Below are 71,651 nucleotides of genomic sequence, written 5' to 3'. Positions count from 1 at the left end.
TGGAACGCGAAGTTCCAACAAGCTTACAGGCTGATTCCACCGTGAAGGAGAAAAAGAAAAACCGGGAGCAGAGAAACGACTTCGGTTAATCTCCGCAAAAGCTGCACCGAAATAGTTCGGGGCTAGATTCTCAACAGAGCCACGGGGAAATGCACAGTTTGCTTTTCGGGAGCACTTACCCCCAGACAGCCAGAAGGGTCCGAAAAAGCTGCAGCGAGGGGCACACAAAGGGGCCCTTGGTGCCGGAATCCCGTGTTTCAGGTCTTCGGGTCTCCGGGGGAAGGGTAACTCCAAAAACCCTGCCGATTAACTACGCCAAAATGTTGGAGAGAAAAGACTTCCCAGCTCCCTTAAGGTAAAATCGAAAGAGATTTATTGCAGCGGAGACGTGGCAGTGGGAGATCGCAAAGTCTCAGGCTGACGTTCCGGAATCTCACGGGAAGAAGGCAAATCAGGAGTAATCAGAGTGCTGAAGGGGGAGAATAAAATTACAGTTTTTCTTGTTGGTTCACAGTGACGAAGGTCAATCAAAGACGCGACAAGTAAAGCACAATCGTTGTCATTATTGCTTACGTGAGCCGATTGACTGGCTACAAGACACAATTGAAAGACAGGAGGTCAAGGGGGTTTCACCTTGGTTACAAAGCAGCCACAGGACGGATATTCTCAAGACTGGTTGGTTAACAATCACGTTGCTCAGAATGTTAGCTCTCCAGATGAGAATGGAAACAAGGAGTTTCCATGATCTCTCACTTTGCTGGACATGTCAGAAACCTGAGGAGGCTGATACCAAAAGTTTGCCTTAAGTCTTCACATTCTTTAGCTTGATCCGCAAAGCAACTCATTTCCTTCATGGTGATGGGTTGATTCCTAGGGAAGGAGGGTAGAACCTGGGGGAAAGCTTACCTGGAGCTGCTAGACAGCCAACGCCAAACCTAAGGTGAAAGACTACATTGAGCGCTTAGAGTTACTTTAGTCTCTTTACAGACAGATCAGATGCCTGTTTTTATTTTCTATGCCTAAACAGTCTTTTTTTTTTTTTTTTTTTCTCATCAGTCCTTTGTGCTGATTTCCTTTCTCCAACAGTTTCCTCAAGGTGCATGCCTTGCAAGTAGATGTTTAAGTTCTTACTTACTTGTCTGGAAATGCCTTGATTGCCCTCACATTTTGTCTGGGTTAGAATTCTACTTTAAATCAGAACTTGAAAGCATTACATTATAATCTTCTCCTAGCTAATTTGCTGCTGCAAAGGCTCTGGTCATGTTTTCTGTTTGTTTGTGTTGTTGAAGAACAAAATCCCACACTCTATTAGGAGTGAAAGAAAATGAGTTTCATTGAGGAATAGCAAGGCCATCACCAAATAGCAGCTCCCGCCTGAAGGGATTACTCCATGTTTGGCTGCTAAACCACCCTCCCCAGGAAAACTGTTAGCCCCTCAGACCCCCATCTGCTGAGATTAACCCAGTTGTGTCTGAAGAGCCTTTGTCTCAGTCGTCCACTAGGGTGATGTCTGAGTCACTGCCTGGGGCATCATCCCTTAAGGCAGATGTCTTACAAGACATTGCTGAATGTTCTCCAGACACATTCCCAACACCCATTGTTGCTTCTAGGCCTATAACTAGACTGAAGTCCCTGCTATCCTCAAAGGTAAAGCACAAAATGTGATCCAGGGGGAGGTACACTACACTCCAAAAGAAAAAGAACTGCTTGACTTTTCTAATACATACAAACAAAAGCCTGGAGACTACGTGTGGGAATTGCTATTATGGGTGTGGGATAATGGTGCAAGGAACATAAAGTTGCCTCAGCCTGAGTTCATTGATATGGGTCCACTAAGCACAGATCCTTCATCCAGTGTTTCAGCTAGAGAGCTTAGGAAAGGATTTAATAGTTTATGTGACTGATTCAGTGAAGCACAGATTAAGCGGTGGCCCACACTAAACCCAGCTGAAGTGCCAGACCCGCCTTGATTTCACAGTAGAAGAAGGTATCCAAAGGCTTAGGGAAACTGGCATGTTAGAGTGGATTTCTCGGCTTAGACCCACAGACCCACACATGGAATGCTCAGAGGACACACCTTTTACCGCAATGGTGAGGAATAAATTTGTGAAGGGAGCCCCAGCATCCTTGAAGACTGCTGTGATTGTTATTTTATGGAAGTCAGATCTCACAATGGGAGATGCCCTAACTGAATTAAGACACCAAACTACAATGGGGCTGATTGGACCCCACGGTGTTAGGGGCCATGCGGGTGACTCAATGGACAAGAACAAGGTAGGTGTGGTTCACATAATGGACAGTGGAGTCAAAGCAGTAATGAGAGTAGCCTGACTCCTATGGACTCATGGCATTGGCTACTTAGTCATGGTGTCCCTAGGAGTGAAATAGATGGGAAGTCTATCGAGTAGTTACTTGATCTGTACAAGCGTAAGAATTACTGGATACTGCCTCTGAACTGACACTGAATCCAGGAGACCCTAGATGTCACTGTGGCCCACCGGTCAGAAAGCGGTTGTACGGAAGTCAGGTTCTTAATGGAGCCATAGCTCTGGTTCATTTCACAGTGGATTCAGTGGGTCCCTGAATCCATCACGTAGTGATTTCCCCAGTTCCTAAACACATAATTGGAATTGGAATACCCAACAACTTGCAGAACTACCTTTGTGGATTCCAGACAAGTGGAGTAAGGGCTATTATGGTAGGAAAAGCCAAGGGGAAACCATTAGAACTGCCTATCTAGGAAAATAGTAAACCAAAAGCAGTACCGCATTCCTGGAGGAATTATAGAGATAACTGCCACCATCAAAGACTTGAAGGATGCAGGGTGGTGATTCCCCCAGTTCAACTCATCTACTTGTGTTTTTGTTGTTATGTGCTATCCAGTGGATTCTGACTCACGGCGCCCCTTTGTACAGATGGAAACACTGCCGATCCTGCGCCATCCTCACAAAGGCTGCTATCTTTGAGACTAGTATTGCACTCAGTGTGTCAACCCATCTTCTTAAAGGTCTCTCTCTTTTCACCAACCCTTTACTTTACCACGCAAGATGTCCTTCTCGAGGGACCAGTGCCTCCTGATAACATGTCCAAAGTGCGTAAGAAAATCTCACCATCCTTCCTTCTAAGGAGCATTCTGGCTGTACTTCTTCCAAAACAGATTTGTTCGTTCTTGTGGCAGTCCATGGTATATTCAATATTCTTGGCCAAGACCTTAATTCGAAGGCATCAATTCCTCTCCAGTCTTCCTCATTCATTTTCCAGGTTTTGCATGCATATGAGACGATTGAAAATACCATGGCCTGGGTCAGGCGCACCTTAGTCCTTAAAGTGACATTTTTGGTTTTTAACACTTTAAAGATGGCTTTCGCAGTACATTTGCCCAATGCAATATGTCATTGATTTCTTCGCTGCTACTTCCATGGGCGTGGATTGTGGGTCCAAGTATAAAGACATCCTTGACAACTTCAATCTTCTCTCCATCGACCATGATGTTGCTTATTAATCCATATGTGAGGATTTTTTGTTTTCTTTGTGTTGTGGTGTAATTCATAGTGAAGGCTGTGGTCATTGATTTTCTTCAGTGACTGCTTCACGTCCTCTTCACTTTCAGCAAGAGAAGTTGTGTCCTCTGCCTATTGCAGGTTGTTAATGAGTCTTCTTCCAATCCTGATACCCGCTTTCTTCTTCTTATAGTTTATCTTCTTGAATTATTTCCTCCATACAGATTGAATAAATATGGTGAAAGGATGCAACCTTAACATACACCTTTCTCAACTTAAAACCTCATAGTATCCCCTTGTTCTGTGCTAATGACTGCGTCTTGGTCTGAGCACAGGTTCCTCATGAGCACAATTAAGTGTTCTGGAATTCCCATTCTTCACAAGATTGTGCATAATTTGTTATGAACCACACAGTCAAATGCCTTTGCATAGTCAATAAAACACAGGTAAAAGACTTTTTGGCATTCTCTGCTTTCAGCCAAGATCCATCTGATATCAGCAACGATATCCCTCGTTCCACGCACTCTTCAGAACTGGGCTTGAATTTCTGGCAATTCCCTGTCACTATACTGCTGCAACTGCTTTTGAATGATCTTCAGCAAAATTTTACCTGTGTGTGATATTCATGATATTTTGGACAATTTCTACATTCTATTGGATCGCCTTTCTTTGGAATGGGCACAAGTGTGGATCTCTTCCAGTTGGTTGGCCAGGTAGCTGTCTTCCAAATTCCTTGGCATAGACAAGCGAGCTCTTCCCGTGCTGCATCCGTTCATTGACACATCTCAGCTGGTACTCTGTCAGTTCCTGGAGCCTTGTTTTTCACCGGTGCCTTCAGTGCAGCTTGGACTTCTCCCTTCGGTACCATAGGTTCTTGAGCCTAGCTACCTCCTGAAACGTTTGGATATTGGCTGTTTCTTTTTGAAACAGTGACTCTGTATGCCATCCATCCATCTTCTTTCGATGCTTCCTGCATTGTTTAATATTTTTCCCATAGAATCCTTCAATATTGGAACTTGAGACTTGAGTTTTTCTTCAGTTCTTTCACCCTGAGAAATGCCGAACGTGTTCTTCTATTGCGCTTTTCTAACTCTTCGTCTTTGCAAGTTTCCTTATAATACTTTGTCGTCTCAAACCGCCCTTTGAAATCTTCTGTTCAGTTCTTTTATTTCATCATTTCTTCCTTTTGTTGTAGCTACTGTATGTTCAAGAGCAGGTTTCAGAGTCTCTCCTGCCAGAAATAATTCAGTTTTCTACCATTGAGTAGATGTTAAGTGTGTCTCTAAGTCTAAGGTGTGTCTCTTGTAGGCAGCATAGAGACGGATCTTGTTTTTCAATCCATCCTGCCACTGTCTGTCTCTGTATTGGTGCATTTAGTCCATTTACATGCAGGGTAATTATGGGTAGGTTTTTTTTTTTTTTATGAATTTAGTACTATCATTTTGATGTCTTTTTTTGTGTGCTGTTCATAGTTTCTTTTCCCACTTGATTTTATATGCTGAGTAGATTATCTTTCTATATTGTCCTTTCCTCATATTTGTTGTTGTTGATATTGTTTCTGCTGAGTCTGTATTTTTCCCTTGTATTTTATTTTGATGAGTAGGACAGTTTGTCTCCTTTGTGGCTACCGTATTATTTACCCCTATTTTTCTAAATTTAAGACTAACTTTTACTTCTTTGCATTGTTGTACCTTCCTCTTCATATGGAAGGTGTATGATTACATTTCTTAATCCCTCTTTATTATTTTAATGCTGTCTTCTTTTATATAATAACATTGCTGTTGCCCTGTTTTAGGCTTTTTTAAAATAATCTTGCTTTGTTTTTGGGGGGGGGATTTCCCTGTCTGGGTTGACTTCTGGGTGCTCTGCCCAGTGTTCTAGTCTTGGGTTGATACCTGATATTATTGATTTTCTAACCAAAGAACTCCCTTTAGTGTTTCGTGTAGTTTTGGTTTGGTTTTTAGGAATTCCCTAAACTTGTGTTTATTTGGAAATGTCTTTATTTTACCTTCATATTTAAGAGACAGTTTTGCTGGATATATGATTGTTTGCAGGCAATTTTTTTCCTTCCATTTTTTAAATTTATCATCCCATTGCCTTCTTGCCTGCATGGTTTCTGCCGAGTAGTCCGAGGTTATTCTTATTGGCTGTCTTTGTAGGTGACTTTTTGTTTATCCCTCACTGCTCTTATAGTTCTCTCTTCATCTTTGGTTTTGGCAAGTTTGATTATAATATGGCTTGGTGACTTTCTTTTAACATCCACCTTACGTGGAGTTCGATGAGCATCTTGGATAGATATCCTGTCATCTTTCACAACATCTGGAAAGTTTTCTGCCAACAAATCTTCAGCAATTTTCTCTATATTTTCTGTTATCCCTCCCTGTTTGGTACTCCAATCACTCGTAGCTTATTTCTCTTGATAGAGTCCCACATACATGATTCTTAAGGTTTCTTCATTTTTCTCAATTCTTTTATCTGATTTTTCTTCAAATATATTAGTGCCAAGTGATTTAACTTCGAGTTCAGAAATTTTAGCTTCTACTTGCTCAATTCTGCTCCTCTGACTTTCCACGGAGTTGTCTAAATCTGTAATTTTATTGTTAATCTTCTGAATTCCTTATTGTTGTGTGTCTATGGATTTTCCCAGCTTATAAAACTTTTCATAATGTTCCTGAATAATCTTTCTAATTTCTTCAGTTGCTTTATCTGTGTGTTCCTTGGCTCGTTCTGTGTATTACCTCATTTCCTTCCTGATGTCCTAAAGTGTTCTGTGTATTAAACTTTTGTATTCTGCATCTGGTAATTCCAGGAATGCACTTTCATCTAGAAGATCCCTGGATTCTTTGTTCTGAGAGCCTGTTGAGGTGATCATGGTCTGTTTCTTTACCTGACTTGATATTGACTGTTGTCTCCGAGCCATCTATAAGTTATTGTCTTAGTTTATGCTTGCTTCCTGTGTCGTAGCTGCTTGCTTTGTTTTGTTTTGGTATACCGCTATGGGTTGCTTGAGTGAGCTAACTTGATTGTTTTCAGCTTTGGAACTCTGGTGTCCTGTCTCCAGCTGGCTAGATGTGTTATCAGGTATATCAGTCTAGGAGTCCATTCAGTTTTCTTGTATGAATTCAGCTCAGGTTTCCAGGTAGCTGATCATCAAGTGTGTGGTACAGGCTCTGTCCTGCAGTCTTAGAGGGGCAGGGGTGATTGGCGTAGATACCGGTATCTGATTGCAGCAGAGGCTCAAGCTCTGAACAAGGCAGGGGACTAAGAACTGACCCCCAAGTGTCTCTGAGAAAAACGCATCTCTGTTCCCTAGAGCATGCTGGAGGGTGGGTCCTGCAGACGGACCATGGGCACCCAAAGTTTCAGGTTGTAAGGAGTGGGAGGTACCAGTTATCTTTGGACCCCTGTCGCGGGTGGCTGGGTGACCTGAGTGGAGCTACCAGTCCTCAGGTCCCTGATGTGGGTAGGTGAGGACCCTGTTTAATAGGCAAAGCAATGTCAAACATCAAACGCCCACCTCTCCACGGCACCGCTGAAATGCTTGGACTTTGCCAACAAGGGCCTATTCTCCCGAAATAGGCCCACACAGGTCCATGAAGAAGGGAAAGGTGCTCAAGGTCCACAGACGGTTTATGCCTGGACGGGAGTCGCTTCTGTCCTGAGATTCCCCAGTTAATGGAGCTAGCAAATTACCTCTTCCCCCCAGTTGCATTTTTTTTCCTTCCCCAAGGCCAGGAGGACGGCTCCAGGTGCTCACCAGGGTCTATCTCAGGCCTAGGGATTCAGCCGCTGTAGCTGGCGTGGGGGTGGGGGGGCTCAGTAAAATATCCGCAAGTACTTAGCTTTTGCGGAGAGTGCCCTTCTGTTCAGGTTCTGGAGGTGTGAGTGGGCTGTGTGGCTGCTGCTTCTCCCCGAGGAGACTGCGGCCAAACGCTAGGACCTGCCCGCCGCTGCCACCTCCGCTGCTCCGGGAATGGTGCCTGAGGGCTCCCCACGATTCAGGGCCGGCAACTCCTCTCCGCTTCTGAAAGGTCCCTTCCTTCCCCTACCCCTCAGTTTGTTGTCTAAGCTTGCCTTTGATGCTCAAGGCTCCCAGCTTGTTACAAATATACTCTTTCACTTGTTTTTTCGGGTCTTTGTTGTAAAGAGGGCGCCAAGGATGTGTCTGTCGAGTCCGCCATCTTGGCTCCTCCTCCCATTAGTTTTTTTTTTTTTCATTGTATTTTGAATCTCTCGTAATAGAGACATAGACTTTTAAACCAAGAAAAGAAAAAAAAAATCCGCTGCCATAGGGTTATTATATTTTCTAGGTGAATTAACCCTTTTATTGTTTTTATTCTCCGTCTGTTTATGCTAATATACTTTTACTCTGAAACCTATGTTATTTGGTATGAGCAAAGCAAGTCGAACATTCTTTTGTTTGGTGTTTGCATATTATACCTTTTCCATCCATTTATGTATGTTTTTAATTTTATTTTGGTAAGTCTTATTGCCTGGGCCTGAAAGTCGGAGCTAAAGCCCAGGGCCCAGGGGCCTCGACTCAGAATCCAGAGAATGCGACCAATACCTGGAGTCTGGAGGGCAGGGCCATTGTGTGAATCCTCTCAGAGAACAGAGGATTATTTTCCAGCCTTGAGGGCTAATGGAATATATTCTATAGACTTTCTTTACTCCTGTCATCACTACTTTCCCTGCAATTTCTCCCATTTGTAATGGAAATATCTAGTTTGTGCCTGGTTTGCCATTGTACTTTGGAAGCAAACAAACTTGTATTCTAGATTTCACAGGTAAAGAAGAATTTGTGGATTTTGGACTTGGAGTTGATTTAGGGCTTTTGCTGTGATGTGATGTGATAGGGTGAATGTGTCTTACATGTAGCAAGGACATGAATTTTTGGAGACCATTGGGCAGAATGTCATGGATTGAATGTGTCCACCCAAAAGATGCGTCAACGTGGTTAGGCCATGATTCCCAGTATTTTGTGGTTATCCTCTACTTTGTGATTGTAATTTTATGGTAAAGAGGATTAGGGTGGGATTATAACACCCTTACTAAGGTCATATCCGTGATCCAGTGTAAAGGAAGTTTCTCTGGAGTTGGCCTGCACCACCTTTTATCCTTTTTTCTCTTTTTTACAAGAGATAAAAAGAAAGGGAAGCCAGCAGAGAATGGGGACCTCATGCCACCAAGAAAGAAGCACTGGGAGCAGAAACGGTGCTTTGGATCCGGGCTTCCTGTGCTAAGAAGCTCCCAGTCCATGGGAAGATTGAGGAGAAGGACCTTCCTCCAGAGCCGAGAGAGAGTCCAAGCTGCACTGAAGGCTCTGGCAAAAAACAAGGCTCCAGGAATGGACAGAATATCAACTGGGATGCTTCAACAAACAGATTCAGTGCTGGAAGTGCTCGCTTGTCTATGCCAAGAAATTTGGAAGACAGCTGCCTGGCCGACCATCTTTATGCCTATTCCCAAGAAAGGTGATCCAACAGAATGCAGAAATTATCGAACGGTATCATTAATATCACACCCAAGTACATTTTTGCTGAAGATCAGCTGTAGCAGTATATGCACAGAGAACTACCAGAAATTTAAGCTGGATTCAGAAGAGGACGTGAAACCAGGGATATCATTGCTGATGTCAGATGGATCCTGGCTGAAAGCAGAGAATACCGGAAAGATGTTTACCTCTGTTTTATTGACTATGCAAAGGCATTCGACTGTGTGGGTGATAAAAAATTATGGATAACTTTGCGAAGATGCGAAATTCTGGCACAGTCGATTGTGCTCATGAAGAACTTGTACACACAGCAACTGGCAGTCATTCGAACAGAACAAAGGGATGCTGTGTGGTTTAAAGTCAGTAAAGGTGTGCGTCAGGGTTGTATCCTTTCGACTGACCTGTTCAATATGTATGCTGAGCAAATAATCTGAGAATCTGGGGTATATGAACAAACACGGGGCATCAGTATTAGAGAAAGATTCACTAACAACCTGTGTTATGCCGATGATACAACCTTGCTTGCTGAAAGTGAAGAGTACTTGAAGCACTTACTGATGAAGACCAAAGACCACAGCCTTCAGTATGGATTGATCACACCTCAACATACAACAAAAATCCTCACAAATGGACCAATAAGCAACATCATGATAAAAAAAAAAAAAAGATTGAAATTGTCAAGGATTTCGCTTCACATGGATTCACAATCAACACCCATGGAAGTAGCAGTCAAGAAATCAAATGTCGGATTGCACTGGGCAAATCTGATGCAAAAAAAAAAAAAAAAACTTAGAACACTCTTTAAGTGTTGAAAAGCAAAGACGTTGCCTTGAAGACTATGGTGTGTGTGACCCAAGCCATTGTGTTTCAATCTTCTCATATGCATGTGAAAGCTGGACAATTAATAAGGAAGATCAAAGAAGAATTGATACTTTTCAATTATGCTTTTGGCAAACAGTATCGAATAAACCATGGACTGCCAAAAGGACAAAGAAATCTGTCTTGGAAGAAGTACAACCAGAATGCGTCTTGGAGGCTAAGATGGCAAGACTAAGTCTCATTTACTTTGGACATGTTATCAGGAGGGATCAGTCCCTGGAAAAGGACATCATGCTTGCTAAAGTAGAGGATTAGCAAGAAAGAAGACCCTCAATGAGATGGATTGTCAGAGTGGCTGCAACAATGGGCCCAAGCATAACAGTGGTTGTGAGGATGGTATAGGACCAGGCAGTGTTTTCTTTTGTTGTTCGTAGGGTCACTATGAGTTGGAACTGACTGACTCACGGGCACCTAACAACAACAGCAACAATGACAAAAGATATTGAGCATACTTTCATGTGGTTATTGGACATTTGTATATTTTTCTTGGGAGCAATGTCTATTCAAGTTCTTTACCCATGTTTTATTTGAGTCATCTAGTGTTGTTACAACAGAAATACCACACGTGGATGGCTTTTACAAAGAGTAATTTATTCTCTCACAGTCTAGGAGACTAGAAGTCTGAATTCAGGGCGTCAGCTCCTAGGAAAGTCTTTCTCTCTCTGTTGGCTCTGGGAGAAGGTCCTTGTCATCAGTCTTCCCCAGATCTAGCAGCTTCTCAGTGCAGGGGCCCCTGGTTCAAAGCAAATGCTCCTGGCTCTTCTGCTTGGTGGTAATGAAGTCCTCCAGTCTCTCTGCTCCCTTCTCCCTGTTATATATCAAAACAGATTCACTCAAAATACAATCTAATCTTGTAGGTTGAGTCCTACCTCATTAACATAACTACCTCTAACCCTTCCACATTAACATCATTGGAAAAAAAAAAAAAAAAACCTTGCCCTTGAGTAGATTTCAACTCATAGCAACCCTATAGGAGAGAGTAGAACTGCCCCATATGGATTCCGAGGAGCACCTAGTGGATTAGAACTGCCAACCTTTTTGTTAGCAGTCGCAACTCTTAACCACTACACCACCAGGGTTTCCAATGAACATCGTAGAGGTCAGATTTACAACACATATGAAGATCACAAGGCTGATAAAATGGTGGACAATCACACAATACCGGTAACCACGGCCTAACCAAGTTGACACACATTTTGGGGGGACACAATTGAACCCATAACATGTTGTTCATCTCTTTTTTTTTTTTTTTTTTGGTGATTTGTAGGAGTTCTTTATATATTTTAGATATGAATCCCCTATCAGATATTTGGTTTGCATTTTTTTTTCTTCAATTCTGTAGGTTATCTCTTCACTTTCTTGATAAAATCCTTCGACGTACAAAAAAACAAAAAACTTCACTTGATGAAGTCCAGTTTATTTTTTGTTGTTGATGCTCACGCTTTTGGCTTCGTATCAGAGAATTCATTGTCAAAAAAAGGTTTTGAAGTTTTAACTCTGTTTTCTTCTAAGAGTTTTATTTCTTTTGGGAGAAATGTCTCTTTAAATTCTGTAATCATTTTGAGTTAATTTTCATATATGGTGTGAGGTAGGGGTCCAGCTTCATTCTTTGGCATATGGGATCCTGTTGTCCCAGCACCGTTTATTGAAGAGGCTATTCATTCCCCTTTGAATGGACTTAGCACCCTTGTCAGAAATCAACTGGCTATAGGTGTATGGGTTTATTTCTGAACTCTGAATTCTATTCCACTGGTCTTTGTGCCTATCCTATACCAGCAGACTGACTTTTTAATTTAAGACAGTTCTTCTTAAAATGTACAGACTTCTTACAAAAATAGTGGACCCCAGGAACTCCAGACCCAGGAGCCCTGGACCTGTTCCTAAATTGAAGTTTCAATCTCTGATTGCGTCCGGGAAACTCTACTTGTTGTAATTGGAAAGACATAGATTTATTTTGTCGAGCCTTTGTTTTCAGCTCAGTTTCTGTTCTAAGGTTTTGGCTAATTGTAGGCTACGGTGGTGTATAGGGAAGTTTTCGCATTCTCTAAATTTAACTGATGTCATTTAACTAAGTCAGCTAACTAAAACCATTTTTGTAAAGGACTACACCCTGAGTTAGCTGTAATCCTTCTGCAAAAATGGTGTTAAAAGTTACCCTGTTTTCCTCTTCTTCTAGGTTCAACCCTGAATTCTCCATAAAAAGTCTGGTCAAGCGATGTCTGTAGTGATAAACATTCTCACCCTGTTCCTGCTTGCAAGCTTGAACTTTAGCCCAAACAATCTTATAGGAAAAAATCTTTGTAAAACATTTGGTTAATTTTGTTGTAAGAGGTATAGTCTGAGTTACCAAATCAGTACCTGAGACGTTTGGTTGGATGGACAATGATTTCTCAGGTTCTTTCCGGTTAGCTTCTTCCTACCACCTTTGAGCACCCCCAGGTCCTAGCAACATGTGTAACAAGTTATATAGATCACCTGGACCAGACTCATAAGTTTCTGCCAGAATTTTAAATTCTTCCTTAAATTTCTGAGGATCTTCACACAGGCTGGGGAACTCTAAGAATGGTGTGAAGTTTGGCCTTAGACCAGGAGGCACCAGTAACCTCAGGCTGTCCACCTCCAGTTTTGGGGTATTTCACCTTAAAAGGCATCTCAGCTATGGGGCTGGTTTCAACTGGAGGTTTGGTCCTTTCCTCTTGAACCCCTTCCTCTTTTCCATGATAAGGAAGTTCTGCTGAGGCAGTGTCTTTGCGATTCCTTAATCAGTTCTGCTTGTCTAGATACAACATCTCATAATGAAGGAAATTTGCTGTCATTTTGCCATTTGAAAGCTTCCAAAAGACAATTAAAATAGGCCTTCCGTTGGGTCCGATTAATCTGGGAGCTTTTATTGGTTTTATTCTCTTGGAAAACTTGGTGGCCTAGTGGTTCAGTGCTCCTGCTGCTAACCGAAAGGTCAGCAGTTCGAATCCGCCAGGTGTTCTTTGGAAGCTATGGGGAAGTTCTACTCTATCCTATGCGGTCGCTATGAGTCTGACTCGAGGACACTAGGTTTGGGTCTTTTTTTTTTTTTTTTAATTTGCTGCACAGAAAAGTTAACTTAGTGAGTTCAGAACTGCCATAACATAGGCATTGATCAGTACTATTTTCCTTGATAAGTGCAGGCCGTCTTTGAGGGTACTGAACTGAATTGGCGCCATAATTCCTGACCGTATATCAAACGGGAGTCCCAGAAGGGAATGCTTTATGGTCTTTAGAAGCGCTGTTCCCTATCTTAGGAAGCACTACCAAGTGGCAACCAGGTGATCTAAGCCAAAATGGAGCCTTAGAAAAACAAAAGGAAAAAAGGTTCCTGCGAAGAATGATAATTTTCGTCCACTAGATGGCAGACTCGTCAAGCTCCAAAGGGTTCAAACTGTGACTGGAATCCGGAAACAAAAGACAGAAAGTTCAAAGGACACACTTAAAATGTAACACTTTCAGGGTTTGCCAAAAGCGCATGAGGAGCTTTGCCCTGCGCTCTTCCAGATCCGAAACCCCAAAACGCCACAGCAAACAGCTGTTCAAAGGATAATCAGCCAAGAGAAAAGAAAGAAAGATGATCAGGACCACACTTCACAAGATGAAGCCACTAGGTGGCAGTCTGGGAACGCAATTGGAAACCCAACGTTGTAACAGGCTCCCGAGGACAGTAAAGGTGGAACGCGAAGTTCCAACAAGCTTACAGGCTGATTCCACCGTGAAGGAGAAAAAGAAAAACCGGGAGCAGAGAAACGACTTCGGTTAATCTCCGCAAAAGCTGCACCGAAATAGTTCGGGGCTAGATTCTCAACAGAGCCACGGGGAAATGCACAGTTTGCTTTTCGGGAGCACTTACCCCCAGACAGCCAGAAGGGTCCGAAAAAGCTGCAGCGAGGGGCACACAAAGGGGCCCTTGGTGCCGGAATCCCGTGTTTCAGGTCTTCGGGTCTCCGGGGGAAGGGTAACTCCAAAAACCCTGCCGATTAACTACGCCAAAATGTTGGAGAGAAAAGACTTCCCAGCTCCCTTAAGGTAAAATCGAAAGAGATTTATTGCAGCGGAGACGTGGCAGTGGGAGATCGCAAAGTCTCAGGCTGACGTTCCGGAATCTCACGGGAAGAAGGCAAATCAGGAGTAATCAGAGTGCTGAAGGGGGAGAATAAAATTACAGTTTTTCTTGTTGGTTCACAGTGACGAAGGTCAATCAAAGACGCGACAAGTAAAGCACAATCGTTGTCATTATTGCTTACGTGAGCCGATTGACTGGCTACAAGACACAATTGAAAGACAGGAGGTCAAGGGGGTTTCACCTTGGTTACAAAGCAGCCACAGGACGGATATTCTCAAGACTGGTTGGTTAACAATCACGTTGCTCAGAATGTTAGCTCTCCAGATGAGAATGGAAACAAGGAGTTTCCATGATCTCTCACTTTGCTGGGCATGTCAGAAACCTGAGGAGGCTGATACCAAAAGTTTGCCTTAAGTCTTCACATTCTTTAGCTTGATCCGCAAAGCAACTCATTTCCTTCATGGTGATGGGTTGATTCCTAGGGAAGGAGGGTAGAACCTGGGGGAAAGCTTACCTGGAGCTGCTAGACAGCCAACGCCAAACCTAAGGTGAAAGACTACATTGAGCGCTTAGAGTTACTTTAGTCTCTTTACAGACAGATCAGATGCCTGTTTTTATTTTCTATGCCTAAACAGTCTTTTTTTTTTTTTTTTTTTCTCATCAGTCCTTTGTGCTGATTTCCTTTCTCCAACAGTTTCCTCAAGGTGCATGCCTTGCAAGTAGATGTTTAAGTTCTTACTTACTTGTCTGGAAATGCCTTGATTGCCCTCACATTTTGTCTGGGTTAGAATTCTACTTTAAATCAGAACTTGAAAGCATTACATTATAATCTTCTCCTAGCTAATTTGCTGCTGCAAAGGCTCTGGTCATGTTTTCTGTTTGTTTGTGTTGTTGAAGAACAAAATCCCACACTCTATTAGGAGTGAAAGAAAATGAGTTTCATTGAGGAATAGCAAGGCCATCACCAAATAGCAGCTCCCGCCTGAAGGGATTACTCCATGTTTGGCTGCTAAACCACCCTCCCCAGGAAAACTGTTAGCCCCTCAGACCCCCATCTGCTGAGATTAACCCAGTTGTGTCTGAAGAGCCTTTGTCTCAGTCGTCCACTAGGGTGATGTCTGAGTCACTGCCTGGGGCATCATCCCTTAAGGCAGATGTCTTACAAGACATTGCTGAATGTTCTCCAGACACATTCCCAACACCCATTGTTGCTTCTAGGCCTATAACTAGACTGAAGTCCCTGCTATCCTCAAAGGTAAAGCACAAAATGTGATCCAGGGGGAGGTACACTACACTCCAAAAGAAAAAGAACTGCTTGACTTTTCTAATACATACAAACAAAAGCCTGGAGACTACGTGTGGGAATTGCTATTATGGGTGTGGGATAATGGTGCAAGGAACATAAAGTTGCCTCAGCCTGAGTTCATTGATATGGGTCCACTAAGCACAGATCCTTCATCCAGTGTTTCAGCTAGAGAGCTTAGGAAAGGATTTAATAGTTTATGTGACTGATTCAGTGAAGCACAGATTAAGCGGTGGCCCACACTAAACCCAGCTGAAGTGCCAGACCCGCCTTGATTTCACAGTAGAAGAAGGTATCCAAAGGCTTAGGGAAACTGGCATGTTAGAGTGGATTTCTCGGCTTAGACCCACAGACCCACACATGGAATGCTCAGAGGACACACCTTTTACCGCAATGGTGAGGAATAAATTTGTGAAGGGAGCCCCAGCATCCTTGAAGACTGCTGTGATTGTTATTTTATGGAAGTCAGATCTCACAATGGGAGATGCCCTAACTGAATTAAGACACCAAACTACAATGGGGCTGATTGGACCCCACGGTGTTAGGGGCCATGCGGGTGACTCAATGGACAAGAACAAGGTAGGTGTGGTTCACATAATGGACAGTGGAGTCAAAGCAGTAATGAGAGTAGCCTGACTCCTATGGACTCATGGCATTGGCTACTTAGTCATGGTGTCCCTAGGAGTGAAATAGATGGGAAGTCTATCGAGTAGTTACTTGATCTGTACAAGCGTAAGAATTACTGGATACTGCCTCTGAACTGACACTGAATCCAGGAGACCCTAGATGTCACTGTGGCCCACCGGTCAGAAAGCGGTTGTACGGAAGTCAGGTTCTTAATGGAGCCATAGCTCTGGTTCATTTCACAGTGGATTCAGTGGGTCCCTGAATCCATCACGTAGTGATTTCCCCAGTTCCTAAACACATAATTGGAATTGGAATACCCAACAACTTGCAGAACTACCTTTGTGGATTCCAGACAAGTGGAGTAAGGGCTATTATGGTAGGAAAGCCAAGGGGAAACCATTAGAACTGCCTATCTAGGAAAATAGTAAACCAAAAGCAGTACCGCATTCCTGGAGGAATTATAGAGATAACTGCCACCATCAAAGACTTGAAGGATGCAGGGTGGTGATTCCCCCAGTTCAACTCATCTACTTGTGTTTTTGTTGTTATGTGCTATCCAGTGGATTCTGACTCACGGCGCCCCTTTGTACAGATGGAAACACTGCCGATCCTGCGCCATCCTCACAAAGGCTGCTATCTTTGAGACTAGTATTGCACTCAGTGTGTCAACCCATCTTCTTAAAGGTCTCTCTCTTTTCACCAACCCTTTACTTTACCACGCAAGATGTCCTTCTCGAGGGACCAGTGCCTCCTGATAACATGTCCAAAGTGCGTAAGAAAATCTCACCATCCTTCCTTCTAAGGAGCATTCTGGCTGTACTTCTTCCAAGACAGATTTGTTCGTTCTTGTGGCAGTCCATGGTATATTCAATATTCTTGGCCAAGACCTTAATTCGAAGGCATCAATTCCTCTCCAGTCTTCCTCATTCATTTTCCAGGTTTTGCATGCATATGAGACGATTGAAAATACCATGGCCTGGGTCAGGCGCACCTTAGTCCTTAAAGTGACATTTTTGGTTTTTAACACTTTAAAGATGGCTTTCGCAGTACATTTGCCCAATGCAATATGTCATTGATTTCTTCGCTGCTACTTCCATGGGCGTGGATTGTGGGTCCAAGTATAAAGACATCCTTGACAACTTCAATCTTCTCTCCATCGACCATGATGTTGCTTATTAATCCATATGTGAGGATTTTTTGTTTTCTTTGTGTTGTGGTGTAATTCATAGTGAAGGCTGTGGTCATTGATTTTCTTCAGTGACTGCTTCACGTCCTCTTCACTTTCAGCAAGAGAAGTTGTGTCCTCTGCCTATTGCAGGTTGTTAATGAGTCTTCTTCCAATCCTGATACCCGCTTTCTTCTTCTTATAGTTTATCTTCTTGAATTATTTCCTCCATACAGATTGAATAAATATGGTGAAAGGATGCAACCTTAACATACACCTTTCTCAACTTAAAACCTCATAGTATCCCCTTGTTCTGTGCTAATGACTGCGTCTTGGTCTGAGCACAGGTTCCTCATGAGCACAATTAAGTGTTCTGGAATTCCCATTCTTCACAAGATTGTGCATAATTTGTTATGAACCACACAGTCAAATGCCTTTGCATAGTCAATAAAACACAGGTAAAAGACTTTTTGGCATTCTCTGCTTTCAGCCAAGATCCATCTGATATCAGCAACGATATCCCTCGTTCCACGCACTCTTCAGAACTGGGCTTGAATTTCTGGCAATTCCCTGTCACTATACTGCTGCAACTGCTTTTGAATGATCTTCAGCAAAATTTTACCTGTGTGTGATATTCATGATATTTTGGACAATTTCTACATTCTATTGGATCGCCTTTCTTTGGAATGGGCACAAGTGTGGATCTCTTCCAGTTGGTTGGCCAGGTAGCTGTCTTCCAAATTCCTTGGCATAGACAAGCGAGCTCTTCCCGTGCTGCATCCGTTCATTGACACATCTCAGCTGGTACTCTGTCAGTTCCTGGAGCCTTGTTTTTCACCGGTGCCTTCAGTGCAGCTTGGACTTCTCCCTTCGGTACCATAGGTTCTTGAGCCTAGCTACCTCCTGAAACGTTTGGATATTGGCTGTTTCTTTTTGAAACAGTGACTCTGTATGCCATCCATCCATCTTCTTTCGATGCTTCCTGCATTGTTTAATATTTTTCCCATAGAATCCTTCAATATTGGAACTTGAGACTTGAGTTTTTCTTCAGTTCTTTCACCCTGAGAAATGCCGAACGTGTTCTTCTATTGCGCTTTTCTAACTCTTCGTCTTTGCAAGTTTCCTTATAATACTTTGTCGTCTCAAACCGCCCTTTGAAATCTTCTGTTCAGTTCTTTTATTTCATCATTTCTTCCTTTTGTTGTAGCTACTGTATGTTCAAGAGCAGGTTTCAGAGTCTCTCCTGCCAGAAATAATTCAGTTTTCTACCATTGAGTAGATGTTAAGTGTGTCTCTAAGTCTAAGGTGTGTCTCTTGTAGGCAGCATAGAGACGGATCTTGTTTTTCAATCCATCCTGCCACTGTCTGTCTCTGTATTGGTGCATTTAGTCCATTTACATGCAGGGTAATTATGGGTAGGTTTTTTTTTTTTTTATGAATTTAGTACTATCATTTTGATGTCTTTTTTTGTGTGCTGTTCATAGTTTCTTTTCCCACTTGATTTTATATGCTGAGTAGATTATCTTTCTATATTGTCCTTTCCTCATATTTGTTGTTGTTGATATTGTTTCTGCTGAGTCTGTATTTTTCCCTTGTATTTTATTTTGATGAGTAGGACAGTTTGTCTCCTTTGTGGCTACCGTATTATTTACCCCTATTTTTCTAAATTTAAGACTAACTTTTACTTCTTTGCATTGTTGTACCTTCCTCTTCATATGGAAGGTGTATGATTACATTTCTTAATCCCTCTTTATTATTTTAATGCTGTCTTCTTTTATATAATAACATTGCTGTTGCCCTGTTTTAGGCTTTTTTAAAATAATCTTGCTTTGTTTTTGGGGGGGGGATTTCCCTGTCTGGGTTGACTTCTGGGTGCTCTGCCCAGTGTTCTAGTCTTGGGTTGATACCTGATATTATTGATTTTCTAACCAAAGAACTCCCTTTAGTGTTTCGTGTAGTTTTGGTTTGGTTTTTAGGAATTCCCTAAACTTGTGTTTATTTGGAAATGTCTTTATTTTACCTTCATATTTAAGAGACAGTTTTGCTGGATATATGATTGTTTGCAGGCAATTTTTTTCCTTCCATTTTTTAAATTTATCATCCCATTGCCTTCTTGCCTGCATGGTTTCTGCCGAGTAGTCCGAGGTTATTCTTATTGGCTGTCTTTGTAGGTGACTTTTTGTTTATCCCTCACTGCTCTTATAGTTCTCTCTTCATCTTTGGTTTTGGCAAGTTTGATTATAATATGGCTTGGTGACTTTCTTTTAACATCCACCTTACGTGGAGTTCGATGAGCATCTTGGATAGATATCCTGTCATCTTTCACAACATCTGGAAAGTTTTCTGCCAACAAATCTTCAGCAATTTTCTCTATATTTTCTGTTATCCCTCCCTGTTTGGTACTCCAATCACTCGTAGCTTATTTCTCTTGATAGAGTCCCACATACATGATTCTTAAGGTTTCTTCATTTTTCTCAATTCTTTTATCTGATTTTTCTTCAAATATATTAGTGCCAAGTGATTTAACTTCGAGTTCAGAAATTTTAGCTTCTACTTGCTCAATTCTGCTCCTCTGACTTTCCACGGAGTTGTCTAAATCTGTAATTTTATTGTTAATCTTCTGAATTCCTTATTGTTGTGTGTCTATGGATTTTCCCAGCTTATAAAACTTTTCATAATGTTCCTGAATAATCTTTCTAATTTCTTCAGTTGCTTTATCTGTGTGTTCCTTGGCTCGTTCTGTGTATTACCTCATTTCCTTCCTGATGTCCTAAAGTGTTCTGTGTATTAAACTTTTGTATTCTGCATCTGGTAATTCCAGGAATGCACTTTCATCTAGAAGATCCCTGGATTCTTTGTTCTGAGAGCCTGTTGAGGTGATCATGGTCTGTTTCTTTACCTGACTTGATATTGACTGTTGTCTCCGAGCCATCTATAAGTTATTGTCTTAGTTTATGCTTGCTTCCTGTGTCGTAGCTGCTTGCTTTGTTTTGTTTTGGTATACCGCTATGGGTTGCTTGAGTGAGCTAACTTGATTGTTTTCAGCTTTGGAACTCTGGTGTCCTGTCTCCAGCTGGCTAGATGTGTTATCAGGTATATCAGTCTAGGAGTCCATTCAGTTTTCTTGTATGAATTCAGCTCAGGTTTCCAGGTAGCTGATCATCAAGTGTGTGGTACAGGCTCTGTCCTGCAGTCTTAGAGGGGCAGGGGTGATTGGCGTAGATACCGGTATCTGATTGCAGCAGAGGCTCAAGCTCTGAACAAGGCAGGGGACTAAGAACTGACCCCCAAGTGTCTCTGAGAAAAACGCATCTCTGTTCCCTAGAGCATGCTGGAGGGTGGGTCCTGCAGACGGACCATGGGCACCCAAAGTTTCAGGTTGTAAGGAGTGGGAGGTACCAGTTATCTTTGGACCCCTGTCGCGGGTGGCTGGGTGACCTGAGTGGAGCTACCAGTCCTCAGGTCCCTGATGTGGGTAGGTGAGGACCCTGTTTAATAGGCAAAGCAATGTCAAACATCAAACGCCCACCTCTCCACGGCACCGCTGAAATGCTTGGACTTTGCCAACAAGGGCCTATTCTCCCGAAATAGGCCCACACAGGTCCATGAAGAAGGGAAAGGTGCTCAAGGTCCACAGACGGTTTATGCCTGGACGGGAGTCGCTTCTGTCCTGAGATTCCCCAGTTAATGGAGCTAGCAAATTACCTCTTCCCCCCAGTTGCATTTTTTTTCCTTCCCCAAGGCCAGGAGGACGGCTCCAGGTGCTCACCAGGGTCTATCTCAGGCCTAGGGATTCAGCCGCTGTAGCTGGCGTGGGGGTGGGGGGGCTCAGTAAAATATCCGCAAGTACTTAGCTTTTGCGGAGAGTGCCCTTCTGTTCAGGTTCTGGAGGTGTGAGTGGGCTGTGTGGCTGCTGCTTCTCCCCGAGGAGACTGCGGCCAAACGCTAGGACCCGCCCGCCGCTGCCACCTCCGCTGCTCCGGGAATGGTGCCTGAGGGCTCCCCACGATTCAGGGCCGGCAACTCCTCTCCGCTTCTGAAAGGTCCCTTCCTTCCCCTACCCCTCAGTTTGTTGTCTAAGCTTGCCTTTGATGCTCAAGGCTCCCAGCTTGTTACAAATATACTCTTTCACTTGTTTTTTCGGGTCTTTGTTGTAAAGAGGGCGCCAAGGATGTGTCTGTCGAGTCCGCCATCTTGGCTCCTCCTCCCATTAGTTTTTTTTTTTTTCATTGTATTTTGAATCTCTCGTAATAGAGACATAGACTTTTAAACCAAGAAAAGAAAAAAAAAATCCGCTGCCATAGGGTTATTATATTTTCTAGGTGAATTAACCCTTTTATTGTTTTTATTCTCCGTCTGTTTATGCTAATATACTTTTACTCTGAAACCTATGTTATTTGGTATGAGCAAAGCAAGTCGAACATTCTTTTGTTTGGTGTTTGCATATTATACCTTTTCCATCCATTTATGTATGTTTTTAATTTTATTTTGGTAAGTCTTATTGCCTGGGCCTGAAAGTCGGAGCTAAAGCCCAGGGCCCAGGGGCCTCGACTCAGAATCCAGAGAATGCGACCAATACCTGGAGTCTGGAGGGCAGGGCCATTGTGTGAATCCTCTCAGAGAACAGAGGATTATTTTCCAGCCTTGAGGGCTAATGGAATATATTCTATAGACTTTCTTTACTCCTGTCATCACTACTTTCCCTGCAATTTCTCCCATTTGTAATGGAAATATCTAGTTTGTGCCTGGTTTGCCATTGTACTTTGGAAGCAAACAAACTTGTATTCTAGATTTCACAGGTAAAGAAGAATTTGTGGATTTTGGACTTGGAGTTGATTTAGGGCTTTTGCTGTGATGTGATGTGATAGGGTGAATGTGTCTTACATGTAGCAAGGACATGAATTTTTGGAGACCATTGGGCAGAATGTCATGGATTGAATGTGTCCACCCAAAAGATGCGTCAACGTGGTTAGGCCATGATTCCCAGTATTTTGTGGTTATCCTCTACTTTGTGATTGTAATTTTATGGTAAAGAGGATTAGGGTGGGATTATAACACCCTTACTAAGGTCATATCCGTGATCCAGTGTAAAGGAAGTTTCTCTGGAGTTGGCCTGCACCACCTTTTATCCTTTTTTCTCTTTTTTACAAGAGATAAAAAGAAAGGGAAGCCAGCAGAGAATGGGGACCTCATGCCACCAAGAAAGAAGCACTGGGAGCAGAAACGGTGCTTTGGATCCGGGCTTCCTGTGCTAAGAAGCTCCCAGTCCATGGGAAGATTGAGGAGAAGGACCTTCCTCCAGAGCCGAGAGAGAGTCCAAGCTGCACTGAAGGCTCTGGCAAAAAACAAGGCTCCAAGAATGGACAGAATATCAACTGGGATGCTTCAACAAACAGATTCAGTGCTGGAAGTGCTCGCTTGTCTATGCCAAGAAATTTGGAAGACAGCTGCCTGGCCGACCATCTTTATGCCTATTCCCAAGAAAGGTGATCCAACAGAATGCAGAAATTATCGAACGGTATCATTAATATCACACCCAAGTACATTTTTGCTGAAGATCAGCTGTAGCAGTATATGCACAGAGAACTACCAGAAATTTAAGCTGGATTCAGAAGAGGACGTGAAACCAGGGATATCATTGCTGATGTCAGATGGATCCTGGCTGAAAGCAGAGAATACCGGAAAGATGTTTACCTCTGTTTTATTGACTATGCAAAGGCATTCGACTGTGTGGGTGATAAAAAATTATGGATAACTTTGCGAAGATGCGAAATTCTGGCACAGTCGATTGTGCTCATGAAGAACTTGTACACACAGCAACTTGCAGTCATTCGAACAGAACAAAGGGATGCTGTGTGGTTTAAAGTCAGTAAAGGTGTGCGTCAGGGTTGTATCCTTTCGACTGACCTGTTCAATATGTATGCTGAGCAAATAATCTGAGAATCTGGGGTATATGAACAAACACGGGGCATCAGTATTAGAGAAAGATTCACTAACAACCTGTGTTATGCCGATGATACAACCTTGCTTGCTGAAAGTGAAGAGTACTTGAAGCACTTACTGATGAAGACCAAAGACCACAGCCTTCAGTATGGATTGATCACACCTCAACATACAACAAAAATCCTCACAAATGGACCAATAAGCAACATCATGATAAAAAAAAAAAAAGATTGAAATTGTCAAGGATTTCGCTTCACATGGATTCACAATCAACACCCATGGAAGTAGCAGTCAAGAAATCAAATGTCGGATTGCACTGGGCAAATCTGATGCAAAAAAAAAAAAAAAAACTTAGAACACTCTTTAAGTGTTGAAAAGCAAAGACGTTGCCTTGAAGACTATGGTGTGTGTGACCCAAGCCATTGTGTTTCAATCTTCTCATATGCATGTGAAAGCTGGACAATTAATAAGGAAGATCAAAGAAGAATTGATACTTTTCAATTATGCTTTTGGCAAACAGTATCGAATAAACCATGGACTGCCAAAAGGACAAAGAAATCTGTCTTGGAAGAAGTACAACCAGAATGCGTCTTGGAGGCTAAGATGGCAAGACTAAGTCTCATTTACTTTGGACATGTTATCAGGAGGGATCAGTCCCTGGAAAAGGACATCATGCTTGCTAAAGTAGAGGATTAGCAAGAAAGAAGACCCTCAATGAGATGGATTGTCAGAGTGGCTGCAACAATGGGCCCAAGCATAACAGTGGTTGTGAGGATGGTATAGGACCAGGCAGTGTTTTCTTTTGTTGTTCGTAGGGTCACTATGAGTTGGAACTGACTGACTCACGGGCACCTAACAACAACAGCAACAATGACAAAAGATATTGAGCATACTTTCATGTGGTTATTGGACATTTGTATATTTTTCTTGGGAGCAATGTCTATTCAAGTTCTTTACCCATGTTTTATTTGAGTCATCTAGTGTTGTTACAACAGAAATACCACACGTGGATGGCTTTTACAAAGAGTAATTTATTCTCTCACAGTCTAGGAGACTAGAAGTCTGAATTCAGGGCGTCAGCTCCTAGGAAAGTCTTTCTCTCTCTGTTGGCTCTGGGAGAAGGTCCTTGTCATCAGTCTTCCCCAGATCTAGCAGCTTCTCAGTGCAGGGGCCCCTGGTTCAAAGCAAATGCTCCTGGCTCTTCTGCTTGGTGGTAATGAAGTCCTCCAGTCTCTCTGCTCCCTTCTCCCTGTTATATATCAAAACAGATTCACTCAAAATACAATCTAATCTTGTAGGTTGAGTCCTACCTCATTAACATAACTACCTCTAACCCTTCCACATTAACATCATTGGAAAAAAAAAAAAAAAAAACCTTGCCCTTGAGTAGATTTCAACTCATAGCAACCCTATAGGAGAGAGTAGAACTGCCCCATATGGATTCCGAGGAGCACCTAGTGGATTAGAACTGCCAACCTTTTTGTTAGCAGTCGCAACTCTTAACCACTACACCACCAGGGTTTCCAATGAACATCGTAGAGGTCAGATTTACAACACATATGAAGATCACAAGGCTGATAAAATGGTGGACAATCACACAATACCGGTAACCACGGCCTAACCAAGTTGACACACATTTTGGGGGGACACAATTGAACCCATAACATGTTGTTCATCTCTTTTTTTTTTTTTTTTTGGTGATTTGTAGGAGTTCTTTATATATTTTAGATATGAATCCCCTATCAGATATTTGGTTTGCATTTTTTTTTCTTCAATTCTGTAGGTTATCTCTTCACTTTCTTGATAAAATCCTTCGACGTACAAAAAAACAAAAAACTTCACTTGATGAAGTCCAGTTTATTTTTTGTTGTTGATGCTCACGCTTTTGGCTTCGTATCAGAGAATTCATTGTCAAAAAAAGGTTTTGAAGTTTTAACTCTGTTTTCTTCTAAGAGTTTTATTTCTTTTGGGAGAAATGTCTCTTTAAATTCTGTAATCATTTTGAGTTAATTTTCATATATGGTGTGAGGTAGGGGTCCAGCTTCATTCTTTGGCATATGGGATCCTGTTGTCCCAGCACCGTTTATTGAAGAGGCTATTCATTCCCCTTTGAATGGACTTAGCACCCTTGTCAGAAATCAACTGGCTATAGGTGTATGGGTTTATTTCTGAACTCTGAATTCTATTCCACTGGTCTTTGTGCCTATCCTATACCAGCAGACTGACTTTTTAATTTAAGACAGTTCTTCTTAAAATGTACAGACTTCTTACAAAAATAGTGGACCCCAGGAACTCCAGACCCAGGAGCCCTGGACCTGTTCCTAAATTGAAGTTTCAATCTCTGATTGCGTCCGGGAAACTCTACTTGTTGTAATTGGAAAGACATAGATTTATTTTGTCGAGCCTTTGTTTTCAGCTCAGTTTCTGTTCTAAGGTTTTGGCTAATTGTAGGCTACGGTGGTGTATAGGGAAGTTTTCGCATTCTCTAAATTTAACTGATGTCATTTAACTAAGTCAGCTAACTAAAACCATTTTTGTAAAGGACTACACCCTGAGTTAGCTGTAATCCTTCTGCAAAAATGGTGTTAAAAGTTACCCTGTTTTCCTCTTCTTCTAGGTTCAACCCTGAATTCTCCATAAAAAGTCTGGTCAAGCGATGTCTGTAGTGATAAACATTCTCACCCTGTTCCTGCTTGCAAGCTTGAACTTTAGCCCAAACAATCTTATAGGAAAAAATCTTTGTAAAACATTTGGTTAATTTTGTTGTAAGAGGTATAGTCTGAGTTACCAAATCAGTACCTGAGACGTTTGGTTGGATGGACAATGATTTCTCAGGTTCTTTCCGGTTAGCTTCTTCCTACCACCTTTGAGCACCCCCAGGTCCTAGCAACATGTGTAACAAGTTATATAGATCACCTGGACCAGACTCATAAGTTTCTGCCAGAATTTTAAATTCTTCCTTAAATTTCTGAGGATCTTCACACAGGCTGGGGAACTCTAAGAATGGTGTGAAGTTTGGCCTTAGACCAGGAGGCACCAGTAACCTCAGGCTGTCCACCTCCAGTTTTGGGGTATTTCACCTTAAAAGGCATCTCAGCTATGGGGCTGGTTTCAACTGGAGGTTTGGTCCTTTCCTCTTGAACCCCTTCCTCTTTTCCATGATAAGGAAGTTCTGCTGAGGCAGTGTCTTTGCGATTCCTTAATCAGTTCTGCTTGTCTAGATACAACATCTCATAATGAAGGAAATTTGCTGTCATTTTGCCATTTGAAAGCTTCCAAAAGACAATTAAAATAGGCCTTCCGTTGGGTCCGATTAATCTGGGAGCTTTTATTGGTTTTATTCTCTTGGAAAACTTGGTGGCCTAGTGGTTCAGTGCTCCTGCTGCTAACCGAAAGGTCAGCAGTTCGAATCCGCCAGGTGTTCTTTGGAAGCTATGGGGAAGTTCTACTCTATCCTATGCGGTCGCTATGAGTCTGACTCGAGGACACTAGGTTTGGGTCTTTTTTTTTTTTTTTTAATTTGCTGCACAGAAAAGTTAACTTAGTGAGTTCAGAACTGCCATAACATAGGCATTGATCAGTACTATTTTCCTTGATAAGTGCAGGCCGTCTTTGAGGGTACTGAACTGAATTGGCGCCATAATTCCTGACCGTATATCAAACGGGAGTCCCAGAAGGGAATGCTTTATGGTCTTTAGAAGCGCTGTTCCCTATCTTAGGAAGCACTACCAAGTGGCAACCAGGTGATCTAAGCCAAAATGGAGCCTTAGAAAAACAAAAGGAAAAAAGGTTCCTGCGAAGAATGATAATTTTCGTCCACTAGATGGCAGACTCGTCAAGCTCCAAAGGGTTCAAACTGTGACTGGAATCCGGAAACAAAAGACAGAAAGTTCAAAGGACACACTTAAAATGTAACACTTTCAGGGTTTGCCAAAAGCGCATGAGGAGCTTTGCCCTGCGCTCTTCCAGATCCGAGACCCCAAAACGCCACAGCAAACAGCTGTTCAAAGGATAATTAGCCAAGAGAAAAGAAAGAAAGATGATCAGGACCACACTTCACAAGATGAAGCCACTAGGTGGCAGTCTGGGAACGCAGTTGGAAACCCAACGTTTTAACAGGCTTCCGAGGACAGTAAAGGTGGAACGCGAAGTTCCAACAAGCTTACAGGCCGATTCCACCGCGAAGGAGAAAAAGAAAAACCGGGAGCAGAGAAACGACTTCGGTTAATCTCCGCAAAAGCTGCACCGAAATAGTTCGGGGCTAGATTCTCAACAGAGCCACGGGGAAATGCACAGTTTGCTTTTCGGGAGCACTTACCCCCAGACAGCCAGAAGGGTCCGAAAAAGCTGCAGCGAGGGGCACACAAAGGGGCCCTTGGTGCCGGAATCCCGTGTTTCAGGTCTTCGGGTCTCCGGGGGAAGGGTAACTCCAAAAACCCTGCCGATTAACTACGCCAAAATGTTGGAGAGAAAAGACTTCCCAGCTCCCTTAAGGTAAAATCGAAAGAGATTTATTGCAGCGGAGACGTGGCAGTGGGAGATCGCAAAGTCTCAGGCTGACGTTCCGGAATCTCACGGGAAGAAGGCAAATCAGGAGTAATCAGAGTGCTGAAGGGGGAGAATAAAATTACAGTTTTTCTTGTTGGTTCACAGTGACGAAGGTCAATCAAAGACGCGACAAGTAAAGCACAATCGTTGTCATTATTGCTTACGTGAGCCGATTGACTGGCTACAAGACACAATTGAAAGACAGGAGGTCAAGGGGGTTTCACCTTGGTTACAAAGCAGCCACAGGACGGATATTCTCAAGACTGGTTGGTTAACAATCACGTTGCTCAGAATGTTAGCTCTCCAGATGAGAATGGAAACAAGGAGTTTCCATGATCTCTCACTTTGCTGGGCATGTCAGAAACCTGAGGAGGCTGATACCAAAAGTTTGCCTTAAGTCTTCACATTCTTTAGCTTGATCCGCAAAGCAACTCATTTCCTTCATGGTGATGGGTTGATTCCTAGGGAAGGAGGGTAGAACCTGGGGGAAAGCTTACCTGGAGCTGCTAGACAGCCAACGCCAAACCTAAGGTGAAAGACTACATTGAGCGCTTAGAGTTACTTTAGTCTCTTTACAGACAGATCAGATGCCTGTTTTTATTTTCTATGCCTAAACAGTCTTTTTTTTTTTTTTTTTCTCATCAGTCCTTTGTGCCGATTTCCTTTCTCCAACAGTTTCCTCAAGGTGCATGCCTTGCAAGTAGATGTTTAAGTTCTTACTTACTTGTCTGGAAATGCCTTGATTGCCCTCACATTTTGTCTGGGTTAGAATTCTACTTTAAATCAGAACTTGAAAGCATTACATTATAATCTTCTCCTAGCTAATTTGCTGCTGCAAAGGCTCTGGTCATGTTTTCTGTTTGTTTGTGTTGTTGAAGAACAAAATCCCACACTCTATTAGGAGTGAAAGAAAATGAGTTTCATTGAGGAATAGCAAGGCCATCACCAAATAGCAGCTCCCGCCTGAAGGGATTACTCCATGTTTGGCTGCTAAACCACCCTCCCCAGGAAAACTGTTAGCCCCTCAGACCCCCATCTGCTGAGATTAACCCAGTTGTGTCTGAAGAGCCTTTGTCTCAGTCGTCCACTAGGGTGATGTCTGAGTCACTGCCTGGGGCATCATCCCTTAAGGCAGATGTCTTACAAGACATTGCTGAATGTTCTCCAGACACATTCCCAACACCCATTGTTGCTTCTAGGCCTATAACTAGACTGAAGTCCCTGCTATCCTCAAAGGTAAAGCACAAAATGTGATCCAGGGGGAGGTACACTACACTCCAAAAGAAAAAGAACTGCTTGACTTTTCTAATACATACAAACAAAAGCCTGGAGACTACGTGTGGGAATTGCTATTATGGGTGTGGGATAATGGTGCAAGGAACATAAAGTTGCCTCAGCCTGAGTTCATTGATATGGGTCCACTAAGCACAGATCCTTCATCCAGTGTTTCAGCTAGAGAGCTTAGGAAAGGATTTAATAGTTTATGTGACTGATTCAGTGAAGCACAGATTAAGCGGTGGCCCACACTAAACCCAGCTGAAGTGCCAGACCCGCCTTGATTTCACAGTAGAAGAAGGTATCCAAAGGCTTAGGGAAACTGGCATGTTAGAGTGGATTTCTCGGCTTAGACCCACAGACCCACACATGGAATGCTCAGAGGACACACCTTTTACCGCAATGGTGAGGAATAAATTTGTGAAGGGAGCCCCAGCATCCTTGAAGACTGCTGTGATTGTTATTTTATGGAAGTCAGATCTCACAATGGGAGATGCCCTAACTGAATTAAGACACCAAACTACAATGGGGCTGATTGGACCCCACGGTGTTAGGGGCCATGCGGGTGACTCAATGGACAAGAACAAGGTAGGTGTGGTTCACATAATGGATAGTGGAGTCAAAGCAGTAATGAGAGTAGCCTGACTCCTATGGACTCATGGCATTGGCTACTTAGTCATGGTGTCCCTAGGAGTGAAATAGATGGGAAGTCTATCGAGTAGTTACTTGATCTGTACAAGCGTAAGAATTACTGGATACTGCCTCTGAACTGACACTGAATCCAGGAGACCCTAGATGTCACTGTGGCCCACCGGTCAGAAAGCGGTTGTACGGAAGTCAGGTTCTTAATGGAGCCATAGCTCTGGTTCATTTCACAGTGGATTCAGTGGGTCCCTGAATCCATCACGTAGTGATTTCCCCAGTTCCTAAACACATAATTGGAATTGGAATACCCAACAACTTGCAGAACTACCTTTGTGGATTCCAGACAAGTGGAGTAAGGGCTATTATGGTAGGAAAAGCCAAGGGGAAACCATTAGAACTGCCTATCTAGGAAAATAGTAAACCAAAAGCAGTACCGCATTCCTGGAGGAATTATAGAGATAACTGCCACCATCAAAGACTTGAAGGATGCAGGGTGGTGATTCCCCCAGTTCAACTCATCTACTTGTGTTTTTGTTGTTATGTGCTATCCAGTGGATTCTGACTCACGGCGCCCCTTTGTACAGATGGAAACACTGCCGATCCTGCGCCATCCTCACAAAGGCTGCTATCTTTGAGACTAGTATTGCACTCAGTGTGTCAACCCATCTTCTTAAAGGTCTCTCTCTTTTCACCAACCCTTTACTTTACCACGCAAGATGTCCTTCTCGAGGGACCAGTGCCTCCTGATAACACGTCCAAAGTGCGTAAGAAAATCTCACCATCCTTCCTTCTAAGGAGCATTCTGGCTGTACTTCTTCCAAGACAGATTTGTTCGTTCTTGTGGCAGTCCATGGTATATTCAATATTCTTGGCCAAGACCTTAATTCGAAGGCATCAATTCCTCTCCAGTCTTCCTCATTCATTTTCCAGGTTTTGCATGCATATGAGACGATTGAAAATACCATGGCCTGGGTCAGGCGCACCTTAGTCCTTAAAGTGACATTTTTGGTTTTTAACACTTTAAAGATGGCTTTCGCAGTACATTTGCCCAATGCAATATGTCATTGATTTCTTCGCTGCTACTTCCATGGGCGTGGATTGTGGGTCCAAGTATAAAGACATCCTTGACAACTTCAATCTTCTCTCCATCGACCATGATGTTGCTTATTAATCCATATGTGAGGATTTTTTGTTTTCTTTGTGTTGTGGTGTAATTCATAGTGAAGGCTGTGGTCATTGATTTTCTTCAGTGACTGCTTCACGTCCTCTTCACTTTCAGCAAGAGAAGTTGTGTCCTCTGCCTATTGCAGGTTGTTAATGAGTCTTCTTCCAATCCTGATACCCGCTTTCTTCTTCTTATAGTTTATCTTCTTGAATTATTTCCTCCATACAGATTGAATAAATATGGTGAAAGGATGCAACCTTAACATACACCTTTCTCAACTTAAAACCTCATAGTATCCCCTTGTTCTGTGCTAATGACTGCGTCTTGGTCTGAGCACAGGTTCCTCATGAGCACAATTAAGTGTTCTGGAATTCCCATTCTTCACAAGATTGTGCATAATTTGTTATGAACCACACAGTCAAATGCCTTTGCATAGTCAATAAAACACAGGTAAAAGACTTTTTGGCATTCTCTGCTTTCAGCCAAGATCCATCTGATATCAGCAACGATATCCCTCGTTCCACGCACTCTTCAGAACTGGGCTTGAATTTCTGGCAATTCCCTGTCACTATACTGCTGCAACTGCTTTTGAATGATCTTCAGCAAAATTTTACCTGTGTGTGATATTCATGATATTTTGGACAATTTCTACATTCTATTGGATCGCCTTTCTTTGGAATGGGCACAAGTGTGGATCTCTTCCAGTTGGTTGGCCAGGTAGCTGTCTTCCAAATTCCTTGGCATAGACAAGCGAGCTCTTCCCGTGCTGCATCCGTTCATTGACACATCTCAGCTGGTACTCTGTCAGTTCCTGGAGCCTTGTTTTTCACCGGTGCCTTCAGTGCAGCTTGGACTTCTTCCTTCGGTACCATAGGTTCTTGAGCCTAGCTACCTCCTGAAACGTTTGGATATTGGCTGTTTCTTTTTGAAACAGTGACTCTGTATGCCATCCATCCATCTTCTTTCGATGCTTCCTGCATTGTTTAATATTTTTCCCATAGAATCCTTCAATATTGGAACTTGAGACTTGAGTTTTTCTTCAGTTCTTTCACCCTGAGAAATGCCGAACGTGTTCTTCTATTGCGCTTTTCTAACTCTTCGTCTTTGCAAGTTTCCTTATAATACTTTGTCGTCTCAAACCGCCCTTTGAAATCTTCTGTTCAGTTCTTTTATTTCATCATTTCTTCCTTTTGTTGTAGCTACTGTATGTTCAAGAGCAGGTTTCAGAGTCTCTCCTGCCAGAAATAATTCAGTTTTCTACCATTGAGTAGATGTTAAGTGTGTCTCTAAGTCTAAGGTGTGTCTCTTGTAGGCAGCATAGAGACGGATCTTGTTTTTCAATCCATCCTGCCACTGTCTGTCTCTGTATTGGTGCATTTAGTCCATTTACATGCAGGGTAATTATGGGTAGGTTTTTTTTTTTTTATGAATTTAGTACTATCATTTTGATGTCTTTTTTTGTGTGCTGTTCATAGTTTCTTTTCCCACTTGATTTTATATGCTGAGTAGATTATCTTTCTATATTGTCCTTTCCTCATATTTGTTGTTGTTGATATTGTTTCTGCTGAGTCTGTATTTTTCCCTTGTATTTTATTTTGATGAGTAGGACAGTTTGTCTCCTTTGTGGCTACCGTATTATTTACCCCTATTTTTCTAAATTTAAGACTAACTTTTACTTCTTTGCATTGTTGTACCTTCCTCTTCATATGGAAGGTGTATGATTACATTTCTTAATCCCTCTTTATTATTTTAATGCTGTCTTCTTTTATATAATAACATTGCTGTTGCCCTGTTTTAGGCTTTTTTAAAATAATCTTGCTTTGTTTTTGGGGGGGGGATTTCCCTGTCTGGGTTGACTTCTGGGTGCTCTGCCCAGTGTTCTAGTCTTGGGTTGATACCTGATATTATTGATTTTCTAACCAAAGAACTCCCTTTAGTGTTTCGTGTAGTTTTGGTTTGGTTTTTAGGAATTCCCTAAACTTGTGTTTATTTGGAAATGTCTTTATTTTACCTTCATATTTAAGAGACAGTTTTGCTGGATATATGATTGTTTGCAGGCAATTTTTTTCCTTCCATTTTTTAAATTTATCATCCCATTGCCTTCTTGCCTGCATGGTTTCTGCCGAGTAGTCCGAGGTTATTCTTATTGGCTGTCTTTGTAGGTGACTTTTTGTTTATCCCTCACTGCTCTTATAGTTCTCTCTTCATCTTTGGTTTTGGCAAGTTTGATTATAATATGGCTTGGTGACTTTCTTTTAACATCCACCTTACGTGGAGTTCGATGAGCATCTTGGATAGATATCCTGTCATCTTTCACAACATCTGGAAAGTTTTCTGCCAACAAATCTTCAGCAATTTTCTCTATATTTTCTGTTATCCCTCCCTGTTTGGTACTCCAATCACTCGTAGCTTATTTCTCTTGATAGAGTCCCACATACATGATTCTTAAGGTTTCTTCATTTTTCTCAATTCTTTTATCTGATTTTTCTTCAAATATATTAGTGCCAAGTGATTTAACTTCGAGTTCAGAAATTTTAGCTTCTACTTGCTCAATTCTGCTCCTCTGACTTTCCACGGAGTTGTCTAAATCTGTAATTTTATTGTTAATCTTCTGAATTCCTTATTGTTGTGTGTCTATGGATTTTCCCAGCTTATAAAACTTTTCATAATGTTCCTGAATAATCTTTCTAATTTCTTCAGTTGCTTTATCTGTGTGTTCCTTGGCTCGTTCTGTGTATTACCTCATTTCCTTCCTGATGTCCTAAAGTGTTCTGTGTATTAAACTTTTGTATTCTGCATCTGGTAATTCCAGGAATGCACTTTCATCTAGAAGATCCCTGGATTCTTTGTTCTGAGAGCCTGTTGAGGTGATCATGGTCTGTTTCTTTACCTGACTTGATATTGACTGTTGTCTCCGAGCCATCTATAAGTTATTGTCTTAGTTTATGCTTGCTTCCTGTGTCGTAGCTGCTTGCTTTGTTTTGTTTTGGTATACCGCTATGGGTTGCTTGAGTGAGCTAACTTGATTGTTTTCAGCTTTGGAACTCTGGTGTCCTGTCTCCAGCTGGCTAGATGTGTTATCAGGTATATCAGTCTAGGAGTCCATTCAGTTTTCTTGTATGAATTCAGCTCAGGTTTCCAGGTAGCTGATCATCAAGTGTGTGGTACAGGCTCTGTCCTGCAGTCTTAGAGGGGCAGGGGTGATTGGCGTAGATACCGGTATCTGATTGCAGCAGAGGCTCAAGCTCTGAACAAGGCAGGGGACTAAGAACTGACCCCCAAGTGTCTCTGAGAAAAACGCATCTCTGTTCCCTAGAGCATGCTGGAGGGTGGGTCCTGCAGACGGACCATGGGCACCCAAAGTTTCAGGTTGTAAGGAGTGGGAGGTACCAGTTATCTTTGGACCCCTGTCGCGGGTGGCTGGGTGACCTGAGTGGAGCTACCAGTCCTCAGGTCCCTGATGTGGGTAGGTGAGGACCCTGTTTAATAGGCAAAGCAATGTCAAACATCAAACGCCCACCTCTCCACGGCACCGCTGAAATGCTTGGACTTTGCCAACAAGGGCCTATTCTCCCGAAATAGGCCCACACAGGTCCATGAAGAAGGGAAAGGTGCTCAAGGTCCACAGACGGTTTATGCCTGGACGGGAGTCGCTTCTGTCCTGAGATTCCCCAGTTAATGGAGCTAGCAAATTACCTCTTCCCCCCAGTTGCATTTTTTTTCCTTCCCCAAGGCCAGGAGGACGGCTCCAGGTGCTCACCAGGGTCTATCTCAGGCCTAGGGATTCAGCCGCTGTAGCTGGCGTGGGGGTGGGGGGGCTCAGTAAAATATCCGCAAGTACTTAGCTTTTGCGGAGAGTGCCCTTCTGTTCAGGTTCTGGAGGTGTGAGTGGGCTGTGTGGCTGCTGCTTCTCCCCGAGGAGACTGCGGCCAAACGCTAGGACCCGCCCGCCGCTGCCACCTCCGCTGCTCCGGGAATGGTGCCTGAGGGCTCCCCACGATTCAGGGCCGGCAACTCCTCTCCGCTTCTGAAAGGTCCCTTCCTTCCCCTACCCCTCAGTTTGTTGTCTAAGCTTGCCTTTGATGCTCAAGGCTCCCAGCTTGTTACAAATATACTCTTTCACTTGTTTTTTCGGGTCTTTGTTGTAAAGAGGGCGCCAAGGATGTGTCTGTCGAGTCCGCCATCTTGGCTCCTCCTCCCATTAGTTTTTTTTTTTTTCATTGTATTTTGAATCTCTCGTAATAGAGACATAGACTTTTAAACCAAGAAAAGAAAAAAAAAATCCGCTGCCATAGGGTTATTATATTTTCTAGGTGAATTAACCCTTTTATTGTTTTTATTCTCCGTCTGTTTATGCTAATATACTTTTACTCTGAAACCTATGTTATTTGGTATGAGCAAAGCAAGTCGAACATTCTTTTGTTTGGTGTTTGCATATTATACCTTTTCCATCCATTTATGTATGTTTTTAATTTTATTTTGGTAAGTCTTATTGCCTGGGCCTGAAAGTCGGAGCTAAAGCCCAGGGCCCAGGGGCCTCGACTCAGAATCCAGAGAATGCGACCAATACCTGGAGTCTGGAGGGCAGGGCCATTGTGTGAATCCTCTCAGAGAACAGAGGATTATTTTCCAGCCTTGAGGGCTAATGGAATATATTCTATAGACTTTCTTTACTCCTGTCATCACTACTTTCCCTGCAATTTCTCCCATTTGTAATGGAAATATCTAGTTTGTGCCTGGTTTGCCATTGTACTTTGGAAGCAAACAAACTTGTATTCTAGATTTCACAGGTAAAGAAGAATTTGTGGATTTTGGACTTGGAGTTGATTTAGGGCTTTTGCTGTGATGTGATGTGATAGGGTGAATGTGTCTTACATGTAGCAAGGACATGAATTTTTGGAGACCATTGGGCAGAATGTCATGGATTGAATGTGTCCACCCAAAAGATGCGTCAACGTGGTTAGGCCATGATTCCCAGTATTTTGTGGTTATCCTCTACTTTGTGATTGTAATTTTATGGTAAAGAGGATTAGGGTGGGATTATAACACCCTTACTAAGGTCATATCCGTGATCCAGTGTAAAGGAAGTTTCTCTGGAGTTGGCCTGCACCACCTTTTATCCTTTTTTCTCTTTTTTACAAGAGATAAAAAGAAAGGGAAGCCAGCAGAGAATGGGGACCTCATGCCACCAAGAAAGAAGCACTGGGAGCAGAAACGGTGCTTTGGATCCGGGCTTCCTGTGCTAAGAAGCTCCCAGTCCATGGGAAGATTGAGGAGAAGGACCTTCCTCCAGAGCCGAGAGAGAGTCCAAGCTGCACTGAAGGCTCTGGCAAAAAACAAGGCTCCAGGAATGGACAGAATATCAACTGGGATGCTTCAACAAACAGATTCAGTGCTGGAAGTGCTCGCTTGTCTATGCCAAGAAATTTGGAAGACAGCTGCCTGGCCGACCATCTTTATGCCTATTCCCAAGAAAGGTGATCCAACAGAATGCAGAAATTATCGAACGGTATCATTAATATCACACCCAAGTACATTTTTGCTGAAGATCAGCTGTAGCAGTATATGCACAGAGAACTACCAGAAATTTAAGCTGGATTCAGAAGAGGACGTGAAACCAGGGATATCATTGCTGATGTCAGATGGATCCTGGCTGAAAGCAGAGAATACCGGAAAGATGTTTACCTCTGTTTTATTGACTATGCAAAGGCATTCGACTGTGTGGGTGATAAAAAATTATGGATAACTTTGCGAAGATGCGAAATTCTGGCACAGTCGATTGTGCTCATGAAGAACTTGTACACACAGCAACTGGCAGTCATTCGAACAGAACAAAGGGATGCTGTGTGGTTTAAAGTCAGTAAAGGTGTGCGTCAGGGTTGTATCCTTTCGACTGACCTGTTCAATATGTATGCTGAGCAAATAATCTGAGAATCTGGGGTATATGAACAAACACGGGGCATCAGTATTAGAGAAAGATTCACTAACAACCTGTGTTATGCCGATGATACAACCTTGCTTGCTGAAAGTGAAGAGTACTTGAAGCACTTACTGATGAAGACCAAAGACCACAGCCTTCAGTATGGATTGATCACACCTCAACATACAACAAAAATCCTCACAAATGGACCAATAAGCAACATCATGATAAAAAAAAAAAAAAGATTGAAATTGTCAAGGATTTCGCTTCACATGGATTCACAATCAACACCCATGGAAGTAGCAGTCAAGAAATCAAATGTCGGATTGCACTGGGCAAATCTGATGCAAAAAAAAAAAAAAAACTTAGAACACTCTTTAAGTGTTGAAAAGCAAAGACATTGCCTTGAAGACTATGGTGTGTGTGACCCAAGCCATTGTGTTTCAATCTTCTCATATGCATGTGAAAGCTGGACAATTAATAAGGAAGATCAAAGAAGAATTGATACTTTTCAATTATGCTTTTGGCAAACAGTATCGAATAAACCATGGACTGCCAAAAGGACAAAGAAATCTGTCTTGGAAGAAGTACAACCAGAATGCGTCTTGGAGGCTAAGATGGCAAGACTAAGTCTCATTTACTTTGGACATGTTATCAGGAGGGATCAGTCCCTGGAAAAGGACATCATGCTTGCTAAAGTAGAGGATTAGCAAGAAAGAAGACCCTCAATGAGATGGATTGTCAGAGTGGCTGCAACAATGGGCCCAAGCATAACAGTGGTTGTGAGGATGGTATAGGACCAGGCAGTGTTTTCTTTTGTTGTTCGTAGGGTCACTATGAGTTGGAACTGACTGACTCACGGGCACCTAACAACAACAGCAACAATGACAAAAGATATTGAGCATACTTTCATGTGGTTATTGGACATTTGTATATTTTTCTTGGGAGCAATGTCTATTCAAGTTCTTTACCCATGTTTTATTTGAGTCATCTAGTGTTGTTACAACAGAAATACCACACGTGGATGGCTTTTACAAAGAGTAATTTATTCTCTCACAGTCTAGGAGACTAGAAGTCTGAATTCAGGGCGTCAGCTCCTAGGAAAGTCTTTCTCTCTCTGTTGGCTCTGGGAGAAGGTCCTTGTCATCAGTCTTCCCCAGATCTAGCAGCTTCTCAGTGCAGGGGCCCCTGGTTCAAAGCAAATGCTCCTGGCTCTTCTGCTTGGTGGTAATGAAGTCCTCCAGTCTCTCTGCTCCCTTCTCCCTGTTATATATCAAAACAGATTCACTCAAAATACAATCTAATCTTGTAGGTTGAGTCCTACCTCATTAACATAACTACCTCTAACCCTTCCACATTAACATCATTGGAAAAAAAAAAAAAAAACCTTGCCCTTGAGTAGATTTCAACTCATAGCAACCCTATAGGAGAGAGTAGAACTGCCCCATATGGATTCCGAGGAGCACCTAGTGGATTAGAACTGCCAACCTTTTTGTTAGCAGTCGCAACTCTTAACCACTACACCACCAGGGTTTCCAATGAACATCGTAGAGGTCAGATTTACAACACATATGAAGATCACAAGGCTGATAAAATGGTGGACAATCACACAATACCGGTAACCACGGCCTAACCAAGTTGACACACATTTTGGGGGGACACAATTGAACCCATAACATGTTGTTCATCTCTTTTTTTTTTTTTTTTTTGGTGATTTGTAGGAGTTCTTTATATATTTTAGATATGAATCCCCTATCAGATATTTGGTTTGCATTTTTTTTTCTTCAATTCTGTAGGTTATCTCTTCACTTTCTTGATAAAATCCTTCGACGTACAAAAAAACAAAAAACTTCACTTGATGAAGTCCAGTTTATTTTTTGTTGTTGATGCTCACGCTTTTGGCTTCGTATCAGAGAATTCATTGTCAAAAAAAGGTTTTGAAGTTTTAACTCTGTTTTCTTCTAAGAGTTTTATTTCTTTTGGGAGAAATGTCTCTTTAAATTCTGTAATCATTTTGAGTTAATTTTCATATATGGTGTGAGGTAGGGGTCCAGCTTCATTCTTTGGCATATGGGATCCTGTTGTCCCAGCACCGTTTATTGAAGAGGCTATTCATTCCCCTTTGAATGGACTTAGCACCCTTGTCAGAAATCAACTGGCTATAGGTGTATGGGTTTATTTCTGAACTCTGAATTCTATTCCACTGGTCTTTGTGCCTATCCTATACCAGCAGACTGACTTTTTAATTTAAGACAGTTCTTCTTAAAATGTACAGACTTCTTACAAAAATAGTGGACCCCAGGAACTCCAGACCCAGGAGCCCTGGACCTGTTCCTAAATTGAAGTTTCAATCTCTGATTGCGTCCGGGAAACTCTACTTGTTGTAATTGGAAAGACATAGATTTATTTTGTCGAGCCTTTGTTTTCAGCTCAGTTTCTGTTCTAAGGTTTTGGCTAATTGTAGGCTACGGTGGTGTATAGGGAAGTTTTCGCATTCTCTAAATTTAACTGATGTCATTTAACTAAGTCAGCTAACTAAAACCATTTTTGTAAAGGACTACACCCTGAGTTAGCTGTAATCCTTCTGCAAAAATGGTGTTAAAAGTTACCCTGTTTTCCTCTTCTTCTAGGTTCAACCCTGAATTCTCCATAAAAAGTCTGGTCAAGCGATGTCTGTAGTGATAAACATTCTCACCCTGTTCCTGCTTGCAAGCTTGAACTTTAGCCCAAACAATCTTATAGGAAAAAATCTTTGTAAAACATTTGGTTAATTTTGTTGTAAGAGGTATAGTCTGAGTTACCAAATCAGTACCTGAGACGTTTGGTTGGATGGACAATGATTTCTCAGGTTCTTTCCGGTTAGCTTCTTCCTACCACCTTTGAGCACCCCCAGGTCCTAGCAACATGTGTAACAAGTTATATAGATCACCTGGACCAGACTCATAAGTTTCTGCCAGAATTTTAAATTCTTCCTTAAATTTCTGAGGATCTTCACACAGGCTGGGGAACTCTAAGAATGGTGTGAAGTTTGGCCTTAGACCAGGAGGCACCAGTAACCTCAGGCTGTCCACCTCCAGTTTTGGGGTATTTCACCTTAAAAGGCATCTCAGCTATGGGGCTGGTTTCAACTGGAGGTTTGGTCCTTTCCTCTTGAACCCCTTCCTCTTTTCCATGATAAGGAAGTTCTGCTGAGGCAGTGTCTTTGCGATTCCTTAATCAGTTCTGCTTGTCTAGATACAACATCTCATAATGAAGGAAATTTGCTGTCATTTTGCCATTTGAAAGCTTCCAAAAGACAATTAAAATAGGCCTTCCGTTGGGTCCGATTAATCTGGGAGCTTTTATTGGTTTTATTCTCTTGGAAAACTTGGTGGCCTAGTGGTTCAGTGCTCCTGCTGCTAACCGAAAGGTCAGCAGTTCGAATCCGCCAGGTGTTCTTTGGAAGCTATGGGGAAGTTCTACTCTATCCTATGCGGTCGCTATGAGTCTGACTCGAGGACACTAGGTTTGGGTCTTTTTTTTTTTTTTTTAATTTGCTGCACAGAAAAGTTAACTTAGTGAGTTCAGAACTGCCATAACATAGGCATTGATCAGTACTATTTTCCTTGATAAGTGCAGGCCGTCTTTGAGGGTACTGAACTGAATTGGCGCCATAATTCCTGACCGTATATCAAACGGGAGTCCCAGAAGGGAATGCTTTATGGTCTTTAGAAGCGCTGTTCCCTATCTTAGGAAGCACTACCAAGTGGCAACCAGGTGATCTAAGCCAAAATGGAGCCTTAGAAAAACAAAAGGAAAAAAGGTTCCTGCGAAGAATGATAATTTTCGTCCACTAGATGGCAGACTCGTCAAGCTCCAAAGGGTTCAAACTGTGACTGGAATCCGGAAACAAAAGACAGAAAGTTCAAAGGACACACTTAAAATGTAACACTTTCAGGGTTTGCCAAAAGCGCATCAGGGGCTTTGCCCTGCGCTCTTCCAGATCCGAGACCCCAAAACGCCACAGCAAACAGCTGTTCAAAGGATAATTAGCCAAGAGAAAAGAAAGAAAGATGATCAGGACCACACTTCACAAGATGAAGCCACTAGGTGGCAGTCTGGGAACGCAGTTGGAAACCCAACGTTTTAACAGGCTTCCGAGGACAGTAAAGGTGGAACGCGAAGTTCCAACAAGCTTACAGGCCGATTCCACCGCGAAGGAGAAAAAGAAAAACCGGGAGCAGAGAAACGACTTCGGTTAATCTCCGCAAAAGCTGCACCGAAATAGTTCGGGGCTAGATTCTCAACAGAGCCACGGGGAAATGCACAGTTTGCTTTTCGGGAGCACTTACCCCCAGACAGCCAGAAGGGTCCGAAAAAGCTGCAGGGAGGGGCACACAGAGGGGCCCTGGGTGCCAGAGTCCCGTGTTTCAGGTCTTCGGGTCTCCGGGGGAAGGGTAACTTCAAAAACCCTGCCGATTAACTACGCCAAAATGTTGGAGAGAAAAGACTTTCCAGCTCCCTTAAGGTAATATCGAAAGAGATTTATTGCAGCGGAGACGTGGCAGTGGGAGATCGCAAAGTCTCAGGCTGACGTTCCGGAATCTCAGGGGAAGAAGGCAAATCAGGAGTAATCAGAGTGCTGAAGGGGGAGAATAAAATTACAGTTTTTCTTGTTGGTTCACAGTGACGAAGGTCAGTCAAAGGCGCGACAAGTAAAGCACAATCGTTGTCATTATTGCTTACGTGAGTCGATTGACTGGCTACAAGACACAATTGAAAGACAGGAGATCAAGGGGGTTTCACCTTGGTTACAAAGCAGCCACAGGACGGATATTCTCAAGACTGGTTGGTTAACAATCACGTTGCTCAGAATGTTAGCTCTCCAGATGAGAATGGAAACAAGGAGTTTCAATGATCTCTCACTTTGCTGGGCATGTCAGAAACCTGAGGAGGCTGATACCAAAAGTTTGCCTTAAGTCTTCACATTCTTTAGCCTGATCCGCAAAGCAACTCATTTCCTTCATGGTGATGGGTTGATTCCTAGGGAAGGAAGGTAGAACCTGGGGGAAAGCTTACCTGGAGCTGCTAGACAGCCAACGCCAAACCTAAGGTGAAAGACTACATTGAGCGCTTAGAGTTACTTTAGTCTCTTTACAGACAGATCAGATGTCTGTTTTTATTTTCTATTCCTAAACAGTCTTTTTTTTTTTTTTTTCTCATCAGTCCTTTGTGCCGATTTCCTTTCTCCAACAGTTTCCTCAAGGTGCATGCCTTGCAAGTAGATGTTTAAGTTCTTACTTACTTGTCTGGAAATGCCTTGATTGCCCTCACATTTTGCCTGGGTTAGAATTCTACTTTAAATCAGAACTTGAAAGCATTACATTATAATCTTCTCCTAGCTAATTTGCTGCTGCAAAGGCTCTGGTCATGTTTTCTGTTTGTTTGTGTTGTTGAAGAACAAAATCCCACACTCTATTAGGAGTGAAAGAAAATGAGTTTCATTGAGGAATAGCAAGGCCATCACCAAATAGCAGCTCCCGCCTGAAGGGATTACTCCATGTTTGGCTGCTAAACCACCCTCCCCAGGAAAACTGTTAGCCCCTCAGACCCCATCTGCTGAGATTAACCCAGTTGTGTCTGAAGAGCCTTTGTCTCAGTCGTCCACTAGGGTGATGTCTGAGTCACTGCCTGGGGCATCATCCCTTAAGGCAGATGTCTTACAAGACATTGCTGAATGTTCTCCAGACACATTCCCAACACTCATTGTTGCTTCTAGGCCTATAACTAGACTGAAGTCCTGGTCTCTCTTTTCATGACCATATTGCCAGCCTCTAACCCTCTGTACCCTCCCATCTCCCCTCCAGACAGGAGATACCAACACAGTCTCAAGTGTCCACCGGATGTAAGTAGCTCACTCCTCAGCAGCATCTGTCTCCAACCCATCGTGCAGTCCAATCCATGTCTGATCAGTTGGCTTCACATATGGTTCCTGTCCTGGGCCAACAGAAGGTTAGGGGACCATGACTGCCGGGGCCTTTCTAGTCTCAGTCAATTAAGTCTGGTCTTTTTACAAGGTTTTGGGGTCTGCACCCCACTGTTTCCCTGCGCCCTCAGGGGTTCTCTGTTGTGTTCCCTGTCAGGGTAGTTATCAGTTGTGGCTGGGCACCATCTAGTTCTTCTGGTCTCAGGATGATGTAGTCTCTGGTTCATGTAGCCCTTTCTGTCTCGGGCTCATAATCACCTTGTGTCCTTGGTGTTGTTTATTCTCCTTTCATCCAGGTGCGTTGAAACTGATTGATGCATCTTAGATGGCCGCTTGCTAGCCTTTAAGACCCCCAGACGCCACTCTTCAAAGTGGGATGCAGGAGGTTTTCTTAATAGATTTTGTTTTTCCAATTGACTTAGATGTCCCCTGAAACCATGGTCTCCAAACCCCTGCCCCTGCTTCGCCGACCTTGGAAGCATTCAGTTTATTCAGAAAACCTCTTTGCTTTTGGTTTAGTCCAGTTGTGCTGACCTCCTCTGTATTGAGTGCTGTCCTTCCCTTCACCTAAAGTAGGTATCTGCTATCTAATTGGTAAATACCTCCTCCCATCTTTCCTCCTTGCCCCCTCTTGTAACCACAAAAGAATGTGTTCTTCTCAGTTTAAACTATTTCTCGAGATCTTATAATAGTGGTCTTATATAATATTTGTCCTTTTGCAACTAATTTCACTCAGCATAATGCCTTCCAGGTTCCTCCGTGTTATGAAATGTTTCACAGATTCATCACCATACAGTATTTATCCTTTGGAACTGACTTATTTCACTCAACATAATATCGTAGCATGCATCAGGACTTCATTTCTCTTTATGGCTGAGTAGTATACTGTCATGGATTGAATTATGTCCCCCGAAAAATGTGTGTATCAAGTTGGTTAGGCCATGCTTCCCAGTATTGAGTGGTTGTCCTCCATTTATGATTGTAATTTTATGTTAAAAGGGTTAGGGTTGGATAACACCACCCTCACTCAGGTCACCCCCCGATCCAAGATAAAGGGAGTTTCCCTTTGGTGCAGCCTGTACCACTTTCTCTCTCTCAAGAGATAAAGGGAAACAAGGAGAGAGTTGGGGACCTCATACCACCAAGAAAGTAGCACCAGGAGCACAGCGTGTCCACTGGACCCGGGGTCCCTGCACCTGAGAAGCTCTTCGACCAGGGGAAGATTGAGGGCAAGGACCTTCTTCCAGAGCCGACAGAGACTGAAAGCCTCTCCTGGAGCTGTTGTCTTGAATTTGGACTTTTAGCCAACTTTATTGTGAGGAAATAAATTTCTCTTTGTTAAAGCCACCCACTTATGGTATTTCTGTTATGGTAGCAGTAGATGACCAAGGCATGTACCATTATGTTTATATACCACATTTTGTTTATCCATTCACCTGTTGTCGGACATTTCAGTTGTTTCCACCTTCTGGCTACCGTGAAAAGTGCTGCAATGATCATTGGTGTACAGGTTTCCCTTGGCATTCCTGCTTTCAAATATTTTGGGTATATATCTAGGATTGCTGGGTCATATGGTAGTTCTATGTTCTACTTTTTCAGGAACCATCCTACATATTTTTTAAATGACTGGTGTCTATGTGCATGGACCTGAGGACTCTGTTCCCCAGCCTGTTCACACTGGTATTTCAAAAGATATTTCCTTGCACTAAACAAAGACAAAAAAGGAAAATGGACATAACAGAAGAGACAACAAAAAGAAGAGAAAAAATAGAAGAAAAGAAAAAAAATACAAACATACAAAAAAAAACCTGTCTTTGCAACTTTGATCTGTGCTTCAGGGTCAGTCTGAGGCCAAAGGATAGGTTCTTCTTAGGTGTTTGATGAGCATCCGTTTTTTCCTAAGCATGCATGTAGTGTTCCCAGTCTCCCCATAGACACAGTGTTTTAGCATGCGCTAAATTCTGCCAGTGAAAACCTTATGAATAGCAGCGGAACATTGTCCGATATAGTGCTGGAAGATGAGCCCCCCAGGTTGGAAGGCACTCAAAAGATGACTGAGGAAGAGCTGCCTCCTCTAAGTAGAGTCGACCTTAATGATGTGGATGGAGTAAAGCTTTCAGGACCTTCATTCGCTGATGTGGCGGGACTCAAAATGAGAAACAACAGCTGCAAACATCCATTAATAATTGGAACCTGGAATGTACAAAGTATGAATCTAGGAAAATTGGAAATCGTCAAAAATGGAATGCAATGCATAAACATCAATATTCTAGGCATTAGTGAGCTGAAATGTACTGGTATTGGCTGTTTTGAATTGGACAATCACATAGCCTACTATGCGGGGAATGACAACTTGAAGAGGAATGGTGTTGCATTCATCCTCAAAAAGAATGTTTCAAGATCTATCCTGAAGTACAACGCTGTCAGTGATAGGATAATATCCATATGCCTACAAGGAAGACCAGTTAATATGACTATTATTCTAATTTACACACCAACCACTAGGGCCAAAGATGAAGAAATAGAAGATTTTTTATCAGCTACTGCAGTCTGAAATTGATCGAACATGCAATCAAGATGAATTGATAATTACTGGCGATTGGAATGCGAAAGTTGTAAACTAAGAAGAAGGATCAGTATTTGGAAAATACGGCCTTGGTGACAGAAACAATGCTGGAGACTGAATGATAGAATTTCTCAAGACCATTGACTTCTTCATTGGAAATACCTTCTTTCAGCAACATAAACGGTGGCTATACACATGGACCTTGCCAGATGGAACACACAGAAATCAAATTGACTACACCTGTGGAAAGAGACAATGGAAAAGCTCAATATCATCAGTCAGAACAAGGCCAGGGGCCAACTGTGGAACAGACCATCAATTGCTCATTTGCAAGTTCAAGCTGAAACTGAAGAAAATCAGAGCAAGTCCCTGAGAACCAAACTATGACCTTGAGTATATTCCACCTGAATTTAAGGCAAGGTGTGCATGGGTTTAATTGTGCTTATTAACAAATCTCTGGTGCACAGTTTCACCTCGTTTCCCATACCACCAAACACAATCCGAAATGGATCACACTTATCCACTTATTCCCTCTCACAGGCTCAAGCACAGCCTGAACACACACCACCGTCCTCCCTTCCTCACCTCCACCACGGCAGAGGGCACTGGGAAACACAAACACACACAGTCTGACCCCTTCGAGCTGCTTAGCAACCCAGCTCTCGCGGTCACTGCGTACAGGCCAGAGCTCTGAGAGAAATCTGGACCCTGCCTCCCAGTCTGCCGCAGCGTTTCTGGCCTCGGACTACATTTCCCTAAAGGCATCACATTAAGACTCAATCTGACGTTGTGTGTGGGGAGGTTTCTAGAACCTCTGGGGAGTCACTTGAGTACAGCGAGATAGGTCGACTCAGAACACAGCAGGGTGAAATCCACACTCCCAGAAGAGGCGCTGCAGGGGTACGTCTGCTTGAGGACCTCAGGTTCGGTTTCGGTCACTGTCGCTGCTCCCGGATTCTGCTGGAGCTGGCCGGTTTCTTGCTTAAGACTACATGTCCTGGCAGCCACCGCGGCCCCGCCGTCCTGTACAGTTACGTCATTACGTCGTCGTTACGCCTGCGTCCGCCAGGGGAGCGGACGTCCTGACTCGTTCGCGCAGGCGCGCAGCACCTGCGCCGGAACACTCGGAAAGAATCTGTCGGGTGCTGGAAATGCGGGGGTGCCGGCGGGTTTCGGTGCTGCCGGGAGCTGGTCCACTCGGCCTGCAGACGCCATTTCTCCGAGGCCGCAGCACGCCAGGCTCATGTTCTTGAGGAACTAGGCTCTGCCGGTGCGGACTGGCGGCGTTGCTCCCTCGCCGGCGCCGACCCCGGGGTTCCGACCGGCGGAGCGGCGGGGCGCAGGGTGTCGAGGTGCGTGCCGCCTGCCCGGCGCCTCAGTCGTCTCTGTGGCCGCGTGGTGGGCTCCCCTGCGCCGCCGGCGCTCGCGGCTGCCGGGTCCCCCAGCGTCTCCGTGCACTTCCCCTCGGGCCGGGGACAGCGTCCCGCCGGCTGAGAATCGCGCAGTTCTAGCTGCTGCGGTTTCTTCACTTTCCTGCACCGAGAACCAGGCGCCTGAAGAAGCCCCGACAATGGGGATTTACACCCGGAAGTGTCGGGAAAAAGACCACCATAACAGGATCCCCAGTCTCCCTTGAGAGCCCTGTGGGAAGAGCTAACCCTCTGTTCGGAGGTTGTAGGAGGTGCTCGTAAATCGTTCTGTAGGCTCTGAGAAAGGCCTCAGGTCCTCTGGTGGTTTTTCTTTCCTCAGTTCTGTTTTTCTGCAAGAGAATCACACAGAGGAAAATAATACTGTACATCGAAAAGACTTTTCCCGAAGTAAGTTGCCGTTTTCTTTCTTCCCTCAAGTTTCTTCACTTTCAAGATGTCTTCTACCTTCTGCAACTTCTTCCTGAGGAGGAAGCACCACTCGGTGACAGTACTCCAGGGATGGATGGACTCACAAGTTTAGCTCCACTCCCCAGCCATACCGCCCCGCTGCTTCTCACCCAATGACAGATCAGTCCTTTCTGGTCTAAGTTTTTTGGGTTTTTTTAATTTTTATTATGCTTTAAGTGAAAGTTTGCAAATCAAGTCAGTCTCTCATGCAAAAATTTATATACGTCTTGCCATACTCTCTCAGTTGCTCTCCTGCTAGTGAGACAGCACACTCCTCTCCACTCTCTATTTTCACGTCCAAACAGCCAGCTTCTGACCCCCTCTGCCCTCTCATCTCCCCTCCAGACAGGAGCTGCTGACATAGTCTCATATGTCTACTTGATCCAAGAAGCTCACTCCTCACCAGAATCATTTTCCATCCCATGGTCCAGTTCAATCCCTGTCTGAAGAGTTGGCTTTGGGAATGGTTCCTGTCTTGGGCCAACAGAAGGTCTGGGGACTATGACTCCCTCGGTCCTTCTGGTCTCAGTCAGATCATTAAGTCTGGTCTTTTTACAAGAATTTGAGGTCTGCATCCCACTGCTCTCCTGTTCCCTCAGGGTTTCTCTGTTCCCTGTCAGGGCAATCATCGGTTGTAGCCAGGCACCATTTAGTTCTTCTGGTCTCAGGCTGATGTAGTCTCTGATTATGTGTGACCCTTTCTGTCTCTTGGGCTCATAATTACCTTGTGTCTTTGGTGTTCGTTATTCTTCTTTGCTCCAGGTGGATTGAGATCAATTGATGTATCTTAGATGGCTGCTTGCTAGCACTTAAGACCTCAGACACCATTCTCCAAAGTGGAATGCAGAATGTTTTCCTAATAGATTTTATTATGCCAATTGACCTAGATGTGCTCTGAAACCATGGACCCCAAACCCTCGCTCCTGCTCGCTGGCCATCAAAGCATTCAGTTTATTCAGGAAATTTCTTTGCTTTAGGTTTAGTGCAGTTGTACATACCTCTCCTGTATTGTGTGTTGTCTTTCCCTTCACCTAAAATAGTTCTTGTCTACTATGTAATTAGTGAATAACCCTCTTCCTCCATCCCTCCCCACTCTCGTAACCACGAAAGAATGTTTTCTCCTCTGTTTAAACTATTTCTCGAGTTCTTATAATAGTAGTCTCGTCTGATATTTGTCCTTTAGCAACTGACTAATTTCACCCAGCATAACGCCTTCCAGATTCTTCCATGTTATGAAAAACTTCTTTGTTTTCTGGTTTAGTCCAGTTGTGCTGACCTCTCCTGTATTGTGTGTTGTCTTATCCTTCACCTAAAATAATTCTTATCCACTATCAATTTAGTGAAAAACCCCTTTCCTCCCTCCCTCCCTCCCTCCCCTCTCTTAGAACCATCAAAGAATATTTTTGTCTCTGTTTAAACTATAATAGTTAAAACAGTTCTTATAATAGTGGTCTCATACAATATTTGTCCTTTTGCAACTGACTAATTTCACCCAGCATAATGCCTTCCAGATTCCTCCATGTTATGAAATGTTTCATGGATTCATCATTGTTCTTTATCGATGTGTAGTTTTCCATTGTGTGAATATACCATAATTTATCCATTCATCCGTTGATGGGCACGTTGGTTTCTTCCACTTTTTGCTATTGTAAACAGAGCTGCAATAAACATGGGGGTGCATATATCTGTTCCTGTAAAGGCTCTTATTTCTCTAGGATATATTTCAAGGAGTGGGATTGCTGGATCGTATGGTAGTTGTATTTCTAGCTTTGTTTAAGGAAGCACCAAATCGATTTCCAAAGTGGTTGTGCCATTTGACATTCCCACCAGCAGTGTAGAAGTGTTCCAATCTCTCCACAGCCTCTCCAACATTTACTATTTTGTGTTTTTTGGATTAATGCCAGCCTTGTTGGAGTGAGATGGAATCTCATTGTAGTTTTGATTTGCATTTCTCTAATGGCTAACGATTGTGAGCATTTCCTCACCTTAGCTACCTGAATGTTTTCTTTACTGAAGTGCCTGTTCATATCCTTTCCCCCTTTTTTAATTGAGTTATTTGTCTTTTTGTAGTTGAGTTTTTGCAGTACCATGTACATTTTACAGACTAGACGCTGATCAGAAAGTCATAGCTAAAAACTTTTTCACAGTCTGTTGGTAATCTTTTCACTCTTGTGGTGAAGTCTTTGGATGAGCATAGGTGTTTGATAATTAGGAGCTCCCAGTTATCTAGCTTCTCTTCTGGTGTCTGTACATTGTTGATAATTTTTTTATACTGTTTATGCCATGTATTAGGGCTCCTAGTGTTGTCCCTATTTTTCTTCCATAATATTTATCGTTTTAGAATTTATAATTAGGTCTTTGATCCATTTTGAGTTAGTTTTTGTGCGTGGTATGAGGTATGGGTCTTGTTTCATTTTTTTGCAGATGGATATCCAGTTATGCCAGCACCATTTGTTAAAGATACTGTCTTTTCCCCCATTTAACTGCCTTTGGACCTTTGTCAAATATCATCTGCTCATATGTGGATGGATTTATGTCTGGATTCTCAATTCTGTTCCACTGGTCTATGCATCTGTTGCTGTACCAGTACCAGGGTATTTTGATTACTGTGGCGGTATAATCGGTTCTAAAATCAGATAGAGTGAGGCCTCCTACTTTGTTGTTCTTTTTCAGTAATGCTTTACTTATCTGAGCGCTCTTTCCCTTCCATGTGAAGTTGGTGATTTGTTTCTCCATCTCATTAAAAAATGTTGGAATTTGGGTCGGAATTGCATTGTATCTATAGATCGCTTTTGGTAGAATAGAAATTTGTACAATGTTAAGTCTTCCTATCCATGAGCAAGGTATATTTTTCCACTTATGTAGGTCTCTTTTGGTTTCTTGCCGTAGTGTCTTGTAGTTTTCTTTGCATAGGTCTTTTACATCTCTGGTACGATTTATTCGTAAGTATTTTATCTTCTTGGGGCCTACTGTAAATGGTGTTGATTTAGTGATTTCTTCTTTGACTCTCTCTTTGTTGGTGTAGAGGAATCTAACTGATTTTTGTATCTTTATCTTGTATTCTGATACTCTGCTGAACCCTTCTATTAGTTTCAGTAGTTTTCTTGAGGATTCTTTACGGTTTTCTGTGTATAAGATCATGTCATCTGCAAATAGAGATACTTTTACTTCTTCCTTGCCAATCTGGATGCCCTTTCTTTCTTTATCTCACATAATTGCTCTGGCTAGGACCGCCAGCACAATGTCGAATGAGAGTGGTGATAAAGGGCATCCTTGTCTGGTTCCCTGGTGGTGTAGTGGTTAAGTGCTATGGCTGCTAACCAAGAGGTCCGCGGGTCGAATCCGCCAGGTGCTCCTTGGAAACTCTACGGGGCAGTTCTACTCTGTCCTATAGGGTCACTATGAGTCAGAATCGAGTCGATGGCAGTGGGTTTGGTTTTTTTGGTGTCTGGATCCTGATCTCAAGGGGAATGCTTTCAGACTCTGTCCATTTAGGATGATGTTGGCTGTTGGCTTTGTATAAATGCCCTTTATTATGTTGAGGGATTTTCCTTCTATTCCTATTTTGCTGAGAGTTTGTATCATGAATTGGTGTTGAACTTTGTCAAATGCCTGTCCTGCATCAATTGATAAGATTATGTGGTTCTTTTATTTATATGCTGGATTGCATTAATTGTTTTTTAATGTCACACCATCCCTGCACACCTGGTATGAATTCCACTTGGTCATGGTGAATTGTTTTTTCAGTATGTTGTTGAATTCTATTGGCCAGAATTTTGTTGAGGGTTTTTGCATCTAAGTTCATGAGGGATCTAGGTCTATAATTTTCTTTTTTTTGTGGTGTCTTTATCTGGTTTTGGTATGAGGGATATGCTGGCTTCATAGAATGACTTTAGTAGTATTCCATCCTTTTCTATGCTCTGAAATAGCTTTAGTAGTGGTGTTAATGCTTGTCTGAAAGTTCGGTAGAACTCTGCGGTGAAACCATCCGGGCCAGGGCTTTTTTTGTTGGGAGTTTTTTGATTACCTTTTCAATTTCTTTTTTTGTTATGGGTGTGTTTAGTTGTTCTACCTCTGTTTGGGTTAGTTTAGGTAGGTAGTGTGTTTCTAGAAATTCATACATTTCTTCTAGGTTTTCAAATTTGGAGTACAGTTTTTCATAGTAATCTGATACGATTCTTTTAATTTCAGTTGGGTCTGTTGTAATATTGCACATCTCATTTCTTATTCGGGTTATTTGCTTCCTCTCCTCTTTTTCTTTTGTCAGTTTGGCCAATGGTTTATCAATTTTGTTGATTTTTTCAAAGAACCAGCTTTTGGTCTTGTTAACTCTTTAAACTGATTTTCTGTTCTGTATTTCATTTAATTCTGCTCTAGTTTTTATTATTGCTTTCTCCTGGTGCCTGACGGTTTCTTTTGTTGCTCTCTGTTTCTTCAAGTTGTAGGGATAATTCTTTGATTTTGGCCCTTTCTTTTTTTTGGATGTGTGCATTTACTGATATAAATTGACCTCTGAGCACTGCTTTCGCTGTGTCCCAAAGGTTCTGATAGGAAGTGTTTTCATTCTCATCGGATTCTATGCATTTCTTTATTCCATCCTTAATGTCTTCTATGACCCAGTCATTTTTGAGCAGGGGTATTGTTCAGTTTCCAAGGATTTGATTTCTTTTCCCTGCTTTTCCTGTTACTGATTTCCACTTTTATGGCCTTATGGTCAGAGAAGATGCTTTGTAATATTTCAGTGTTTTGGATTCTGCTAAGGCTTGCTTTATGACCTAATATGTGGTCTATTCTAGAGAATGTTCCATGTGCACTAGAAAAGAAAGTATACTTGTTTGCTGTAGGTCTATGAGGTCATGTTGGTTGATTGTGGCATTTAGATCTTCCGTGTCTTTATTGAGCTTCTTCCTGGATGTTCTGTCCTTCACCGAATGTGGTGTGTCGAAGTCTCCTACTATAATTGTGGAGTAGTCTATCTCACTTTTCCGTGCTGTTAGAGTTTGGTTCATATATCTTCCAGTCCTGTCATTGGGTGCATAAATATTTAATATGGTTATATCCTCCTGGTATATTGTCCCTTTAATCATTGTATAGTGTCCTTGTCCTTTGTGGTGGATTTGATTTTAAAGTTTATTTTGTCAGAATATTGCCATTCCTGCTCTGTTTTGGTTGCTGTTTGCTTGATATATTTTTTTCCATCCTCTGAGTTCTAGTTTGTGTCTCTAAGTCTAAGGTGTGTCTCTTGTAGGCAGCATATAGACGGATCATGTTTTTTTAATCCATTCTGCCACTTTCTGTCTCTTTATTTGTGCATTTAGTCCATTTCCATTCGCCGTAATTATGGATAGGTATGAGTTTAGTGCCCTCATTTTGATGTCTTTTTGTGTGTGTTGTTGACAGTTTCTTTTTCCCATTTAATTTTTTGTGCTGAGTAGCTTATCTTTATATATTCTTTTCCTCTTATTTGTTGTTGCTGATTTTATTTCTGCTGAGTCTCTATTTTTTCTTGTATTTTATTTTGATGAGTAGGATTGTTAGTCTCTTTTGTGGTTACCTTAATATGTACCCTTATTTTTCTAAGTTTGAACCTAAATTTTATTCCTTTATATCACCTTGTCTTCCTCTCCATATGAAAGATCTATGACTACATTTCTAAGTCCCTCTTTGTTGTTTTTTAATGTTGTCTTCTTTTATTGGGAGGTACCAGTTATCCTTGAACCCCTGTCACAGGTGGCTGGGTGACCTGAGTGTCATCACCAGTCCTTAGGCCCCTTTCGTGCGTAGGTGAGGATCCTGTTTAATAGCCAAAGCAGTGTCAAACATCAAACACCCGTACTTAGTGTGTGTGGCCTGGGGGAATCTGCCCCTGAGGGCGCCCTGGGTATACCCCTATCCCACTGCAGAGATCAGTAAGTAGTCCCCTCTGGGGCCTTGTTCAGTGTTGTGGGGACTGAGGAAAGGTCTGGCCTGAATCTTCTCTGCTGTTGCTAGCTTCTGGTGGAATTGGGGAAGGACTGAGATTTGTCAAAACTCTCTCAAAAGAGGCAAAAAGTAAAGATGAGAAGGCAGGAAGGGACAGGAAAACTGGACGAATGGAAACAGGGAACGTGCGGTGGAGAATGGGAGAATGTTGACACATCGCGGGGTTGGCAGCCAATGTCACAAAATGATTTGTGTATTAATTGTGTAATGAGAAACTAATTTACTCTGTAAATTTTCACCTAAATCACACACAAAAAAGGTCCAGACTTGATGGACCAGTTGAGACAAGAGGACTCCCTGAGACTATTTCCTTGAGATACTCTTGAAACCTTCAACTAAAACTATCCCCTGAGGCCACATTTTAGCAAAAGAACAGAGTGGCACACAATATAAAGGATATTATCCATGAGTATGGTGCTAAATTTAAAATTTAAAAAAATGCATAGGAGATCAAAAGGTCAACAATTACTCTAAAGCAAAGATGAGAAGATAAGGGAACAGGGAAACTAGAGTACTGGAAACGAAACAGAAAGCAGTGAAAGAGAATGTTGACTCATTCTGAAAAATGTAACTAACGTCACTGAACAATTTATATAGGAATCGTTAAGTGGAAACCTAATTATGTAAACTTTCACTGAAAACACAATAAAATAATTTAAAAAATGAAAGAAAAAACTCAAAGAGGGTAAGTAAAGGTAGTTTGGAGTTGTTCATTTTGTGGGCTTTAAGATAAGCCTCATATCATAGGTTCTTTTTCCTTCCCCAGCTCTGGCTTCCCTGGACTCCGCACGTCTCCAGGAGAGGAACCTGGAAAATTGATCAGTTCTGACAGTTCTAAAAACCATGCCCCAAGTGAGTTGCTGTTTCTTCTCTCCTTCTTGAAGTACAGTCATTTTGTGTGACGTGAACACCAGATAAATTTATTCCAGAATTTTCTGCCTTGCTCAGCCTCCTAGGAGAACTTTCCCTCATAAGAGAACTTTGAGTGACAGTAGGAAAGAACCCCCTTCTTTTTTAAATACCTCTTCCCTCCCTAGTGTTGAGATGTTCATTCAGCCAATCAGTGTATATTTCCTCCATGTACAGTATTCTCCCAGGAACCCCTGAGGGAGCAGAGACACTTCTCCTGGACACCAGTGCAGATTGTTAGCACTGTGGTTTGCTGAGGTAGAGATGAGTGGTTAAATGAGACACATGGCAAACTTTATTCTCTACAAACCTGGGTTTTACACTGGGAAGTGACAGCGTTTCTGGCGGCTATTTCCAGTCTCAGTGTGGCAAGATTTTCTATGAGGCTGTTAAGATCACATGGAAAAGTAGTAGAGACATTCCCCGGATTATGAACGAGTTCTGTTCCTAAACCTGTCTTTAAGTCAAATTTGTACATAAGCCGTAAAGTTTAGGAATGGTTTGTATCTAATATCAATTAGTCAAATGTGTGTTCTAGTATATAGTATATAGCTGTCTTAGTCATCTAGTGCTGCTATAACAGAAATATTACAAGTGGATGGCTTTAACAAAGAGAAATTTATTCTCTCACAGTGTATTAGGCTTGAAGTCCAAATTCAGGGCATCAGTTTCAGGGCAAGGCTTTCTCTCTGCCGGCCTTCTCATCAGTCTTCCCCCAGACTAGGAGCTTCTCCGTGCAAGGACCTTGGGTCCAAAGGACACGCTCTGCTCCCAGCACTGATTTCTTTGTGATACGAGGTACCCCCTCTATGCTAGCTTCCCATAAAAGGTGGTGCAGGCCATACCGCAGGGAAACTGCCTTTACGTTGGATCAGGGAAATGACCTGAGTAAGGGTGGTGTTACAATCCCACCCTAATCCTTTTAACTACATGTAGAGATTATAATTTATAACATGTAGGAAAATCACAAAATGGAGGACAACCACACATGGCCTAACCAAGCTGACACATATTTTGGGGGGACGCAGTTTAATCCGTTGTTGTTGTCAGGTGCCGTCCAGTCGGTTCCGACTCATAGCGACCCTGTGCACAACAGAACGAAACACTGCCCGGTCCTGAGCCATCCTTACAGTCGTTGTTATGCTTGAGCTCATTGTTGCAGCACCTCCACATGTCTGTCTGTTTGTCATACTGTGGGGCTTGCGTGTTGCTGTGATGCTGGAAGCTATGCCACCGGTATTCAGATACCAGCAGGGTTACCCATGGAGGACAGGTTTCAGCTGAGCTTCCAGACTAAGACAGACTAGGAAGAAGGACCCAGCAGTCTGCTTCTGAAAAGCATTAGCCATCGAGAACCTTATGAATAGCAGCGAAACATTGTTAATCCATTACAGTACCCTAATCCTCTTTATTAATCTGTATGCTGAACAAATAATCCGAGAAGCTGGACTATATGAAGAAGAATGGGGCATCAGGATTAGAGGAAGACTCATTAACAACCTGTGTTATGCAGATGACACAACCTTGCTTGCTGAAAGTGAAGAGGACTTGAAGCACTTACTAATGAAGATCAAAGACCACAGCCTTCAGTACGGAGTACACCTCAACATAAAGAAAACAAAAATCCTCACAACTGGACCAGTGAGCAACATCATGATAAACAGAGAAAGATTGAAGCTGTCAAGGATTTCATTTGACTTGGATCCACAATCAACAGCCATGGAAGCAGCAGTCAAGAAATCAAAAGACGTACTGCATTGGGTAAATCTGCTGCAAAGGGTCTCTTCAGTGTTGAAGAGCAAGGATGTCACCCTGAAGATTAAGGTGCGCCTGACCCAAGCCACGGTATTTTTAATCACATCATATGCATGTGAAAGCTGGACAATGAATAAGGAAGACCAAAGAAGAATTGGCGCCTTTGAATTGTGGTGTTGGCGAAGAATATAGACTATACCATGGACTGGCAAAAGAATGAACAAATCTGTCTTGGAAGAAGTACAGCCAGAATGCTCCTTAGAGGCAAGGATGGCGAGACTGCGTCTTACATACTTTGGACATGTTGTCAGGAGGGATCAGTCCGTGGAGAAGGACATCATGCTTGGCAGAATACAGGGTCAACGGAAAAGAAGAAGACCCTCAACAAGGTGGATTGACACAGTGGCCGCAACAATGAGCTCAAGCATAACAACGATTGTAAGGATGGCGCAGGACCAGGCAGTGTTTCGTTCTGTTGTGCATAGGGTCGCTATGAGTCGGAACCGACTGGACAGCACCTAACAACAACAACAATCCTCTTTAACATAAAATTTTAGCATAAAATTACAATCACAAAATGGAGGACAACTACAGAATACAGGGAATCATGGCCTAACCCAGTTGATACATACTTCTTTTGGGGGACATAATCCATGACAATAGTGTACCTTGCCACACATAGAAAACAGTAAAGAAACACTTCTAGATATACTAAAATATCTGTAACGTAATACAGTGATAATAATAATAATGTTTTGATGCGTGTCGGAAAGTAGCACCTGTTTGTTATTGTGAACCATCGTATGCATCTTGAATTTTAATATAATAGACTTTATGGGGCTTAGCTCCGAACCACGTGTTGTACTTAAGTCTGACACGAGGCGGATGTTCACAGCCCCAGGATTGCCTGTGCTGAATGCTGAGAAGGAAGGGATCTTGCCCCTTGGATTAGCTTCCTGTTGCTGCTGTAACAAAGACCGTGAATTTAGTGGCTTAAAACAACACAAATGTATTATGTCACACTTCTGGAGGTCAGAAGTCTGAAATTGATCTTGAAGGGCGAAAATCAAGGTGTTGGTGGGGCCGCATTCCTCCTGGAAGCACTAGAGGAGAATCTATTTTCTTGCCTTTTCCAGCCCCTAGAAGCTGCCCACATTACTTGGCTTGTGGCCGCCTGTCCATTTTCAAAGTCAGCAGTGACATTCCGTCATCACCTCAACTTCTTTGAGTCTCCTGCCTACCTCTGTCACTTATGATGACCTCTGTGATTACATTCAGGGCCCACCTGGATAATCCAGGACCACCTCCCCATCTCAAGACCCTTAATCACATCTGCGGTCTGTTTTTGCCATGTAAGGTAACACAGCCACAGGTTCTGGGGGCTCGAACCTGGACACCATGGAGGACCGTTACTCTGACTTCACGCCCCTCTTGTGAAAGACTAATGAGGGAGGATGGCCAGCGGTCAGGTTCGCCTCGGAGTTGGCCAGGATGTGCCAGTCCTGTGTGACGTGTGTGCACACCTTAACAGGAAGCTGTCCCATCAGCTTACCGTACTCTGTGCACATGGAAAGTGGGATGCATACTGCCAGATGCATACTTTTTTGAGAATTTCAGACTCTCGGAGCTCAAAGACATTAAAAAATTTGTCCAGTTTAAATCTCAAATAAGCAGATTATTGTTGTGGTTAGGTGCTGTTGAGTTTGTTCCGACTCATAGTGACCCTGTGTACTACAGAAGGAAACACTGCCCAGCCCTACGCCATCCTTACAAGCAGATCATCACATCCATCAATTGGGAATATCGTATGTGCATTACAGACTTTGTAATGGCCAGGAAAAACATTCAGTGATGTAATACTGTGATTTAATGATGAATCTGAGCATTCAGAGTAATCTCGTTATATCCAAATTCTATTTTGTAGCCTAGAGATGCAGTAAAAATTATGTGAAATTTCCATCCGTTTTCTTTTTCATTAGAGGGAGAAGGGAAGAAGTCATATCTACTGAGAATTTGAAACTTTAATGCGCTGCATGGTTTTAGCAGTATTTCATTTAAATGGAAAACTGCACTCATCTGACCTTTTTATTACTGGACCTTTCCAGATAATAGAATTATGTCATGCCCTCCTTCAGTGCCCTCCTTCTTTTCTCCTTTTACCTCAAAATCATTACCACATTTTGACAATAATTAATGGATTTGTTGTTTCAGTGGTTGGTGACTTTCAGGGATGTGGCCATAGAGTTCTCTGAGGAGGAGTGGGAATACCTCAGCCCTGCTCAGAGGGAATTGTACAGGGATGTGATGCAGGAGAACTATAGCAACTTGTTGTCACTGGGTAAGGTCATCTTACACAATATTCAGAGTGTCCCCCATTCTCTCTGCCTCGTTCATTGTGAATTTCTGACTTCTGTTCCCTCAGGAAAGGTGTGTGTGTTGTATAGGTAGAAATGGACGGCTCTGCTGTGTACTTTTGTATGCCCCGTCCTTCAGACTTGAACACCTTCCTCTATCATTTGTTATCAATGTCTCTCTTCCCTGTTGACCAGTGTACTGGATTTAAATCTGGTACTCCCATAACATGGCTATGTTCCATTTCCTTTTTTTTAAGCTGGATGTTCAGCCCCTAAGCCAGATGCATACTCCTTATTGGAGCAAGGAAAGGATCCCTGGATGGTGGTGATAGCCATGACAAGAAGGTGAAGCTCAGGTGAATAAGGGCTGGTCACACGGGGGAGCTTCTACCAGTAATAACAGAGATTGTCTGTGAGGTGGTAGCACTTTTCAGATGTTTGTGTGACTCTCCCCTCACACAAAGAAACAAGGCCTGAGATCTAAGGAGAGCAGGAAGACTGTATCCCAAAGGACACTCCCTCTCAACTCCCGTCAGCCACTCCTCCTGTCTTTTACATTCCTCTTTTATTTTAATGATGGAACTAACCTTTGGTCCCCAAAGACAGTCTTTTCTTTGAATTGAATTTTTTTCCCCAATTGCTCTTTTGCATTTAAACTTGGATATGTATTTCCAGCCAGCAAATGTTTGTTGAAACCTTACAGTTTTCTTATCTAGGACAGTCAGGGATTGTTTTTAGGGAGGAACATTTGAGCTGAGACCTGAATGAAGTTGTTGTGTGTTGTTAGGAGCCGTTGAGTCGTCTCCCACTCATAGCAACCCTGCATACAACAGAATGAAACAGTGCCTGGTCCTGTGCCATCCTCACAGTTGTTACTCTGTTTGAGCCCATTGTTACGGCCACTGTGTCAAACCATCTCATTGAGGGTCTTCCTCTTTTTCACTGGCCATCTACTTTACCAAGCATGAGTTCCTTCTCCAGGGATTGGTTCCTGCTGATAACATGTCCAAAGTATGTGAGATGAAGTCTCACCATCCTCGTTTCTGAGGAGCATTCTGGCTGTACTTCTTCCAAGACAGATTTGCTCATTCTTCTTACAGTCCATGGTATATTCGACATTCCTTGCAAACACCATAATTCGAAGGCATCAGTTTTTGAGTTTTTCTTATTCGTTGTCTGGCTTTCACATGGGAAACCCTGGTGGCGTAGTGGTTAAGAGCTACAGCTGCTAACCCAAAGGTCGGTAGTTCAGATCCACCAGGTGCTCCTTGGAAACTCTATTGGGCAGTTCTACTCTGTCCTACAGGGTCGCTATGAGTCAGAATGGCCTCGAGAGCAATGGTTTCTTTTTTAGCTTTCACATGCATATGAAGCAATTGAAAATACCAGGGCTTGGATCAGGCACACTTAGTTCTCAAAGTGACCTCTTTGCTTTCTAACACTCTAAAGAGGTCTTTTGCATCAGATTTGCCCAATGCAATGAATCCTTTGATTTCTTGACTGCTCCTTCCATAGCTGTGGATTGTGGATCCAAGTGAAATGAAATCCTTGACAACTTCAGTCTTCTCCCTGTTTATCATGATGATGCTATTTGTCCAGTTGTGAGGATTTTTGTTTTCTTTATATTGAGCTGTAATCCGTACTGAAGGCTGTGGGCTTTGGATGAAGTAGCCATGTAAAAACCAATAGAATGTGTGTTAAGGAAGAGGGAAGAAAAGTGCAAAGACCCTGAGGAAAGGCTGAACTTTGTTTACTAGAGAATCAGAAAGAAGGTCAGTGTGGCGAGAGTGTGATGTCTGTATAGCGCACGATTTCTCTAAGTGAAAGGGAGAATTGTAAAAATGATGTTAGAGAAGCACGCAGAGATCAGATGATTTAAGTCCTTGTACGCTATTGCAAAGAGTGAGGTTTTATTCTCAGTATGAGAGGAAGCCCTGGGCGGGGTTTGTGCACGTGAGTAAGGGTCTTTGGTTAAAGATCACTCCGGGTGCTATGTGGAGAATGGGGACAGGAATGTCTAGGGCAACAGATTTCTCTTTATATATGGCCTTTCTGGCCCTGGGTTTTTAGTTCTGCCAAGATGATTTGCAAAGGTATTGGACAGTTTGCTATGGAAATAAGGTGTGTAAAACCTTTGCAGGTATTGGTCGATTACTGTGCAGACTAGGTGACTGTTGCCTACCTAGGGGTTTGGTCAGTTTTGCCATTCTCTTAGGCTTAAAACGACCAATCCTACAGAGGTTGGGGGGACCTAACTACCATCAAGAAGAAGAGCCAAGGAGCAGAGCGTGTCCTTTGGACCCAGGGTCCCTGCACTGAGAACCTTCTAGACCCAGGAGATAGAGACAGCGGTAGACGGCACAAAATGGCACTCGCAGCAGGAACCAGGAGACCAGTGTGAGACAGCCGCAGTGGACTTGCCGACCCATGCGTGAGAGAGCTGAACACCTTCAGGCAGGAGGCTTGCTGGCAGAGTGGGGTGCCTCTGGGCACTTGATGTCGGAGCGGAAAGAGTCGTAATACTTGCCCAAGTGGGGCCCAGTGGCAGAAGCCCAAGCACAGCCTGCCTGTGGGCATGGCTGAGAAGGAGCTGATTGGTGTCTTGGTTGGAAGCTGTCCTGACTGACAAACTGTATCCTCTCTCCTGCCATGTTTCTGTTACTTCTAAGTTGATTCTGATCCTGAATTGTAACCTGTTACTCCCCAAATAAACCCCATAATCATGAGTATGGTCTATGAGTTCTGTGCAGCCATTGTAACAAATCAGCGAACCCAGCAGAGAAGTAGAGAGTGCCTTGGGAGGGCCAGCTGGTGTCAGAATTGGTAAGACGATTGGAGAGAGGAGTTGTGTCTGACCTCCACCTCGTAGAAATGAGTTTAATGCTGATCTTGATTCTCACCCCGCCTCCTCAAGTTTGGTGGCTTCTGATGCCACCATGTTACAGAACGGCACCAGGAAGACTAGTCAGAAGACTAGTTCTTTGGGGGAGATAATGAGAAGTGATTAGTTTCTGGTTCTATTTTGAAAGTAGAATTAATGGAATTTGTGGATAGTCCACTAGGACTCAAACATACCAGCGATCACAAAGATGGCGCAGGACAGTGTGTTTCATTCTCTTATATGTAAGGTCGCCATGAGTTTGAGCTGACTTGATGGCAACTAACAATGACAAGCTGATAAATTGCCACTACCTATCTGTGAGTTTGTCGTACTGTGGAGGCTATGCCATTGGTATTTCAGATACCAGCAGAGTCACCTATGGTGGACATGTTTCAGTGGAACTTCCAGACTAAGACTAGGAAGAAAGACTTGGCAGTCTACTTCCAAAAATTAACCAATGAAAACCCCGTGCTTCATAAGAGAATGCCTCATACGCATGCAAAAGTTGTATGGTGAAAAGGAAGACAGAAGGAGAATTGATGCATTCAAACTGTGGCATTGGCGAAGAATGTTGAATATACTGTGGACTGCCAAAAGGAGAAACAAATCAGTGTTAGAAGAAATACAGCCAGAATGTTCCTTAGAAGCAAGGTTAGTGAGACTTCCACTTGCTTAGTTTGGATATATCATCAGGAAAGACCAATCTCTAGAAAAGGATATCATGCTTGGTAAAGCAGAGGGCCAGTGAAAGTGAGGGAAACCCTAAATGAGATACATCGACATCATAGTCACAACAATGGACCCAGATACACCACTGACTGTGAAGATGGTGCAGGACCAGGCAACGTTTCTTTTTAGTATATATAAGGTTGCCATGAATCGGAGGTGACTTGTCAAAAAGTAGCAATAACATCTGATAGACTGGAAATAGAGGTGTGAGAGTTTGGAAGCTTGCAGAATAAATCAAGAGTTACGCATCTGAGATGGACATCAGATATCCACGTGGAGACGTTATATAAGCGTTTGGAAGCCCGACAGGGGTGGGGTTGGTATCAGGACTGAAGAGATAGACATGGGGTGAATCTCTGTACCATGGGACTGGATGAGGTCATGGAATGAGTTGGTTTAGATGGAGAAGTAAAATACAAGGAGTAAATGTGGGCTATTCTAACATTTAGTTGAGAAACTGTTGCAGGAAAGGAAATTAAGGCGTAAGCTGCCATCTGGGAAGTAACTGGGAATGCAGTGTATTGGGAGCCAAGCGATAGAGTTAAAGCGGGAGTGGTCAACTGAAAGATCCCGCTAAGAGGTCAAGAAAGATGAAGGCTAAGAATTGGCTATTGGATGTGCTAGGACAAAGGGTATTGGTGACCCTGGCAAAGTAGGCTTGGAAGTAAGTGAGATAAAAACCTGATTATAGAGACTTAGAATGAGAAAGAAATACACCAGTGATAAAAACTAGAGTGGGATAGTGAATTTTACCAGTGTTGAAAGCCTGTTTGAGGAGCTCTCAAAGGTATCAGTAGAATTTTAAAATGTCTTAGATTTGTTTTTAATTATTAGTTTTTCATATCTTATTTTTATTGTTGAGAACATACACAGCAGAACATACACCAATTCAGCAGTTTCTACATGTACAGTTCAATAACAGATTACATTCTTCAAGTCGTGCAGCCGTTCTCAACCTCCTTTTCCAAGCTCTTCATTCCCCATTAACATAAACTCACTGGCTCCTAAGTTTCCTATCTATGGAAATGCTGTTTTCGGTTTGATCCCATATATACCAAAAAAACCAAACCCGTTGCTATTGAATTGATTCTTACTGATAGCAACCCTATAGGACAGAGTAGAACTGCCCTGTAGAGTTTCCAGGGAGTGCCTGGTGGATTCACACTGCTGACTTTTTGGTTAGCAGCTGAGCTGTTAACCACTCCACCACCAGGGCTCCAAATACAATATATTGCATGTTTTGATAATGTGACATTTGAGCAGAAAACTAAAATGAAGTGAGGAAACAAGCCATGGAGGTATCCGGGGGGAGAGCATTCCAAAAAAGAGGGAACCATAAGTACAGGGGCATATCCTTGGCATGTTCGAACAGCAGAGGCCATTGTGACTGGAGCAAAATGAAGAAGTAAGACAGTGGTTGCAGGTGATGTCAGAGGAGTGGCTGAAGGCAGGCTTCTGTAGGTTCTTATGGACCATAGTAAGGATTTTTTATTTTATTCTAATGAGGTAAACTCTCGAATTTTTAGCAGGGGAATAATATGATACGAATTAGGTTTTGAAAGCATTTCTCTGGTGCTGTGTGACTAGCTTGTCGGACAAAGACGAAGCTGGGCCAGGTAGGAGGCTGTTGCAGTGAGACATGGTGGCTTGGCCTTGGATGGTAGTAGTCAAGGTGGTTTGATTTTTGATAAATTTTGACTGTACAGCTAACAGGATTTGCTGATAGACTGGATGCCCAGCCAGACATCTGTTTGTTTCCTGGGTGTTAACTGTTGTTTTACAAGCTTCCTTGTTCTCATCCAAAGTTTGAAAACCACTGATTTATTTTGTAATTATTTTCTTCCCTATAAGCTCTTCTCACTGTTTGTTCTTTCCTTGTGACTTTTTTTTCTATTTGTACAAAATAATTAGGAGCTGTTTAAGCCATCCTATTCATATGAAAATTATTTTCATTTCACCTACCAGTTTTACCTTAAAAGTTCTGTTTCTTCTGGAAAACAGAAACAACAGGAATTTATTTTCTTGTTATCTTACAGACTTTGAATCCAGCTGTGAGACCAAGAAGTCATTTCCAGAAAAGAGTACTCATAAAACGGAATCATGCCAGTGGGAGACAGTGGGAAAACCTCTGGGTCTTGACCTTGAGTGTCATCGTCCTGGAGGCATTATGGAGTACAAAGGCCAATCTGAGAGACAACAGAGAAACCAGGGGGCACTTTTCATGCATGTGAAAACCTGTGAAGAAAAGACCATTCGAAGTCATTCCACATCCTCTACAGAGGAAAAAATGTACAAATGTAAGCAGTGTAGACAAGCCTTCAGCTACCCGTCATGCCTTATGCAGCATGAGAAAACTCATAATGGAAAACATGCTGAAATGAAGACGTGTAGGAAGACCTTCAGCAAACAGCCCAGCTGTGGTCAACATCAGAGGTTTCAGACTGGTGAGAAACCATATGAGAGTATGGAATGTGGAAAGGCCTTCGGTCGTAGTTCCGATCTGATTCAGCCTCAGAAAATTCATACTAATGAAAAACCATATCAGTGTAAAGCATGTGGGAAAGCCTTTATTCGTGGCTCACAGCTCACGGAACACCAGAGAGTTCATACGGGAGAGAAACCCTATGAATGTAAGAAATGTGGAAAAGCCTTTAGTTACAGTTCACAGTATACGCTTCATCAGAGAATTCATAGTGGTGAAAAACCCTATGAATGTAAAGACTGCGGAAAGGCCTTTATTCTTACCTCTCAACTTACTTACCTTCAGAGAATTCATAGTGGCGAAAAACCCTTCAAGTGTAAGGAATGCGGAAAGGCCTTTATTCTTGGTTCACACCTAACTTATCATCAGAGAGTTTATACTGGTGAAAAGCCTTATAGATGTAAAGAATGTGGGAAGGCTTTTTTATGCGCGTCCCAACTTAATGAGCATCAGAGGATTCATACAGGTGAGAAACCCTATGAATGTAAGGAGTGTGGCAAGGCCTTTATTCGTGGCTTACAACTTACCATCTGAGAGTTCATACAGGTGAGAAACCCTATAAATGTAAAGAATGTGGAAAAGCCTTCATCTGTAATTCTAATCTCACTCAACACCAGAGGATCATTAGTAATGAAAAACCATACAAATGTAAAGGATGTGGAAAGGCCTTTAATAGTTGCAAACAACTTAGTGAACACCAGAGAATTCATACGGGTGAGAAGCCCTTTGAATGTAAGGAATGTGGAAAGGCCTTTATTCGTGGTGCATATCTTACTCAACATCAGAAGATTCATGGTGAGAAACATTACGAATGTCAGGTCTGTGGGAAGGCCTTTATTCGTGTCACACAACTTTTATCATCAGAGAATTCATACAGGTGAAAAACCTTACCAATGTAAAGAATGTGACAAGGCCTTTACTTATGGCTCCCAACTTAATGAACACCAAAGACTTCACAGAGGTGAAAAATCCTATGAGTGTAAGCAGTGTGGGAAGGCCTTTATTCGTGCTTCACACCTTACTGAACATCAGAAGACTCATACCGGGGAGAAGCCCTATGAATGTAAGGAATGTGGGAAGGCCTTCAGTCGGGGATCGGAACTTACTCTACATCAAAGGATCCATACTGGAGAGAAACCCTATGCATGTGTTGAATGTGGCAAAGACTCTATACGTCATTCACAACTTACCAAACATCTGAGGCTTCATAATTAAGAAAGTCACTGAATGGGATTTATTCTAAGGCTTCACCTGTCTTCAGTTGCTCTGGTGTATTAAGAGAACCCATATTGTGATAGTAATGAATGTAGGACATTCTTTTACTTCACCTCGGAATTTGCCTCTTTTTGGAAAGCCTATAGTAACTTCTGGGAGCCCTGGTGGTGCAGTGGTTAAGCACTCTGAGTGCCCAGCTGCCAACCAAAAGGTTGACGTTTTGACCCATTTGCTGCTCCACAGGAGAAAAATGTGGCAGTCTGCTTCCATAAAGGTCACAGCCTTGGAAGCCCTTTGGGGAGGTTGTACTCTGTCCTATAGGATCAGTACGAGTCAGCATCCACTCGACAGCATCGTGGTTTTTTTTGGGGGGGGACATATTAATGAATGTAGAAATGACTTCTGGAACCCTTGAACATTCTTGAAAAATCTTCATGAGCCTGGAATGTAATGGTGAGGCATGGCCTTTATTGAGCATTATCTCCCTGTCACCTTTATAACTGCAAAACTGGATTAATTACTTGTCCTCTTTGTGTTTCCTTTTCTTTATCTGTAAAATTCCGCTACGCTATTGTCATGATTAAATGAAGTAATGCATAGAACACCATTTAGACAGTATCTATCCATTTTAATTATCACTACTGCCATCATTACGTGCTATTAGAGAAGTTAAATGGTAGGAATATTGTATGAATGCTGTAGAAAGATGTAAGCATCTTGTTACCATCTCCCTTTTTCAAAAGCTAGTTAATTCATCTTGTAATAAAAACCTTTAGATTCTAATAAAGTTAACAAAGGCCTTCATTCAGAGTTGATAAATTTTGCGGCACCAGAAAAAATATACTTTACAGGATCTTCTCTGGGAGAAACTACTTTATTGTTGAGTTTTTAATAAAATCAAGGAGAGGTGATTTTTGTACAACAAATTCCAAAACCAGAAATCAGTCATGTAATTCGTATTTTCTGATTAGTATTTAAAGGAAAAAAAATTATCAAAATGAGAACCAAAATAGCACCACTTAAAAGACTCGACGGCAGTGGGTTGGTTTTTAAAAGGGTAGAAATTATTGCTGTCTTCAATAAGCAATCAACACCAAATTTATCAGGCACGTGTACTCCTCATAATCTGAACCTATGCCATTCCTGAAAATATGCTGAATAGGGGATTTTCAGATGTCTGCATTTTCAATCCTATACTCCATTTTACTTGGATTGACAACTCCCACGGAAGCAGCAGTCAGGGAATCAAACAACATATTCCATTGGGCAAATCTGCTGCAAAAGACGTCTTGAAAGTGTTGAAAAGCAGAGATGTCATTTTGAGGACTAAGGTGCATCTGACAGAAGCCATGATATTTTCAGTCACCTCATATGTATGTGAAAGCTGGACAATGAATAAGCAAGACTGAAGAATTGATACCTTTGAATGATGGTGTTAGCAAAGAATATTGAATATACTATGGACTGCCAGGAGAACAAACAAGCCTGTCTTGGAGGAAGTGCATCCAGAGTGCACCTTGGAAGTGCAGATGGCAAGACTTCATGTCACGTACTTTGGACATCGTTACCAGGAGGGACCAGTCCCTGGAGGAAGACATCATGCTTGGTAAGGTAGAGGGTCATGGAAAAAGAGGAAGACCCTCAGTGAGATGGATTGACCTAGTGGCTGCAGTGGTGGGTTCAAACATAGTAAAGGTTGTGAAGATGGTGCAGGACTGAGCAGTGTCTTCTTCTGTTGTACACAGGGTCGCTATGAGTTGGAAGTGACACGGCAGCAGCGAACACAACAACATATCACCATTGTTTTAAATGGAGAAAATGTGTTCCCACGCCATTAAAAACCCCTAACCAATTTCTCAAAATATAATTCAAATTCAACTTAAACCACCTACATGACTTCTGTGAAGTATTTCTGAATAATGTAAAATATTTCAAACCCCAACAATTAGTGAATTAGTCGATACTTTTCTGGGCTTTATGCAGTGATATTGAACAATATGAAATATGAATTAAGTTTTCCTACACTTCAGGTAACAGATACTAAAATGACAGTAAACAGTGAAACATGTTAGATGCATAATAAATACAAATAACACTTGGCAAAATAAAAGCAACTTTTAAGTAATGGAATCCTGACAAAGCGTCGTTGAATGCAGTTGGATGGTCAGAGGAGTGACGGTGGCTCTGGTTGGTGTTCGGTGAGTGAGAATGAACTGGAGAAGGTGTTGAGGCAGTAAATGATTGAGATTTTTCCATGTCTGATTCCCAGGATTTGGTGGATAGTATTCTCAGAACTCAAGACTCTAAAATTGGGTGACTATGAACCGCATCCAAAGCCTTTGATAAAATAACAAACAAAAGTTCCCTCAAACAATACTTACCTATTCTAATTGCAGTGCACTTTGCTGTTTTCTATTATAAACATTGTAGCTTACAAAATTGTCTTCACAACTTAATGATCATGATTCCCACTTTAAAAAATACTAATATATATTTATATACAGCAAAACTATAATCCAAATGATCATTAGCCATTTTAAAAACTAGGTAGGTAGATGACTGAGAGCCACTAGAAATCAGTGAATAATCAGTGTAACCACTGTAATGCCACTGGAGTCATGCAATCTTCATCTCTGGGGTACGTTTTGCTCAGAGTGGACAATTTGCCATAACTGCTCTGTCATTCATGATTCAGAGATTAACATTGTGGCCAAACTCCAAATTTAAGGAAAATTTAAATAATGAAATGATTGTAGATTATAATGGACTACTAAAAACTAAGGCAGTGATAATACCTCTGCCTAGTAACAGATTCTGAGAACAACAACAAAAAAATTACCTTTGTTCAACCCATTGCTTCTCTGACCTCATTATGAATCCCTTTTCTCCCCTAATATTTATTACTACCTTTGGCTAGCGCTGCTGGTATGTGCCCTTCCGGTTGCTGTCGTGACTGTCTTCGTGACATCGAAGAGAGTTTCCTCACCCCTCCAAGGGGGCGTGTGTTTGATGGACTGAGGGTGCTGTCATTCCCTTATGACGACCTTTGGGTTGTGAACACACTTGGAGATGTCCCGTCTCAACTAAAAGGAGTAAGAAATTGCAGCCCTTGAGGCAGCTTCCTAACGTTGGGTGCGTGCAGTGCGATGCGTTTTACAGCTTGTGGAAGGAAAATACCTGTGGCTGGAATTTTCAACGCCCTCTTTTCGACGCACTCTCTCGTCATCTCATTCAATTTCCTCAAGGACGGCCTGCGTTTAGACTGCTTCTATTATATTTCAAAAAGGGAAAGTTGGATGAATATTCATTCAGCCCATCCATTAATGACATGCCTCAAGTTTTGAAAGTTGGAATTTCCCTTGTAAGGTAGCCAGAAGGGGGTAGGCGGGCACACGAGTCAAAGGATCATTAAAAACATGGTGGCAACACTGCTTTAGTTTTTACTGATTACATGTAGAGGTGTGGGTGTGCGTATATATACACATGCGTGTGTGTACGTAAACGCATATATACGTCCGTAAACGTATGTATTCATATATATGTGTCTATATGTATGTGCATACATACACGTATATGTACCCACGTACACACTTAGGTATATAACGCATACATATATAGGTAAGCATGCACGTACACGTGTACATGTACACACACGTACACATACGGGTATGCTTATATACATATGTATACGTACATACACATATATATGCTTACGTGTACGTACACATATACACATACATGCACCCGCACGTACATACACAGATGTAGATATACGTGCACACGTGTATATGTGCACATAAGTATCTGCATGCGTATGTATCTGCGTATACGTATACATACGTATGTATACATATGCATATATACAGAGGCAGACATACATACCTGTATATGGGTGTCGTAGGAGTACGCACACATGCGCATACGTGCGTACACACGTATAAACCCGCATACGGACATGCGTATCTGTATGTCTGTATCTGTATCCACACACGTGTATGTCTTTTTGTTACTGTCATCAGAGTGGGTTGAAATCAAGATACGTCTATTTTTTAAACTGGGTTTTTCTTTTCAAAAGCCATTCTGCTTGTATTGCGAAGTTAACTTACCTCATACTGGAGAGTTAGTGCGAAGATGGAGCCCTGGTGGCTCAGCGGTTCAGAGCTCAGCTGCTGACCAAAACGACAGCAGTTCGAATCCACAGGCTGCTCTTTAGGAACCCTATGGGGCAGTTCAACTCTGTCCCGTAGGGTCACTACGAGTCCCAACCCACTGGATGGCACACGACGACAACAGTGCAAAGATTAAAAAAAAAAAAAAACCACCATGCCCTACTCCCCACCCCAGCACTGTTAAAACTTGGGTGTTTCCATTTTCGTGCTTTTTTTTGTATTCTACTTTTTTTAAACGAACAAACTGTTCTCAAGGACAGCCTGCGTTTAGAGTCTCTTCCTAGTACGTCTTCACGGGATAACTGCACAAGCGTCTGTCACCTGCTTTTTGACATTTTCCCCATAGAGAATCGCGAACATATACAAAGACGGAGGAGTCCGAGTACCCGTCGCCTAAGCTTTAGTCATCTTCCGATTTAAAACTGGTGCCTTCCTAGTTTCTTCTTCCCGTGGACACTTTGCTGGGATGTTTTCGAGCCAAACAAGCATATAGTACTCTTCCCTTCCTGAGTATTTCAGAATGGATCTTGAAAAGAGAGGGGCTTATCAGATACCCAGTCTGTTGGAAGCTTTCTACGACGACAGTTTCCTGGAATACTTCAGTGAGGTCTGTACACGGCATGAGCTTCATACACCTTCCTTTTCTAACCTTCGAGAAAACTCTTGGGGGCATGGTAACACGTGCAACGCGGGAGCGGCAACACTGCCCTCTCTCTACCTTACCGTTCTCCCCCAGCTTGAATATATACGCACCTCACCCCAACCTCACCACGGGCTGAGGTGGGGGTGGCAGTCGGGGGTGGGGGGGTGGGGGCGGAGCGGCGGCCGTGGTCCTCGTCGGCATGTGGCGCTAGCGCAGCCAGCGTGTGCCCTTGCGGTTTCTGTTATGATTCTCCTCTTGGGCGCCGAAAAAAGCTTCTCCATCTGGCCAAAGGGGCGACTGTTCGCTTGACAGAGTGACGACGGGGGCTTGCTGTCCGTCTAAGCGCACATACACACACACACCGGGCACCTGGAAAGTTTGCCAACTCCTCGCCCTCCTTCAGCACCCCATCCCCTGGGCCAACGCGCGCGGTTCCCCACGACCTCCGCCTCCGGCCCGCCCCGGCCCCCCCCCGCCGCATTCCGCTCTCCGTGACATACGCATGTACATACGCAGGCGGGAGTTGCCGGAGATCTCGCGATGCTCGCGGAGCCGCCGCACACCACTCCCTCACCCCGCCCCAGGCGCCGTTTTCCCGAGTCCGCCCGCGAGCCCGGAAACCAAGCGCTCACGCAGACCCTCTTCAGAGCCTCTGGGTGGGCGTTCGCGGCCGGGCCGCCGCGCCTCCGCTAGACATCACTAAGTCCGGCTTCGCTCCCAAGAGCCTCGCGGGCCGTGGTGAGATGTTTTCGCCGTGGGACCAGAAGGCCCGGAGCCGGTCCGTACCAGCTTTGGGAAGGCGTTCCCGACCGGCCCGACCCCGTTTACCCGCCTGCGTCGTAGGAGGATGAAAAGCAATGAGGAAGAACGCTCTCGGTGGCGGTCGTGCTTTTCTTTTGCAACACGGATGCCGGCAAATACACGGCTCCCTCCCTCGGGACACAATTTGCCTGTTAAAAGTGTTTTACGTGTACTGTTGGTGCTGTGACAGGGACGACCGTGAAAAACGTTTTCCGAGTCTGCCTGTGCCACACAAGAATTAAAAAAATGAAAAAGAAAACGTCGGGGGGGGTGGTCTCATCCCGTTTCGTTTGTTGCGTCCGTCAAAAGAATACAGAACATCTGCCCGTTCGACGCTTGGGACGTGCTCTCCCTCCCCCCCCGTGGACGCTCATCCCCTTGGGCGCCTACCCGTTCGGCCCTTTCGGGGGCGCGCGCGCACCCCCCATGAGGCTCCCGAGAGGTTTCCCGGCGGCCCAGGGGAGTCTGTCCCTCCCCCACCCCCAAGCCCCGGCAGGGTCTCAGGTGGACCCGGTTCCGCCCCAATGCCCTTCGCTCCGGTTGTCGGCCGTCACCTGGCGGCCGCTTCCATATCGTTCCCCTCCGGAGCTCTGGGGCGCCGAGATGGGAAGCGATCCCGAAGGACGCGCGCTCCCCGCGACGGCCCAGAGCCTCCGCTCAATTTCCCTGAGTCCGGCCTGGATCCCGGGACCCTTCTTCCAGAGCCCCCTGTGTGGTTTCCAAGTCTGCCCGGGAGGCCCGGAGCCGATTCGTACCTGCTTGGGGAGGG

At 43.0% G+C, this 71,651-nt stretch overlaps 5 long non-coding RNA genes and 1 pseudogene across 5 annotated transcripts in view; 1 reads left to right on the top strand and 5 right to left on the bottom strand.

The window, feature by feature from the left end:
• LOC135229471 (uncharacterized) overlaps positions 1-3,144 on the bottom strand; it is a 19,835-nt gene extending 16,691 nt beyond the window's left edge. The window contains exon 1 of the long non-coding RNA XR_010320168.1: positions 180-3,144. This is a non-coding gene — a long non-coding RNA (uncharacterized LOC135229471). The remainder of the gene's footprint in view (positions 1-179) is intronic.
• Positions 3,145-10,443: 7,299 nt separating this feature from the next.
• On the bottom strand, positions 10,444-16,271 carry LOC135229468 (uncharacterized). The gene is made up of 2 exons (XR_010320165.1): positions 13,751-16,271; positions 10,444-10,681 (listed from the first exon to the last, which is right to left on the bottom strand). It is a non-coding gene; the product is annotated as an uncharacterized LOC135229468 (long non-coding RNA).
• Positions 16,272-24,012: 7,741 nt separating this feature from the next.
• On the bottom strand, positions 24,013-29,424 carry LOC135229467 (uncharacterized). The gene is made up of 2 exons (XR_010320164.1): positions 27,320-29,424; positions 24,013-24,250 (listed from the first exon to the last, which is right to left on the bottom strand). It is a non-coding gene; the product is annotated as an uncharacterized LOC135229467 (long non-coding RNA).
• Positions 29,425-37,579: 8,155 nt separating this feature from the next.
• Positions 37,580-46,194, bottom strand: LOC135229469 (uncharacterized). Its single transcript, XR_010320166.1, has 2 exons — positions 40,886-46,194; positions 37,580-37,817 (listed from the first exon to the last, which is right to left on the bottom strand). It is a non-coding gene; the product is annotated as an uncharacterized LOC135229469 (long non-coding RNA).
• A 54-nt stretch (positions 46,195-46,248) lies between these two features.
• LOC135229466 (zinc finger protein 571-like) lies at positions 46,249-65,292 on the top strand (annotated as a pseudogene).
• Positions 65,293-66,624: 1,332 nt separating this feature from the next.
• LOC135229470 (uncharacterized) lies at positions 66,625-70,546 on the bottom strand. The gene is made up of 2 exons (XR_010320167.1): positions 69,376-70,546; positions 66,625-68,537 (listed from the first exon to the last, which is right to left on the bottom strand). It is a non-coding gene; the product is annotated as an uncharacterized LOC135229470 (long non-coding RNA).
• Positions 70,547-71,651: the final 1,105 nt, after the last annotated feature.

This window comes from Loxodonta africana, unplaced genomic scaffold (assembly GCF_030014295.1).
Source record: "Loxodonta africana isolate mLoxAfr1 unplaced genomic scaffold, mLoxAfr1.hap2 scaffold_31, whole genome shotgun sequence".
NCBI lineage: Eukaryota > Metazoa > Chordata > Mammalia > Proboscidea > Elephantidae > Loxodonta > Loxodonta africana.
The sequence above is the reverse complement of the archived record's forward strand: the minus strand, read 5'-3'. Positions and strand labels throughout refer to the sequence as shown.